This window comes from Rhinatrema bivittatum, chromosome 12 (genome assembly GCF_901001135.1).
Source record: "Rhinatrema bivittatum chromosome 12, aRhiBiv1.1, whole genome shotgun sequence".
Classification (NCBI taxonomy): domain Eukaryota; kingdom Metazoa; phylum Chordata; class Amphibia; order Gymnophiona; family Rhinatrematidae; genus Rhinatrema; species Rhinatrema bivittatum.
In genome coordinates, this window is record NC_042626.1 from 25,963,997 (window position 1) to 26,036,085 (window position 72,089).

At 43.2% G+C, this 72,089-nt stretch overlaps 2 protein-coding genes across 2 annotated transcripts; both read right to left on the reverse strand.

Moving 5' to 3' along the window:
• Window positions 1–5,588: 5,588 nt before the first annotated feature.
• On the reverse strand, window positions 5,589–29,365 carry REXO2 (RNA exonuclease 2). Its single transcript, XM_029573444.1, has 7 exons — window positions 29,130–29,365; window positions 28,274–28,357; window positions 24,456–24,533; window positions 21,508–21,619; window positions 15,259–15,367; window positions 13,719–13,772; window positions 5,589–6,002 (listed from the first exon to the last, which is right to left on the reverse strand). Exons 1-7 carry the CDS (start codon window positions 29,280–29,282, stop codon window positions 5,882–5,884), a joined length of 711 nt encoding a protein of 236 aa, XP_029429304.1. The 5' UTR covers window positions 29,283–29,365; the 3' UTR covers window positions 5,589–5,881.
• Window positions 29,366–36,322: 6,957 nt separating this feature from the next.
• Window positions 36,323–48,973, reverse strand: RBM7 (RNA binding motif protein 7). Its single transcript, XM_029573031.1, has 5 exons — window positions 48,758–48,973; window positions 47,977–48,139; window positions 46,813–46,906; window positions 39,951–40,053; window positions 36,323–39,406 (listed from the first exon to the last, which is right to left on the reverse strand). The coding sequence occupies exons 1-5, from the start codon at window positions 48,845–48,847 to the stop codon at window positions 39,017–39,019; spliced, it is 840 nt and encodes a 279-aa protein (XP_029428891.1). The 5' UTR covers window positions 48,848–48,973; the 3' UTR covers window positions 36,323–39,016.
• Window positions 48,974–72,089: the final 23,116 nt, after the last annotated feature.

The following is a 72,089-nucleotide window of genomic DNA, read 5'->3' on the forward strand; positions in this document are numbered from 1 at the left end:
CTCCAATCTGGACTACTGCAATGCTCTACTCCTTGGCCTACCATCCGTCCTCTCCAGATCCTACACAACACAGGTGCCAGAATCCTGACGGGATCAAAAAAACATGAGCACATCACATCAACCCTCATCTCTTTACACTGGCTCCCAATAAAATACCGTATTGAATACAAAGTTCTTACGATCCCGCATAAAATAATCCAAGGACATCAAAACAACTGGCTAAGCAAATCCATCGTAATCCACGCTCCAAAACGGAACCTGCGCTCAATGAACAAATGCCTCCTCAAAATCCCTCATGCCAGAACCACCCAACTGAACACAACCCACGAGAGAGCCATATCCATCGCAAGCCCCACTCTATGGATCTCAATACCAATTGATAAGAAATCAACCAAATATCAAAGCTTTCAAAAAAAGACTTGAAAACCTGGCTTTTCACCAGAGCCTACTCAAACTCACTCAATCAACCAGACCACCAATCAACCACGCAACCCAACACAAGAAAAATGCCCCGTCCCTTGATCAATAACTCCCACAAATTGAACACCTAAGATAATGTGCAACTGACCTCACTTACTACCCCCAGCCTATATGTAACAGTTTCCTTCTCTTATATGTATCAATACCATATGTTAACATTGCTGTCATAGAAGATTGCTAATAAGTAATAATTCTATATGTAACCAACACTCTAACCCCAAAACCTCTTTCTGTAAGACATTTTGCTACGATGTTTGTAACCAATCTTATGTCACAACCACTGTAAACCGTTCTGATGGCGAAACCGAATGACTGTATACAAAACACGTAAAAAAAATAAATAAATAAAGAAGGTTTTGGATAAGTTCATGGAGGAGAAGTCCATTAATTGCTATTAATCAAATTGACTTAGGGAATGGCCTCTGCTATTACTGGCATCAGAGCATGGGATTTTCTTGGTGTTTGGGTACTTGCCAGGTTCTTGTAGCCTGGTTTGGCCTCTGTTGGAAACAGGATGCTGGGCTCGACAGTCTGACCCAGCATGGCAATTTCCTATGTTCTTATGCAGTGTTGGGCAGGCTTCTGTCTGAGGTGATTGTACTGAGCTCTGAGAGAAGCAGCTGGCTGTGGAACCAGCGAGTCTCCTAGAGAATGGGATTGGGAAAGGGTGGGGGCTGCTGCAGAATAGAGAAGGACTGGTAAGCAAAATCTTTATACCATGATGCAGCAGTGGTGCACTGGGGGTGCTCACTGTGTAAGCAGCATATCAGAGAGAGTGTATGTGTGTCTGTATCAGACAGTGTTGCCAACCTCGCTTATTTACCGCGAGATTGGGCTTCTTTTTGAAGTCATTCGCGTTTTTTTTTTTCCGACTCGCGGGTTGCTTTTAATTGGGCTTATTTTTTCTTTCGGTCGCGTTTTTTTGGGCTTGTTGGGCGGGACCTGTGCGCTGAAGTCTGAATCATGTTACACTGATTGGCTGCTGCTACGATGAAGCCTGTGTCCTTAGCAGGCGCATCCTATCCCTATAGTGCAGCAGTAAGAGCCAATCAGAGTGAGCAGACAGAGCTTTTAATGCACGCCACACCCGGTCCCGATGTGAGGAGAGCACGTTTTGTGGGCAGAGCGCAGCGCAGAGCAGCACAGAGCAGCGCAGCGCAGCAGACCAGACCAGCAGACCCAGCCAGCTGAGCACCGCGTCCTCCATCCAGCACTGCATCGCACGTGGACGGGAAGGCCAGCAGCACGGCATTAGAGCTCAGAGCAGCAACATCAAAGGAATCAGACTGCAGCTACAGCCAGGTATCAGGAGGGGGGAATGATTATGTGGGGGCCAGAACTGTGCTCGATGGGGAGAGGGGAATGATGATTATGTGGGGGCCAGAAATGTGCTCGATGGGGAGAGGGGAATGATGATTATGTGGGGGCCAGAAATGTGCTCGATGGGGAGAGGGGAATGATGATGATGTGGGGGCCAGAAATGTGCTCGATGGGGAGAGGGGAATGATGATGATGTGGGGGCCAGAAATGTGCTCGATGGGGAGAGGGGAATGATGATGATGTGGGGGCCAGAACTGTGCTCGATGGGGAGAGGGGAATGATGATGATGTGGGGGCCAGAACTGTGCTCGATGGGGAGAGGGGAATGATGATTATGTGGGGGCCAGAACTGTGCTCGATGGGGAGAGGGGAATGATGATTATGTGGGGGCCAGAACTGTGCTCGATGGGGAGAGGGGAATGATGATTATGTGGGGGCCAGAACTGTGCTCGATGGGGAGAGGGGAATGATGATGATGTGGGGGCCAGAACTGTGCTCGATGGGGAGAGGGGAATGATGATGATGTGGGGGCCAGAACTGTGCTCGATGGGGAGAGGGGAATGATGATGATGTGGGGGCCAGAAATGTGCTCGATGGGGAGAGGGGAATGATGATGATGATGTGGGGGCCAGAAATGTGCTCAGAGGAGGGAAGGTGTGAGAGAGGCAGGTATTTTTTAATTTGTTCTACTCCACTTGATTTCATCTATTTTTTCCCTCATTTCTTCTCCCTGCAGCAGATCACCTTTACAAAAAAGATCCTTATTTTGGCAAAAAAAGCTTGTCTATACCAGCTGACTACAGGTAAGAAATGTGACATGGAAACTTTCACTTTTAGCACTGCCTCTGAGTAACGCAGATGTTGAAAGAGTATTCTCTCAAGTAAATTTAATAAAGTCCAAGACAAGAAACCGTATGGCAAATGCAACTCTTTCGGCAATATTGCAAGTACGTTATGGCATGAGACACCAGGGTATTTGCTGTACCAGCTTCGTGCCAGGTAGTAATATGCTGAAGCGATTCAATGAAAATATGTATCGTGACAATGCTGACCTTACAGACAATGAAGAACTGGCTGATATCAATTGTCACACTTGTTTTAGTTAACTGTGAGAGCTACAATTTATTACAATAAAGTCAGCCATTATGTGTGCATTACAAAAGTATTTCAAGTGTTCAATGTTATAAGAAATAAAAAAAAGTTTCAACTTCACGTGTTTTGGGCTTGTTTTGGGCTTGTTTTTTTTGGGAAAAGTGCTTGTTCTTTCATGAAAACCTGGCAACACTGGTATCAGAGAAAGTGAGAGACATACACCCGTACATACTTTGTCTGTGATAGAGTGGGTGTATATGGGGGTACCTTTCTCTCTGACATACACACACACTCTCTCCTTGTGAGTGTGTTTTTGTGTCTGAGAAAGAGTATGTGTCTTTGTGGGTGTCAGTGTGTATGTGCCAACAAAAATTTTAAAAATGTGCAATTTAAAAATCTTTTTGTGATTGAATGTGTGTGTCCGACTCACACAACCAGACAGAGAATCCAGGATATATTTCTATAAGAGATAAAAGCAAATGTGTAGGGGACCCAACCAGTTTTGCATGGATGGAACAGGGGTGCAGCTCTCTTCACCCCTGGTCTAGAATGTCCTTAGTTATTAGGAAAGATGAAGTTTATTTTGGAGATATTTTGGCTCAAATTCTACCAGGATCCAGGGTTGACTTGGTGTAATTTTGGGAGCTGTTGACAATTGTGCTGCAGGGAAAGTACATGAGGGCATCAGCTTCCCCATGGGCCGGTTTTGAAACAAAAAAAATCGCCCGGGCCAATATTTTCATGCAATGCACCATGACTGAAGGTTCACCTAAGGGGCAAAGTTCTTTCACCGATTCTGCAAAATACCACGAAAATCAAAGCATGGCCTGTTGGTGCTGCTCATCTCACAAATATGTGCTGTGTGGGCCAGGAACCCAGTTCACTATTATAAACTTAATAAAAATGTCAGTGCGGCAACATCGCGTGGTTAGAAGACGGGTTCCGTTAAGAAATGAAATGGCTCAGCCCCATCCCAGCCCCCTGAGAGGAACAAAGACATTATCAATTGGCAAGGTTATTTATTTCCAACCAAATGTTCTCGGGCTTTACAAACATGGGCTTTCATATTGGGTTGTTTTTGTGTGTTAATTCTGAGAACATAGCCTCAACTAGAAATTCAGCATTTATATCAGTCTATACAATGTTTTCTGATGTTCTGCCAATGTTTCAAAAGCAGCAGGCACGGAATAAATAAATCCATTACAAACCCCTCCTCGTTACCATGGAAACGTACCTGTACGGCCCTGTCAAGAAGACCAGAGTGAGAGGCGAGGAGAGGGAGGGAGTGGGGGCAGGGATATGTCCTTGTCTTCTCCTCCTCCCTTCTCCGCGGCACAAGGCTCAGCCACCTGAAAGAGTTTTGGGAAGCCACAGGTTCTGGCGCCAAGGAACAGCAGCAGCAACTGCAGCAGACTAGAGGGATGAGCACGGGGGAGGAGCCAGAAAGCACACCCTTTCTCCAGCACCACCTTTGTTCGAAGGCGGGGCCTGTACGACCTCAAGCCTCCTTGAGTTCAGGCACAATGTGGCTTAAATGCACAGACAGCCATATGGCACTGGATTAGGTGTTTTGGGGGCAGAGGCAGTCACAAAGAAGAAAATGCAAGGCAAACACCACAGCAACCTTGTGCCCATGATTTAATCGGTGTTCTGCATGGCTGTAGCATAGTTAAGGCATAATATAAATTACTGGATTTGCCCCATCCCTCCCCTAGGGTTGCCAACTGGCTCCAGATTTTCAGGACAGGTTGATTCAGTTCTGGTTTTACCCTATTGCATGCTGAGACTTATTCTGATTTCCCTATTGCATTCCCTAAAAAAAGCAAAAATAAAAGTACCTGCATGCAGGTGAGTAAAACCAGGACTGGATCAACCTGTCCTGAAAATCTGGAGCCAGTTGGCAACCCTCCCCTCCCCCCTATGTTGCTCTCCCACTGCCAAAGAATTCTCTTTCCCTTCCTGGTTCTAAATTCCATTTGAGTTCAGAGCTCACGCTTCTTAATATGTGCATGTATCTGGATCATGTACGAGAGCAAAATGTCTCAGCAAAAAATGATAAATTGTAGCTGCCCTGAACAAACCAAGCTAAAAACACTCAGCATGGGCTTTCGGGATGGAAAAACAAAAATTCATATTTCCATTTTCTATGATTTCATGTGCCCTAATCACAAGAGTATTTTTGTTCTCGTACTCACAGAGCGAGTTAAAACAACAGAATCAAGCCTCAAGATACAAGTATGGAATCACTTCCATTGTACAATGCCCTTCCTAAATTTATTAAAATCCATATTTTCCACTAATCTAGATACTGCAGATCAGACAAATATGGAACGAGTCATGCAGTGTCCAAAATGCTGACCTTGTACCTTTCATAATGAAGGTTCATTATAATTACTGCAGTAATCACAGGAAGATTGTACCTAGGTGCTCTGTCCAGATTAAGTTTGCAGAATAATATGACCAGGATTCCCCAGAGATTTTTACAATCACTGTTTTAATTATTATTAATTGCAATTACTTCCACTATTTAAAAAAATAAGTTACCTAGATTGTATATATAGATTTAAAAAAAAACAAAACAAAAAACCACCTATTTGAGTACTCGCAAACTTTTCACACTTTTTAGCAGCCGCACAATCTCTCTCAAAGATCAGTTAAAAAGTACAATCTCTGCTACTACCAAAACACACAGAGAAGTCAGTTTTTAAAATACATGTATTTTTGATTTTATAACAAAACAAAAATATTTTCTTCTAACAGCAGAGGTGCATTAAACAGCAGATGTGGCCCATAAACAAAAGGAACCGAGACAAATAAAAGAACAGAGGTCCAAGGAAAAAACAGAAGAGACCAAAAGAAAGAGGAACTATTCTACTCCAACTTATAGATGCAAGTAAACGAGCCATCTCAATCATGGACAACAGCAAACTTAAACCAACATACAAAGAGATCCTTCTCAAATCTGAGCAACCCTTTCCCGGGACACTCTCTCAGCTCTCATTTTCCCCATTTTCCATTATTTTCCTTTTCTTTTCATCCGTTTTCTTCTGGAAGATGCTACTTCTGTAGAACTGCAACTCTTTGATGCTTTCCCAGATGTCATCCAATGCCCTAAAACAAAATGAAAAAAAAACAAAAAAAAACGGGAGGTGGGTACAGTTCAAGTGAGATATAAAAAAACCAAAAACAACAACAACAACAAAACCCCCAACCCCACCCCCCATATTAAAATTAGGTTCAATGATTCTATTCCTACAAACTAAAATAATTAAAAAACAACCACCATGAAACTTTGAAGGGAGAAAGCACTTCTTAATAAAAAGGCCATGGAGTGCGTATCAAAAACCTGTACACATTTAAGAGATGGAGAAGAAACACATCCCTCTACATAATGCCTAACTGAACAATATAGGAAAATTGGTTCTTACCTGCTAATTTTTGTTCCTGCAATACCACAGATCAGTCCAGGCAAGTGGGTTTATGCATCCCTACCAGCAGATGGAGGCAGAAAACAAAACCTTTGAGGCACTGCTACATAACCGAGAGTGCCACCTGCAGTCCCTCAGTATTGACCTGTACCCAAGCCAAAGATTAGAACCTAAAACCCTCCCCAAGAGGGTTTTAGGTTCTAATCTTTGGGTTGGAACCCCCCCTTCACTGGAACCTCTCACACGTGAAACCAAAAACAGTGAACTCAACATATGTACAAACTGAAAAACAACTCTGAAAATTGTTACATCGGCTACCAGGAAATTCAGTCTTTCGGCAGTGTTAGGGAAGGTCTCTGGACTGATCTGTGGTATTACAGGAATGAAAATTAGCAGGTAAGAACCAATTTTCCTTTCCTGTTCATACCCAGATCAGTAAAGACATGCGGGATATACCCAAGCACCCCTAAACTGAGTGGGAACCCAAAAGACCCTCACGAAGAACACGCTCACCAAAAAATGCATCCTCCTGCGCCCACACGTCCAAATGGTAATGCCTGGAGAAAGTATGAAGCGAGGACCACACAACCACTCTACAAGTCTTCAGAAGAGATAACTGACAAGAGGCTGCCTGCGCCCTCATAGAATGCACTTTCAGCCCCACTGGAATCTGACGACCTTTGCAAATATAAGCAGAGCAAATGGCCTCCTCAGCAAACGAGAAATCGTGGCCTTTGACGACTTATTTTATTTATTTAACAATTTTTCTATACCGACATTAGTGGGCAGTGGGCACATCATATCGGTTTACATTAAAACAGATGGAAAATACAATGAACAGGGAACGGGGAGGGGGCAACAAATGCAACATGTGCAGCAACGGTGCTGCAATTAGGGTAGGCTATAGAAGGGAGCCTGAGAAGTAACAACTGGAGAGGTAACGGGTTAACATATAAACTTAAGAGTGCATGAAGTTAGCGGTAAGGTGGCGTACAGAAATACATGTGTCTACTCAGGGTATGCCTGGTGGAACAGCCATACTTATTTATTTAGATTTTTTATATACCGGCATTCATGACCAGGTCACATCATGCTGGTTTACATAGAAACAAGGGGTGCATCGAAGAGTAGAACTAAACTGGTGCAGGGGGGAAGCAGTTACAAAAAACAGGGTTATAAAACTGGGAGAGGAAGAAAAGATGAACGGGGAGGAGTAAAAGAACTGTATGGGGATAAAATAAATAACTTAGTGATTATTTACAGTACCAAATGGAAGCATTGTTAAAGGAATTGGAGGCGGTTATGAGTTGTCCGGGAAGGCTTGTTTGAAAAGCCAGGTCTTCAATCTTTTGTCTCCTTTTTTCAAGTCACCGAACACAAACCATGAATCGAAGAAAAAGGTGATCTGACCACTGAAAAGAATTAGTGACCTCCAAATGCCACAAAAGAGTTCACTGCACATCCAAAAGATGCAACTCTCCCCCCTGTGGGGAATCCTTAGACCACTCCTGAAACGTCGGAAGATCTACCATCTGATTAACATGAAAAGAAGACACCTCCTTCGGCAGGAAAGAGGGAACCGTCTGCAACATCCCTGTCATTAGAAATAAACAGAAAAGGGTCCCTGCACGACAGCGCCTGCAGTTACAAAATCCACCTGCCAGAACATATGGCCACCAGAAACAGTCAACATCAGATCCTTCAACGTTGCCCGTCTCAAAAGGCTCAAAGAGTGCACCACAGAGCACTCGTAAAACTAAATTGAGATTCCAATCCAAACACAATGTCCGAACTGGAGGCCGCAAATGCTTGATCCCCTTCAGGAACCAAACCACATTAGGAGGGGAGGCCAAAGACCTGCTCTGCAACTTACCCCTAAAGCGGCAAAGTCAGATGATACTCCTCCAACAAGAAATTCCACCTGGACAAGAGCACTTTCTGCATGCAAAGGTCTCATGGGCACAAAGGCCCACGGAACCAAATCTAACATGGAAGCCATGGACCCCAGAACCTGTAAATAATCCCTGACATTGGCACCGACAGCCGAAGCAGATGCATCACCTGCGCCTGTAACTTCACCACCTTGTCCAGGGTCAGAAACACCTTGCCCTTCTGGGTATCGAAAAGTGCCCCCAGAAACTCCAATGACTGGGTAGGCACCAGGTGACACTTTGCCATATTTATCACCCAACCCATCGATCGCAAGGTGCTCATTACTTGCTGGAGAGACCTCACACATTTCTCCTCCATCTTCGCCCAAATGAGCCAATTGTCCAGATACGGATGAACCAACACCTTCTCATCGAAGGGCTGTTGCCACTTTCACCATCATCTTCGTAAAGGTTTGTGGCGCCATGGTGAAGCCAAAGAGAAGAGCTTAAAACTGGAAGTACTGCCCCAAAACCATGAATCGAAGAAACTTCTGATGGTCCTGTCAAATGGGAATATAGAGCCATGCAGCTGTCAGGTCCAACAATGCCAAGAACTCTCCTTTGCAGATCGCTCCAATCACAGTTCATAACATCTCCATTCGAAAATGCGGAAACCTCAGGGCCCTGTTCACTAAGTTGAGAATGGTTTGAAATGTTCCTTCCTTCTTGGGAATCATAAAATAAAGTGCAAAATAAATAGGAGCAGTACCTTCCCCATCCCTGCTCCTCCTGTGGGACGGGGACTATTGCATTTAAGCTTAACAGCCTCTGCGAGTCCCCCACTTGCTTTGAGAGGCAACATGGCACTCCAGAAAGGCTTCCCCCTGCTAGGGTGAGAAAATTCTAATGCGTAGCCATCTCTCACCATCTCTAAAACCCAGCAGTCAGAGGAAATCTTGGCCTACTCCTCATAAAAGCTGGACAATCTGCCTCCTACCGTTTCTACGGAGGAATGAGCGATGCTGGATTCATTGCGATGATTTTCCACCACTGGCCCCTTGGCCAGCAATATCCCTGGAAGATCCGCGGGAGCCTTGAAAAGACTGCTACTACGCCACTGTCTGCTTCACTCCCACACCAGAGGAGAACTTGCCTGGCTGGAACCTATGCAACTCCTGATAGCGGGCCTGAGTCGGAAAAACCTTCTTGCCGGTTTTCCTATCCTCCGGCAACCTGTTCTCTTTGGACTCTCCCAAAGTTTTCATCAGCTGACCTAAATCCTCCCCAAAAAGGAGCTTCCCTTTAAAAGGGAAGATTATACAACTGGGCCTTGGACCACGTCTGCTGACCAATTTCACAACCATAACAGCCTGCGCACTGCCACCACCGAGACCATGGCTCCTGGCTGCAGTGCACACCAAATCATAAAGCGTGTCTGCAACATCAGCCACTCCAGCCTCAAGCGCACTGAGTGCAGGAAAGTGACATCCCCTGAAGAGGCTTGCGCCTGTGCCTTCTGCACCCAGCACAAACAGGCCCTCTGCATCATGCTGCCACAAATCATGGCCTGGAGGCTCAAAACGGAAACTTCAAACATTCGCTTCAATTGAATCTCCAACATCCTTCAGAGCAGCAGCTCCCACCACCAGGATGGCCATTTTCTTGGTAACCACCAACACTGCCGCATCCACCTTTGGCACCTGCAGAAGATCCAAGGTCTCCTCCATCAGGGGCTACAGCTTAGCCATGGCCCTGCCGACCTTTAGACCAGCTTCCGGAAAGTCCCACTCCCGGCTCACCAGTTTCTGAATGCTTTTAGGCAAGGGGAAATACACTGGAAAGGCCTCGCAGCCCATCCTGGACCGGATTCAGGACCTCATTATCCAACTCCTCCCGTATTGGGAGCAGTATTCACGTCCACATCTGGATCTGCCTCATGCACATCCAGAGTGTCCTCCGACAGATCATCAGAATTTCCTAATCTCTGTAATCAGCCGAACCTGTTCGACCAAAACCCAAGCATCACAGCAGATCCCAGGACCCTCCCAAAGGACCCACCTTAGAAGGATAATGGGGAGGTCTCTCCTTCGGACGCTTAACCCCCATCCCCTTCCTAGCCAGGAAAGCCTTATGGAGGAGCAGCACAAACTTCTGCAAGAACTCGTCAGGATCCTCAGACTCCTGCTCGACAAACTGTCTTCCGAATCCTCTCCCCCACCCTGTCCCTCCTGCACTGCAGGCGACAGAGGCAGAGGGGAATCCCTGGGTTCCCCGGTGGCCAGTTTCCTGCCTGCGCTTTCCTGTGGGCACGGCTGTAGCCCGAGGCCCCCCTGGCAGTGCAGCTGTGGACCCCGAACGGAGGGACCTCTTTTGCAAGGTCGCCTCTGTGAGGTACCTTCACTGCCTTCCTGGCAGCCCGAGCACTGGGACTTAACACTGAGCTGTGAGGAACACAGCCTTCAGGCCCTGCAGGCTGCTACACGCGGCTTTTGGCACCATAAACCACATGGTCCGCTGAAAACAATAGTAGGCTGCATACACAGGTGAATGCACCGCACCAAATAAAATGTCAGCCCCGGTCAGCGCGTGGGAGAAATGCAATGCCGCAGCTGTGGCAAAAACAGCTTTGGGGTGCTGCCGGCCCAACGCAACTCAAGCAAATCCTCAGCCATACCGGCGGCTGCTAAACTGCCGCCCTGTGCGGACACTGCCCCAACAGAGGCCTCCCTCAAAACCCCGGAGCCACCCAGGAAGAAGGGCACTCACCCCACTCTTCCCCTCTAGCCAGTGCAGACAGCTCCCTCTGTCCCGGCACACTCACCGCCATGCCCAGACTGCTCCTTCAGCTGAAACTGAAAGCGATTTCTTTGTTTATTTTTTAAAAACAATAGCACAGAAAACAAACAGGGTACTTCCCTGAAAGACCAGTGAGCTCTCTGGAGGGGACCTCGAAGTTCCTGAGGGAACTAATCCCCTGGCTATCAGGACCTCAGGCCAGGTGAGGACGAAACACCAGTGATGGGTTCCCAACCCCCACCCCGGTTGTCCTGCTCCACCTGAGGGATGGTCCACGAAGGAGCCTAACACCTCAGGGAGCCTCTGTCAGACTTCTAACTTTCCGTAAATTTATTTTCTTTTTGTCAGACCGCAGGTTTCCATTTCTACATTCTGCTGGAGACAAAGAAATACTGAAGGACTGCAGGTGGCCCTCTCGGATATGTAGCAGTGCCTCAAAAGTTTTGTTCTCTGCCTCCATCTGCTGGTAGGTATGCAAAACACGCTTGCCTGGACTGATCTGGGTATGAACAGGAATCCCTGTTATCAAGGGTGGAATATATTTGAAAAAGTAAGGTACCAGCTATAATTTTTGGAAAACAGGAAAAATATAAATTGCAAAACAAACATGACTATACTTTGGTGGAAGTTTGTGGCTTTTTTTTTTTTTTGCTCTATTTTTAGAGCAAGGAATATTTAAGGGATTTTCTTATTGCTGTTATTTATTTCCCATTGTCTCCTTTACCATTTAACAATTAAGTGCTGAGTCTGGGAGTGATGCATCTCTTCCCTCTGTGGGGGGGGGAGAATGCGGGGCAGATGAAGAGAGAGAGAAAGAGAAACTGCTGAGCAGGAAGGTGTAGGAAATAGGGTCAGGGAGGGAGATGGATGAAGGGAGAATCAAGCAGGGGAGAGAGGGAGCGGATGATTGAAAGGGAGTAATTGGGGATAAGTGAAGGATGATGGAGGCATGGAAGGGGAGTGACGGAGTGCAAGATCCATAATAGGTTAGTTTTGGGATGTGCATGTCTTCTGTCTTTGTACTTTGCTTAGTGTAGGAGGATATGTATTTCTGTTTCTAGCTCTCCAGTTTTGCACTGCATGCAGAAAAGCTTTTTGAGGTTTCCATTCCAGTTTTTGTCTCCACATTTATAATTTGTGGTCTCTTATTCTGTATTTGGTGAAGGTCAGATCTGTTTGTGTGACTGAGGTGAGGTATTTTACTAGTAGATAGGGATCTGTATCAATCTTCTTTGCTGCGTTTTCTCATTCTCAAAAGGACATGCATTGGTGCTGCACTGCTGCCTTTTCATAGGAAGGGCTATTGCTGTTTGAGTTGTGGGAATTACTGTTGCAGAGGTATAGAGGGTTTGCTACACATGTGCTGAGTTTTTATTTTTCAGGTAATGTATTTTACAATGCGCCTGGTATTAAGGGGGTTTGTTTCTGCTACTGAGATAGCACCAGAATCAGAATATCTTTTTTTTATATAGCGAGTTGTATTTGAAATATCCTAGTTCTGCTCTGTATTCATTGTTCGGGGCGGGGGCGAGCGCGGGTTCCTGTGGATGCAGAGTTATATGTTTACGTTTAGCCGCGTGATGGTCAAGTGTTCAGTGTGTCACGTTTATAAGAAGCCTCTGCCAGGTGCGTCCCAATAGAAAAAAAGGTTGAGAACCACAGAGTTAGAACATCACATATAATTTGTTGTAGTAAAGATAAAGGGCATAAGGAAACAGAATGTATTTTTCCAGAGCTGCGATCAGACAACAGAGTGCCTGCAATCTGATGTCAGCTTTGGACGGTACCCCACAAATTCACAAACTGCACGGAATAAATGTGAACAAGCAAGCTCTCTAGTACCTCTCCCTTCTTCTTGCCTCCCCCCAGAGAACTGCGATCCTCTCAAATGGCCTCTCTCTCTGCCCCATCTCTGTCTTCTGCCAAACTGACCAGCACAAGACACCAGGCACTTAGCTGCTTTGTACTTACAATCTGGAATAAGATACCTGCCCTTCTTTGCCTTGTACCATCCTACCTCACTTTCTGGAAAGCCAGGCCTTCCCAAGATTGCTCGTTAGAGAAGAGTGAGCCATTAGGACTGGAAGCTTGATTTACTAATAGACAACACACGACTCTCCAACTAAATGTTATTGTTGTACCTGCAGCTTAATTCTAATTTTGATTGTAATCCAGCTTGATACTATCTTTTGGGGAAAAAAAGGCAGAATATCAAAACGTTTGGGGAAAAAAATAAAAAATTTATGTGGGGAACTGAGCAGAGGTTACCCATCAATAAGCATTCGTTTTGGGAACAATTTTCAGACCCTCTGTCTAAATGTAAAGTCCGCGGGTACAGCCACATGCCTAATTTTCTAAAAGGGAAAGAATACGAGTGTTTTCCCTTTGAAAATTGCCATGGGTATAAAGTACCCCCAGAGACTTTTTCACCCGCACCTATTTTTTTGTGTGGGTGAAATTTCAATAGAAATTTGTGTGCGTAGATTTCAAAAGCCAATCTAGGGTGCTTTATTTTCCTCCCATGACTTAAACATGCCCCTGGGAATGCCTGCTCACAGTAAGCATACCAGGAGACCTCACGCACATTTAGCCAGCTTGAGGGCTAGTTTCAGACAGACAGTCTGTTTACCCAAGTTAAATCAATTTACACAAGTAAATAACGTCTTGAAAACTGCCTTCTTTCAAAATGAGGGATATTCTCTGCTGCGATAATGACGACATTTCTATGTTACCTGTGGGAAGCTTTCTTTTTTGGTGCAAGTTCATACTCCTCCGCATACCATCGTCTGTGAACATCAGAAATGAAGCGCTTTAGATCCTGTGCATGCATTTTGCCTATTCCTAGATTCAATAATGGGATTCATGCTGGGACTCAGATTTGCTGGAGGCTATCTGATTGGGTGATCAGTCAAAGTGTATGGGAGCAAGGCTCGCTGTCTGTTTGTTTCTTGGTACAAATAGAGATTAAGGTCACCACCGAAGCGAGTTTGGTGGCCTGAACATGACATCTGGTAGATGTGGCCAAGCCCCTCCCCTCTATCCAAAAATAAATAAAAACAAGAAAACCCTACAAAGCTGACAGATGGTAGAACTAGCATAGCGTGCTTACTGCAGTACACTCACAGCTGTCTGAAAAGGATTACGTACTCCCTGGAATCAGTCTTTCACTTTCATAAATTATAAACCTTTGAATTCAGTTCACCCATTCTTCAGAAAAGACGAAAGCATAAAAAAGGTTTCAAGGAAGCAGCTCCTATCTTCTTCAGAACGTTTTCTCACTCTGTTTTTAAGATCTATGGATTAGTAACAAAGCACCAAGGATCCTTCAATGGAAGGGTAAAGCCTGAGATTGGGTAGGCTCTGCAGCAAAGCATCAAAAATGGGAAACCTAGCAGGGCCTTATTTTATTTATTTATTTATTTTTAATTTTTATATACCGGAATTCCTGTATGCAATACAAATCAGTCCGGTTTACAAGTAACGAAAAGGTTGCCCTGGTCTGGTAGATTAGACTGGGGTTTTTTACATAGAACATAGAATGACAACAATCAACTATTGAACATTATTACAAGGAACAGTGAAAGTAACAATAGTATTTAACAAACCTATAATATTATTATAACATTATTCGTGTTCACGTTTTACAAGGAACGTTGGTAGCGTAAATAGTCTGCAAGTAATCGGTTAAATAATATAATATGAAAAGGATGACTTAAATAAATAGATATTGTGAATAATCAAGTCCGTGTATGAAATTGAGTGTCAATGTGTTTGTGACACCTTGCAATGGTTGGATCTGAAAGACAGGAGGAGGTGCCTAGTTTCACTCTGGGAATTGGAATGCTTGCCTGAAGAGCCAGGTTTTTAACCTTTTTTTGAACTCTGGTAGATGACCCTTATCTGCTGTTATTTTCTGTTTCCAGGTTACAAAAAAAACTGTAGAACTTCCTTGAAAAGAAAAAACAAAAAAAAACAAATAAACCTGCATCCTGCCACGCTGTGAATTTAAAAAAAAAAAACAAAACCAGACACAGCCAGAATGGGTCGACACGACCTGTGAAAGCTCTTTACAAATAAACTGAATTGCCCAACATTTTAAGACTTTTGCTGTACCCAGTGCTGTTGCTATATTAACAGGGAGCCCCACTATATAGCTGTCAGAAGTTTGGAAAGCCTTATGCAAGCAAACACTTGTATAACACATGTCCATCATAGATGTGTATGAGTGAGAGAGAGACAGAGAAACTGGCACTTTTGCACCCTTGCTGTTACCTGCAAAGTTCTTTAACTGTGCTCACGTCAATGATTCGATAATGGAGGTGCCTCATGAACTGAGGCATGTACTTGTCGAGAAATTTCTTATCTGCATGCACGGAGTTTCCTATAAAATAAAAGAGAAAATTCCACTCCCTTCTGCCACTTCCACTTATGTGTATATTGACAAAACCCTCAGTATTTCCTTCACCTTTATCAACCAATGTAGTATGTTTCAGCTATTTGCCTTAAATTTGTACTATCGATAGTACCCAGCTATAGCAGAACAAGTAAAATTTGAGGTCTTTTTACTTGCCCCCAGTCTGAAAAAGAATACAGATGATACAGATAAGCATACAGTATAGCTGAAATCCAGTGCTCAAGTGGCCCCTGGCAACCCTAACAGAATTTCATTACCAGTTTTCATCAACAGGTGGCCACATGACTTCTAACCTTCAAAAGGTTACCTGCAGCTCTGAAATACAAGTTTATAACACTAAGCTGGCTCGTGGCAAGAAAAGGAAAATTGGTTCTTACCTGTTAATTTTTGTTCCTGTAGTACCACAGATCAGTCCAGACTCCTGGGTTTTGCCTCCCTGCCAGCAGACGGAGACAGAGAAAGTTTTACTGACACTGCTACATAATCTAGTGTGCCACCTGCAGACCTTCGGTATTGACCTATACCCAAGTTAAGATGAAGGCACCATCAAATAAAATCTAAATGAAACCCAAATCTCTTCTTCCTCCCAACAAGTAGGAGGAAGAAGAGATTGCCCAAACTGGAAAAATTGTTCCCAACATAACTTAAGAGAATAGCACTGAAGAGCTCCAACAATTCTGTGGTATATATACCTAACAGAACATGCAAAAGACTCTCCCCCTACTATTAGGATGTGGTACTACAGGAACAAAAATTAGCAGCTAGGAACCAATTTTCCTTTCTCTGTACGTACAAAGATAAGACCAGACTCCTGGGATGTACCTAAGCTCCCTCAAACTGGGTGGGGCCTTGAGAGTCCCGCTCGTAGAACACTTTCACTAAAGATCATGGAAGTCGGAGCTCCAACATCCAAGCGATAATGCCTGGCGAAGGTGTGTAGCAAACTCCATAGCTGCTCTGCCAATTTCCTGCAGCTACACTTATTGGACTCTGCCCAAGGGAATGCTGGAGAACGAGTTGCGAGAGCTCTCAAACCCTCAGGCACAGGGTGACCTTTAGAAATAAGTCAATCAGACCAACTCTTTCAGCCACTGTGCAGTTGTAGCTTTGGAGGTTTTGCCTCCTATCTTTGGACCATGACAGAATACAACAAGAAGAACAGACTTATGGAAAGAATTAGTAGCCTTCAGATAACACAAAAAAGCTTGTTAACATCCAACAGCCTACTCTCCCTCGCAAGAGAACTCCAAATCTGTCAAGGATGGAAGCTCCACTGCCTAAGAGGGAACACTGAAACCATTTTGGGAAAAAAGTACAGTTACCATACGCAACGATATCCCCGAATCAGATCTATAGAAAAAAAAAAACGCTCTCAAGCTTTTAATGTTGCCCTCCGTAGGAGTTCAAACCAAGTCTTGCATATTCCTCATAGTACCAGACTAAAATTCCATAATGATCAAATCTTCCTCACCGGAGGATGCAAATTCTTAACCTCCTGAAGGAAGCGCATGACATCTGGACAAGCCTACAGAGGATACCCCTGCATCTTATTGCAGAGTCAGCCCAAGGCTGTTAATGAGACTCTGAAAGCAAGATCTTTGAACAAATCTTCTTGGAAAAAGGTCAAGATATGACAAAGTGGTCTGAACTAGCTGCTCTCCGATAGTCACACACCAGGACTTGCAGCCCCTTCAAACCCAAACATATGCTAAAGATGCAGAAGGCTGCCTGGCCTGCAACAAAGTGGAAATAACTGCTACAGAATATCCCCTCCGTTCCAATCTTTTCTTCTTAAAAGCAAAGTTGCAAGACAGAAGAGAACAGCCAAGTGTGGACATATTGGGCCCTGATGGAGAACATCCAATAGGTGGCTGAATCTCAGCACTTTGTCGATGGCCATGTTGAGCAGATCCGCTGACAAGACCACTGCAGAGCTACAAGAATTACATTGCCTAAATACTTTACTATCTGGCATTGATCTGATGGTCCACCATCTGGCATAACACCTTGCCCAACTGAGGCCAAGGAGGGAAGACAAAGGAGAATTATTTGAGGCCATGGTAGAACTAGATCACCAAACCTTCTGCACCGTGTTTTCCTTGGAGACTGTAGCTACCTTGGAGTTTTGTCCGATCACCATTAAGTCCATATGGGGATAGCCTCATCTCTGGTGGATGAGGATATCCCAGAGTCTAACTTTCTCAGATGGAGAAAATCCACTGGAACCTTGCATACTCTGTGGGTATGAGATGCTTCCATTGTCTTCAAGGAATACTTCCTCCCAGAGAACCAACCCCTGGACCTCCTGAGCCACCACTAGACATTGGGGTCCTTCCTGCTGGATAATGTAGACTGCCATGGTTGCCTTAAGTGATGGGACGCTCCTCACGCAACCTTGGCCAAAAGGCAAGCAATGCTCCATTGCACCACTCTCGTCTGTAACTGAATGACAGAAGAAATAGTCACTTTCTTGGGCCAGTAGCCCCATGCCAACTTAAGCTGACACACTGCACCCTGGCTCGAAAGGCTGGCCTCAGTAGTGAGTAACCACACCACACTCGACTGGTCCTTGCGGAAGGGGAAGATAAAAGACCTCCAACCATGGATTCCACTAGGTACCAATTCCAAGGTTGATATCACTGAGCCAGGACTCACAAGGTTACGAAAAGTATCCAATCTTACCCTGTCGAACAAAGCCCTCCCCAGACCCTCCAGGGTCAGAATGGAAACGAGATGGCTCTCTGCTAGATTCACCATCCAACCTGAAGACTTCAACCACCTCAGCATGTTCTGACCAACTGCTGTCAAAGATTGGCTCTGCCGAGCGAAGTCAGGCAATCATCCAAACACAGATGCATCAGCACATGCTCCCAATTTAGGGCCGCCGCCCCAACCACCCTCACCTTGGCAAAGTTACATGTTGCCAAACAGAAAGGCTTCAAGGCTGATGACTATATGCTAATAAGCCTTTGTCCAAGCCAGAAAGGCCAAACTCCTCCTCTGAAAAGAGGAACTATCAGTGCCACACATATCTTTCTCCAAACCACAGTCTGACGAAAAAGTCTTTTCCTTCTGCGGCACAATGAAAATTAATGGAAAATCAGCATGTTCATTGTTCCTCTCTAGGAACAAGCTCTAATGCCCCCAGTTGCCAGAAGCGATCCAGCATCTCCTGAACAGCGATCCACTTGGTGAGAGAAGCGCAAGTGAAAATCACCTAAGCATCTCAAACCAGATGAGCAAATTCAAAAATGCACAGCCATCTTTTAACATCTTTAAGAACCACTGACCCTTGTTAATTTCAGCCCACTCTTCACAAAAAACAGCGTGAAACGCCCTCCGACAGCAACTGACTAGTAGACTGTCCTCATTACACTGTGAGGACCTTACTTCACCTGTTTCTGTACCTGGGTTGTCCCAGGGAGGTACCTCCCCAGGACTAAGCACTGACTGTGGATTGCCTACAAGGACCTGAAAAGCCTTCAGCCCGAAGAAAAAGGTCCTTAGACCTGTCTTCTGGCAAGTTATGCACCTGCACCTTGGATTCCCAGATGTTTCAGGTTGTCCTCGTACAAGAGCCTGCCCTTAAAAGGAAGAGCTTCCAGTTGAGAATTGGACTATCTCCCCCGACTAGTCGCACAAACATAGCAGTCTCCTGGTCAACCTCACAGACATCCTGATCCTAAAAGATGACCTGACCAGGCCATACAAAACATCTGCACCAGAGTCGCTTTAACTTTTTTTTTGCTGCTGCACCTGCCGCAGGCTTGTGACTCCCAACCAGACATGCTCTCTGCATAAAACTGCTGCAAGTCGCAATCCTTATGCTGAGGGCCAAGATTCCAAACCTCCTCCTGAGGCGAACCTACACATCTCTCAATGTAGCGGACCCTGCTACCTATGAAAAATTAAACCTGTCACTGGAACACCCCAGCCATCCCAGAACGAAACTGTCAGAGTATGCCTGTGAACCTTGATGCCCCGCTCCTGAAGAACATGAAAAAAATCCATCCCCTTCAGCCAGCGGGACCTCTCCATGCCCCTGGCTGGATCTGTCACATCAGGTTTCTGGGAATCCCAGGGTGCAAACTCTAATCTGAAATCTTAGAACATGCTGAATGCCCACCACACAGTCCTTCAGCTCGCATGGGACTCCTCACTGGGACCGAGACCTAGAGAAATCTGACACTGTTCTTCGCCACTTTATGTTCTAAGCCTAAGGAACACCAGCCCGCAGAGGATCCATCCCACATTACCCCACAGCCCACTCCTCAGGCCCCTCAAGCAAGGGAGTATGCAGACATGAAGCTAAATCTAGAAACCCTCCGGATCCTCTCAGTTTTTTTTTTGTTTTGTTTTTAACAGGACGTGGGCAACTTTGTGCCCTGCTGTGGGGATGTGGACGCTTCTCCCTTGTTACCTTCCTGGCAGGAGAAGCCCAAGAACTTGGAAGCCCGAAGGCGTGCTCCTGCAGGATTCCTGACGGCTGGGGAAAGGATAGGAGTAGCTCCCTCATCTCCCCTGAAGCTCTTATTGCCTCTGCCAAAATGGTTGCCATTTCCTTGCTTGCAGGAAATCAGCCCACGGGTGCCCCGGTGCATCCCTAAGTTCATGTCGTTGTCCCCAAGGCAGCCCCGCCAGAACTGACCTCTCCATGGAAACAGAGACCGTGCATCAATTGCACCCAAGCTGCACATACAACATAACAGGAGCTCCACCGCTCCTGCATTGGTTCTTCAGCACCATTAACCATGTGCGCTGACTAACCGCTATGGTCCGACTGCTCCTCCAGCTACCGCCTGAAGCTGTTCTGCGTTGAAGCTGCAGGCTCTTCGGCACCATTAGTCATAAGCTTTGACTCGCCACTGTGTTCTGACTGAGAATGGGAACATCCTTTTTTTTGGCTGTGGCAGCAGGTCCCTCCGAAGACTCCTCATCGCCTAACAGCCAGCACACAATCTGGCCTGACTGAGCCGTGACCGAGCTGACCGGTGAGCGTGGCAGACCAAGCCTCGCACCATGTTACATGTGGCCAGGGAATCCTTACCCTAACAGCCACTCATCTGGCATGCACTGCCGCCAAGAAGACAAACAAACAAAGCGGTCTAAAAATAATACCTCAGCCACTCCAAGCTGGAAAGCAGAATTTTTTTTCTCCAACTACTGCCAAAACAAGGTAAGAATACTTCCCTGGGTTAGGCTGAAACACAGAGCTGCAAGTGGGAACAGGCTGCCAAACTGCTTCACAGAGCCTCAAGCCACCTCATGAAGGGGAGGGATCTGGACCACCAGATTTACATCCCACGGATCAAAGGACCAACCACACTAAAGGATCACCGCCTCAAACCAAGGGGGATGGTCCCTAACAATCCTCTGGAAGGAAGGTGCTCTCTCTTCTTCCATTTTTTTTTTTTTTACTGTAGAACTGCAGGTTTTGCACCATCTACCACCTGCTGGAGACAGATATTCTAATAATATAATAGGCCCAAGAATAGCTGCAGCCTAGTAGCATAACCAGCTGGCAGTCCTGGGAATCTATAGGCATAGCGCGGCCCCTGAAGAAGGTTCACAGAAACACGAGCCGTGTCGGGCCAACGCCAGTGTTATATCCCAGCTGCAAACCTCGCTACGATTAGTGCAATTTCTCACTGCCTTTCACACTGTAAACTGACACAGGTTGTCATTACAAAAATTCAACTGAGAGACCAATGATTATAATATTAAGACGGTACAAAAGTCATTATATCACCGTACACCTTTTGTAGTGGCGTTTCGGGGCGATTACATGAAAAGCCCGCCACAGTATATGAGGTCTCATCAATTACAAAAAATACATACAGGCTACGGCAAATAACGTTGGTTGTGTATGATGTTATTGTAGAAGTGCATAATAAGATTACATCATATTCTAACAGTTCTTTGTTATACGTGTAAGGTTTTCTGACTGGCATATTGAGGTTATGGCACTTGCCTGAATGTCACAGGTTTATAATTGTCCATAACCGAGCTCTAGAGCCTGTCATTTAATCAACGCTGCCTTTGTTTTCTTCAAAACTAGCAGTACATGAGCAATCAGCTAAAACCAACAGTACTAACAGACAACTTACCTGCAAGAGGACAAACCCCTGGGGGTGTATGCTGACGTACAAAGGAAAGAAACTCATATTCTGCCTGCTGCAGGGAAATTTTACTGTCCCGCACGGCCTGCGTAAGCCCAGACTAGAAAACATAGGGAAAAGAAAAAACCATCATTAACCTTTCCAGCAGCAAAGGTCTCTAAATTTAAAAAAAAATTCTACAGTCTGCAGACAGTGTTAATGAGTCTGTCAGCATTCTTACCCTTAACACCAACAGGCTAATAAAATAAAAATACAACAGAAGTCTGATTATATGTCTTTCCGCCGGATGCTCAAGGCATGGGACAACTGCTTAAAAATACAGTCATAACAAATAATCAAAATCACTGCTATAACAACAACTAAGTACAAAAAGTGTTCTGCTTCCAATAAAAGTCTTTACATCTTTTAGCTTATATAACTACATTTAGTGCTTGTAAGACACCATCCAAATTAAATTGCAGCGCTGCAAGGCATGGCCTTGAAAACCTCACAACTGAAGTTTATGCAACACCTCTAGAAGCTTTTGGGGTTTGGACTGTTGCCACCGAATTGTACCCACCCTAACCAGAGCACTAGATTGCCAAAGCTCCACAGCTAATGAGAAGAATCTAGGTCAAGTGAACACACACTTGCAGCCTTTCTTCCTTATTACAACAGCACGAGGGTTAGCTGCTCTAGTATTTTGGGCTTTGGGTGTGCTTTGTTCATGGTCTACTTCAGACTACTGAATATTTTGGGGTTTTTTTTTTTTTAGTAGGTGGTATTATTTATTTATTTGAAAGAATTTCTTGCCGGCTTTCATAGCAAAAAAAAAAGTTCAAAGCAGAGAATAATGTTAAGACATACATCATTTAAACAATGTGATCATCAATAAGAGACTGTCAACACAGACATCGCCAATAAACACTTGTGCAATACATATTCACCTCTGAAATCTACATTAAAAAAAAAAAATGTATCCAGTTAGGACTTCACTGAAGGCCTAAGAAAACAGGTACATTTTTAAGGTCTTCTTAAAAGGACTCCACGCAAGTCAAAGATCACAGATATTCATGTAGGGAATATTGGGCCTGCTGCAGAAAAAGCCCTGTCTTTAGTACAGTCAAGATAATGCTAACTTAACAGCAAGCACTTCAAGCAAGATTTTATTAGCAGATCGTAGATTATGCCGAGGCTTATAGAACTTGCAAAATCGTACCTGCCCAGAAGATTATAACACAGTGTAATAATCTATGAATGATGGTTGCTAACTTATACTGCATCCGCTGTCAAATTAGTAGCCAATGTATTGAGGCAAGAACTGGATTAATATGTTCACACATATCATTCAGAATTCTGGACTATTTGCAATGCAAGCATTGCTTTTTACTGGTAAACCTATATAAAGTGCATTGTAATAGTCCAGTCAAAACTAATGCCTGAAGAACAGCCCCAGAAAGCAAATCGGAAGCCGATCCAAGGTTGCTGAGTAGCAGTAAAGAAAGTGGAGATCGGTGTATAAGAAAGCCCTTTATTGGAAATAGCCCGACTCTGGCCGAGTTTCACTCTTTGGTCGAGAGCTGCCTCAGGGGCAATGCATGCCAGCAGGGCTGATGCCGCAAAGATTATATTCCCGCTCTGTCTATAGTCTTTTTGCATAAATTGTTCCTTAGTTATACAGCAGCCTGTGTGAAATAGACCATATTACTGCATTATCCAGCACTGGATGAAATGATCACATTGCTTAGTTTGTGTCTCCGAAGTTTTGTTTGACAACCAGAAAAACTGTGGTGTATATTCTTAAAATGCTGCCGCTGTTAATGGTGCTCCACCACTAACAGCGACAGCATTTTCAGAATATTACATTTTTTTTCAAGACTGGTCTAACAGGCTTATTTTAGAGACTCGGGTAAAAAACCAGATGTTAATGAAAGATCAGTAATGTCAGCAATGGGCTTGGATACTTCATACTTCAGTATAGCTATCAAGACAGGAATTTAATGGAGGAGTTCATTTTTGTTAATATTTAAATAGTCCCATCTTCAGAAATGGTGTCAAATGTATCCCAAGTATGAGAAGCATGAATACAATTATTTAGTTGTGAAATATCAACAGCAGCAAAGCCATTACATATATTTGCAATCTTATTACAAAAATAGGTTGCAAAATCTACTAGATAAATGAAGCTTGACCGACGTGCCGCAACTGCGCAGTAGAGAGCAACTCTACCGCGCATGCGTGGGCAGCACGTCGGTCAGAGCTTGCCTGTAACAAAAATGGCGCGGCAAGGAGCAGTAGCGGTAGCGGCGCACGCGAGGAAGGGAGGGACCTCCCCCGGAGATCTTCCGTCTACGCCATCCGAAGGGGTTGTGAATGAGCTGAGAGGGGAGGAGGGAGGAGAGAGTGAGGGGGGAGGGAGACTAGAGGGTGAGGGAGAATGAAGGGGGAGAATGAGGGGTAAGGAAATGGACCGAAAAAAAAAATGTTAATGTAGCCCGTTGTTACGGGCTTAATGGCTAGTCATTATATAAAGAAGGATTAGGTAATGCATTACCCTTTAATCTGTCAGACCCTGTGGTAAGAGATTTAACAGTATGGAATAATTCCAACACATTATTTCCAGCCAATCACATTTTATTAGAAAAATAGGCCCTTTGGTACATTGACAAAGTTTGCAATGTAATCATGTCCACAGTAAAGTTGCAATTCATTAACCATCCATATTGTACAAGCCCTGAATTTCAGCCAAAAGGTCAAGAAGATTTGTACTCAGTATATAAACTGACCCTATACTTTGATCTTAGCCAAAAAGTAGTCAACTACCAAATGTCTGATTTTCTGATTTCTTCAGGTATTGGGGCCATTGTGTCTCTGGAAACCAATAACAGGCTGCAGAACACAGCACACACTTCCTGTTTGCATTGGCAAGCCCTGATCACTTTTCAAAGAATACTCACCTTCCCATGATGCTGTTTACACCAGTCAGACATACCATCCAGTAGTTCATCGGGCTGATGTATGATCAAGTTAGGACCCTGTTAGTCAGAAGAGGAAAATAATAAGCAAGCAGTAACACAATATAGGGCAAGCATTAAAGAATTTAGGAGATGGCTGGAAACACATTGAGGAACAAAGTCAAATGCCTTCGGCAACCTCAATATGGCTAAATTGTATCTATGTCAAAAAAAAATTGCTTTTCAAATAAAAATGTCAACTTTAAGCATTCTTGTTCTGCACTTTCAAACTATCTCACACAAAATGTCACTGAGGCTACACTAAGGGCTCCTAAGCACAGCAAAAAAACTATTACTGGGATTCTGAACAACTTGCAAGTGGAACCAGAGAAGGAAAAATCAGCATGTTACCAATCAACCAAAAAACCCAAATATACAAAAAGCTGACACAGCAAGAAAACAATCTGTAAATTAGTTTTAACTGACAGCACCCTTTTACATCTTTTGAGCAGTGATAAACATCAGACTGGGGAACTGCAGTGGCGGCAGAGACTACTCAAGAGTCATAATATAGAAAATGACAGCAGATCAAGACCAAAAGGCTCATGCAAGTCTGCCCAGCAGCAATTGTGTGTACATTTACCCAAAGTAGATCAAATCCCCACGTGGAACCCATCCCCCAATTCCACTGTATCCCCTTTAGAGTTACAAATGCCATGCATGTTTTCCCATGCCATCCAGGAAGCACAATGCAGCCATTATCACTATTGCCCTGGGCTGCAACCACTGCTCAGTGAAGGCTGCGCAGGTTCCTCATTTTCTTACCACCACGGATCCTCTGTTTATTTATTTTAAAATCTTTTCTATACAGTCATTAAGTTATATACCATCACAACGGTTTACATATAGGCACATAAATTCAGTAGGTGAATGTGTACATTCTAACAAGTGCCAAAGGGTTCGGTTTAATCATGTCTAATTAAAAACTTGTTTGAAGGGTGAGATGGTTTTGACCATATATACATGTAAGTTACTTCTTTACAGGTATAATTCTCATGTGATAACAAAAACAACCCTTCAATGGTTCTCCTCTTACTTGTCACAAAGATCCTACCAAGTACTACTTAATGATTCCCTATCAAAGAAAATCAACTTAGACACTGGAGTCCCCCAAGGATCCGCCCTTTCTGTAACACTCTTTAACATATCTCCTCCCACTATGCCACTTCCTTGCAAATCTGAATCTAACCCACTTCATCTATGCTGATATTCAAATTTTAATTCCAATAAAAAATTCAATTGAAGAAACATACAAATTAACTGCCAATTACCTAATCAGCATAAAGAAAATACTAACCAACATCAAACTCATCCTCAACTTTGACAAAACTGAATTGATATTACTTGACAGAAAGAACAACTCTACAAACACCGCCACTCAATCTCATAGACCAAAATTCAATATTATCTCCAATCAACCATGCCCACAACCTTGGAGTAATTATAGACAAAGAGCTTTCATTCAGAAATCATATATCAACAAAAATAAAAGACGGTTTTCATAAACTACTCACACTTTGTCATTTAAAATCTTTTCTTCCAAATAATGACTTCAGAACAGTTCTACAATTACTAATTTTCTCCAAAATAGACTACTGCAACTCTCTACTTCTCAACTTACCGCTAAACACCATTCGCCCTCTCCAGATTCTACAGAATGCAGCTGCAAGAATCCTAACAGGAGCCAAAAAGCATGACCACATCACCCCAACCCTTATTTCACTCCATTGGCTACCAATAAAATACAGGATTGAATACAAGGTCCTTTCCATCTTACATAAAATTATATATGGAGAACAAAAAAATTGGCTAAGCCCCTACATACACCTACATACCCAAGTAGAAACCTGAGATCAGCAAACAAAGGACTCCTAAAAACACCACCAACGCACTCAAATCAACTCACATCCACCCAAAATAGAGCTATCTCCCTTGGCAGCCCAAAACTATGGAACTCCCTCCCGACTAAGCTAAGAATTCAAGAAAACCTAAAAACCTTTAAAAAAGAATTAAAAACTTGGTTGTTCAACAAAGCATACCAATCCACCCAAAGGATCATCTAAACATCGCCATCCTCCATCACATCCTCATGACTAATTGAAATTCATCACATCTATGCTTTTCTTATATAAGAAAGAACTCATAAACTGAACTTAACCATTACTTATGTTATTTCCTTAGCCTAATAACAGTTTGTATTTTACAACCATTGTTAACCCTCCATTTCCCTACAACCTATTTTGTAAACAGTTATGATGGCGTTATTTTAACGTTTCCGAATGACGGTATATAAAACTCTTCAAATAAATAAATAAAATAAAATGTTCTGTATAATACTATTAAGTTAACTGTGAGATACACAAATACCTTTTGTAATGAATGTGTTGAGAGCATTACTGTATGCTTGGTGTTCTGCCTGTGCCTGCATACTTTCTATTCTCCGCTCTTTGTAGAATGCTTGTTTAAAAAGCCAGGTTTTTAAACTTTTTTTTTTTTAAAGGTTTTGAGGTCTCTTTGTAATCTGATCCCTAGTGGTATAGTGTTCCAGACAGTAGGATCTGCTAAGGATAGAGCCCTTTCTCTTACTTGGGTTAGTCTCGCTGTTCTTAGTGAGGGAATGGTTAGGAGTGCTTTGTTAGCTGATCTTAGATTTTTATGTGGGACGTGTACCCGTAATGCTGTGTTCAGCCAGTCTGCTTTATCCCATGTTTTCTTGAAGTCTGCCACTGTTCTTGTCATCACTATCTACTCCAGCAGGGCATTCCAAGCATCCACCACCCTCTCTTTGGGGAGAAAAACCTCCTGACATTGCTCCTGAATCCACCTCCTTGGAGTTTCATACTGTTACTACTAGCTCTACAGCTTCCTTGCCATTAAAAAAAAGCTTGGTTTTCTATGTATTAATACCTTTCAGGAATTTAAAATGTCTACATATCCCCCTGTCTCTCTTCTAGGTTATACATATTAAGTTCCTTCAATCTCATCTCACAGGACTTCCTGTAGAAATCCTATACCATTTTGGTTGCCTTTCTCTACACTCCTTGGCTTTTCTAAATCCTGAGATACAGGACTCAGAACTCCTCAGGACTCTCAGCGGTCACTGCCTCCACCACCACATCTACCCAGATATCCATACCCAGGCAGGCAGCAATCCCTTATCTGCCCCAAGTTAGAGGAGCACATCCTTAGATGCACATTCTCAGCATCAATAGCTTGACATTGGGGCTACTACTGTAATGGAAGGACATCTTCCCTTCCTCCCCAAGCATGAGCATATCATCTTAACAGCATGCAGAGGACCAAATGGCCCTTTCAAATGGGGAATTTAAACTTGGATCCCCCCAGCATTAAAACCTTAGTCAGAGGCCCAAGCCTGGTTTCATCTTGGATTTTAATATAAGTTTATGAGTTAGTGCTGGCTATTGTATCTTAAGTTTCATGTGCATAACTAAAGTGTATACAGTAAAATATGGTAATAAGCATGCATTCCAGTCATGATATGCAATACAAATGCTAGGCTAACATCAAACAAGAAACATGGCAACTTATTTCTTCCAAACTGGGTGTTTGGTCTTTCTCATCTCCAGTCATTCCACTGGGTATTTTAAAAGTGGCAGAAACAGTAGGATGGCAACGTTTAAACTGCTATTGACCGAGCTTTAATTTTTTCTGCAGATAAAACATGAGTCATGTCAATAAGGCACCTTATGCTTGCAAACATTTACAAAAATACCCCAACAGTAAGTAAATAAGTAACCTACTTCAGCCAAAATATTTAGGTCAGAGTCTGTTATAAGGCAAGCCATTTCAATAATCTCGTCTTTCTCAATATCCAATCCTGTCATCTGCAGCAAGGAAAAAAAAATTGCGTGTCACATTGAGAATTAACACACTAGATTTTAAAGAGCTTCCAAATGTTGGCATCTAAGCTTCTTTCAAGAGCTCTACTGAAAACAGCTTTAAATATGCAGCAACAGGTGTGACTTTTTTTTTTTGACACTATTCCACCCTGTCCTTAAAAATAAACAAGTTTAATCAACCATTTATTTGCCCTATCTTCAACCTCTAAATAAAAAAAAATCCTTAACAATTGCATGTTAGCATAACTCCTAAACTGCCTAAAAAAGTAACCCTATTATCTAATCATGCTGCTAAACGCTAGATTATGAAAATAAAAGTAATCATTAGCAAGTAGATGGGGAAATCCTGCATAGCTAAGGCCCTTCCTGTACTCAACACAGAGAAAAAGTCTGCAAAGTGTCCTAGCGAATCCAGCAGCTACAACAGGGTTTCTGGGAACCGCCACTCAAAAGTATGTCACTTCCAGAAACTATGCAACTGCCCTCACCCCCATAAAAAAAAAAAAAAAAATTAACTTCTAATTAATGTGTAGAATCAGTTTCTCTCTCCCAACCATCCCAAAAAGGGAAATATTTAACTTACTGTATAAAAACAATATGTAAAAAATCCCCTCGCCTAACCCCAAGATCCAGGCAAACATTACATAAAGGTTTAGAATTCTCTGTCGAAAGGGCTTAGGCGGTCTAACATTGCGAGGAGACCGTTATAAGAGGGTAGGACGAAGTTCCAGCCCTGCTACCCGGGCCTCTTCCTCACCTCCAGATCCACCCACACCATCCGCTGTCCCATTCCGGCCGAGGCCATTTCGGTACGAAAACCGGGGACGGCTGCTCGGCGGCGGGGTACAGGGAAAACTCCGAAACCCGGCGATAGAGGGAAACTTCTAGCCACCCGCCAGCAGCACAGCATAACATCCCACCGCCGTAAAGACCTGACGCACAGTACAAACTGCGCCTGCGCAGCACTCTTGCCACGCTACCACGCTGCCGTAAAGGTTTAACAGAAAGCGCCGGCCGCACATTTAGGGGCGCCGCAAACGCGCAGCCGTAAAACCCTGACGGAAAGAGTCAGCTGCTCATGCGCAGCGTATGGCGTCGCCTAGGATACTCATGTTGTAGGTAAACTATCTGAAGAGTTATAGTCCAACATGCTTTTATATATAATTATAAAATATAATTGTTTTAGTTTGTATTACATGCATATAAATAGATGCCCTTTAATTATACAATGGCTATTATTACTTACTAAACTCTTTAAAGTGATAGAATTTATTTAATTGATTTATATTCCACCTTTCAGGCACTTTAAAGCAGATTACATTCAGATTTTATAATTCCTTGTATCTATTCTAGCTAAACGCATTCACCCCAATGTATGGAACAGGACCTAGTATCAGCTGGAAAGGACCTAGTATCAGCTAGAAACAGACTTGTTCACAAGATAGCACATTGCGGAGTAGTCAGTAGTATTTTGTCTTTTCGTAGATGAAGCTAAATTATACTGGCCGGAATCGGGGTGGGGATGGTGTTGGAGATAAGGGAGTTTTAGATGATAAGGAGAAGGGGTGGGAATTAAAAGATAAAGGTGGGTATGTTTGCATATATATTATGATTGTAAATCGCTGTGAAATGTCAGTGTTAGCGAATAATAAATAAAAATAAATAAAAAGTACTTAACACGGGCATGACTGGAATAATACAAAATGAGAGGCTAACTAAAAAAGCTCAAAGAATGGTTCTATAGCAGCAAAATATGTTGTATCCTGACACCAGGCCAGAAATTTAATCTGACCATACGGAACAGCACCATAACCTAGAAATTGTCCTTGTTATTATCCTTTCTGTACCATGAAATTTTATTTTACTTATATTAGAACTATATTTTTTCTACTTTTCTTTTAATCACTTTATGTATTACTTTGGCAACACATGTACATACCTGGGAACTGTTGAGTTGTGGTCGCACTGAGATTTGGTGTGGATTAGTGGCTGGGGAGCAGGTGCATGTCAACTTCCTTTCTTTCAAACCCACTCCGCAGCCCCCTAATTCCTGACACTCTCTCAGACACACATTCTGTTTCTGATTTCCCTCCTCCTTCAAGTATGACCCTAGCATTTTCCTCTCTATCCCTAAGTCTGACCCAGCACATACACCCTTCCCCCAGGACCAACCTCAGCAATTTTTGGGTGGGAGGTTTCAGTGAATCTGTGTGGGGGGGGGAGGGGGGGGGTCAAGGTGAAGTGCTAGAGGGTCTAGGAAAACTGGAGGTAAACTAGTGATTTCAAGTACCAGGAAAGTATTTTCAAAATGGTATACATACATACTTTATAAAATATCTGCCTCTGTGTATAAATCAGGGTTATTAAGCATGATATTTTTTGTGCATATGTTTATAAAATAGGTGGAGAAAGTAAGCATTTTCTTATATTAGAAATATTTACAAGTATTGAAATATATGCATGTACTTTCAGAACAGAACTCCCACGTATGCACACAAATACTGTACTGTGAATAGATTTGAAAGGAGGGCTCCCAGTCTTCTGGGGACAGGGATATACCTGCTGAACCTGAATGTATCTCACTTTGAACTACCAATTATAACATGTGAGCTAAATTAATTAATTAATGTATTTATTTATTTAACATTTTTTATATACCGGCATTCATAGGACACATCATGTCGGTTTACAGGTAACTGAGAAAGGAAATTACAATGAACGATGATAGAGGGCTAAATAAATAAATAAATAATAAACAAATGTAAATAAAGTAAGCCATCAGCACCTCTCCGTGCTCCCTTAATATCCTGAGCTATCTGGCTCCATAGCATTATGGATTGTTAGTCCTGCACAAACCCTCTCTTCTGTAAATTGTTCAGCATTTACCCTACTATTATGTGTACCCTTATCAACAATCAGTGGTACTTCGTCAATAAAAACTGAGCAAGTGTTTAGTGTTTTGGATTTTTCCTCAGTACCCTTTTATAGTCCTTTTTGGAGGACCTGGATGTTTCTTCCTGCTCCTTTGGGCTGCCAGCTCAATTGGAATTGGTGCTGAGACCTGGCACGATGAGTTTTCTTTTACATCTCCCCAGGGATTTTTTTACATTTTATATTCCCTTCCAGTTTACCTAGCCAGCCATCACAATGACAGTCTTCTGGAACCCTGCAATCATGGGCCCTAAATTTGGCTACTAAGTGTATCCCCCTCCCGGCAGAGGCTATGAATGCTATGGGTAGGCAGTGACAATGTTTTCCTTTTGTTACTTTTTTTTGTTTCAGGTATTTGTTTTTATTTAATATTTATTTTGTTTACTGAACAGAAAAACATTAAATTAAAAAATAAAGACAATTAACAAATGGAAACTGAACTTCCTCCCCACAGCCTGGTGTCAAAACAGCAAAATTAACACCCCGCCTTTCAAGCCCCCACACCCAGAGGTTTCTTACTCCCTTCCTGGGGCCTGCAGAGTAGAAAGGGGGTATGAGAGATCACAAGTTGCTTTTGCCCCACCAAAACCATTTGAAAATGGCACCAGACAACCTGGAAGCAGGTGATATGTTGTATAGCTATTTGTTATATAGCTGGCACCATTTTTGAACCGGGCCTTGGTAGCTCATGAACAACCAGGAATCACTTTTGTGCTTTTCTATTTCACAGAGTCCAGGAAAGGTGTAGGAGAGCGGGTGGGGAGGGGGGAGAAGACATTTATGGAAACCCAGTGGGGAGGTTAAATTTTTGTTGGTTTGCTGACTTTCCAAAACAAAAGGTAATGAAAAACAAACTTGGAGGGTTTTTTTTTTTTTCTATTTTTAAACAAATAAAATGTAGGCATTTCATTACATTTTATTTCATTTAAAAACAAATGCACAGCCCCAGCTAGTCTGGGAGAGGAAGACTTGATCTGGGCATAGAACCCAGCTCCACCCAATAGTGCACAGCACTGCCCCTAAGGCCACTCCCACTGTCTTCCTTTTTCATTTGTCATACAATCCCACCTCTGCCTACTCTCCTTGCACTGGCAGCTAAAAAAATAAAGCCATCACCTTGCTTTACCACCTCCATCCTGAGTGGGCTTTTTCAAGAATTGCCCCATGGCTCTGGAACCCGGTACCAAGAGAGATCCATCTTACAGTGGATTTTGTGATATTTAGGAGGCAATTTTCAAAACAAGTTGGGCACATTCAAAGTCCACAGCGACCACACCCAGTCCACAGTGTTGGTGTGGTTGTGGGAGGGATGCTTCCTATTTATATATGGGGTGGGAATGCAGTTTTGTGGAACATTTCTGGTCTGCCTTTACTGACCAAGTTCAAGTGAATACTAACCTACAACTGACTTAGATTGTGCCTGTTAAATATTTAGGACCAATATCGAGGAGCAGCAAAAATAACATACTTTGATCTCTCCTATGCTAAATGCTACACACTTAACGACTGCATATTTTTGGAAATCCACGCCTATGCTAACTACACTAGTCGACATTGCAACTATGGAAAAACTCATTTGTTGAGGGACAAGATCAAACGCTATGATCTAAATTGGAAATCATAGTGGGTTTGGCACAGATCATTGCTTTGAATTTTTATAGTGCTCAGCTTGGACAGTTCGTTATTACTTTCCTTTTTGCGCCTTGGTTATACTCCTATTTTGTTTTTGATTGGTACTTTCTCTACTGGGTGAAAGATGAAAATTATCTAATGGTGGTTCTTACTTTGTCAAATTTTGATATTCTGATGCCATTTCATGCCCTTTGTCAATTATCTTAATAGTAAAAGAAGTGTCCACCACTGTACAGAAAAGGGAATACAGTAGTAGGCTACAGCAGGGGAAGAGAGGAAAAGAATATGGGGCGTGAACTTCCCAATATACCTCTCCACCACCCCACTCACAAACACCACTTCCTACCACACACATGCCCTGCACTCCCCAGCTAGCTCCCTAGTCACACACACAATCCCCACATGCACTAGTCCCCCTACAATCACACACAAGCCTCCTCACCCACCTATGCCCTGCTCATACACACAAACATACTCTGCTCTTAGACGCCACCAACTACGAAGCTGCAACTGATCCACTGGAACCTGAGTCTTGCAGGGTGATGTTAGCAAAGGGAAGTGTGCCATACAAGGATTTAGGAAGGGAAAGAGGAGAGTGAATGGTACTTTCATCATACCATCTGCTTTTCCCAGTACTGGGAAGGGAAGGAGATATGGGAGCAGATCTCAGGATGGAAGGGAAGAGATAGGCAATGAAGGGAGTAGAGGGAGAATCAGGAGAAATAAGGGAGAGCTTGGATAAGGGAAGGTGGGATAACTCATTTTCATCCTTCTCTTCCAATAATTTCTTTTTTCACTCACACACGCACTCTCACGCCATACCCCTTCAATCATCCGCACATACACCACTTTCTGATACCACTCACTCTCATACATTCCCTCATGCCGCCTCCCCCCCACACTCTGATCCTTTCATTCACACTCAAACCCATCTCTGCACACTAATCCAAGCGTTTTTTCAAAGGAAAACAGCAGCACACTACCTTGTACTACTTCCTCTTCCTGGCCAGCCCAGAGCTGGAATTTGCACTTTAAACCACAGGAGGAAAAAGCAGCACATTCTGGCCCTAGCTTGCTGTACTGTGTTCTTGACAAAGCCCAAATCAGCATTTGGGGGGGGGATGGGGAGAGGAATTAGGCCCCCCTATCCCCTCCCCAACAATTCCACAGAAAATTAATTTTGCATAAACAGATTTTGTGCCTTTCCTGCAGCCATAGAAGCCCATGAAACAAGTACTGCCTATACTGGAAGCAACAGGAATTAGATCGACTCTAAATGATCTACCAGGTACTTGCAACGTGAATTGGCCACGAGCAGGATGCTGGGCTCAATGGACCTTGGTCGGACCTAGCATGGCAATTCTTATGTACTGTTTTAGGAAGTGTGATTTAAAACTGGTATTACATGGGGCCAAAATTGCTGCATTGTGATAGCAAAGCAAATTATCACATTGCTGATAGCATTAGTTTATTGCATTTTTTTTTTAATACCTTCAAATGAACAAGGTGGTGAGCTACACCACCCTTTCCTTTCTGGAGCCTTAGATTTAGAGTAGTTTTATTATTTTCAAAATAATAAAATTTTTTAAAGTTTTAGAAATATAGATTACAGCCAAAAAGGATCATTAGGGCCTCCTAGGCTGCCCATTTGTACTTACCTGCTGTATTGGCACAGGATCTGTGGTCTTCCCCCTTCTTCCACTACTACAGTCCCTTTATGGCTCCCATAAAGTACATTCTTTCAGGTGTCCACCACCCCTCACTGAAACAAACATTCGCACATTCCATTTGAGCCTCCTTGCCTCAATTTCGAATGTTGACTCTTTGTCCTTAAATTTTGTAGTCTATGGAAAATGCTACCTTTTGGTACTTCATTGAAGCCTGCTAGGTGTTTGAATACTTTTTCATCTTTCTTCTACAGAGTACATCTTTAACTCTCTCAATCTCTTGGTGCAGGCCATGCACCACTTTTTTACAGGCGTAGTAGAAAAGGTAGCTCAGCTTATGCACTGGAAATTCTGCAAACATTTACCACTACCCAAGAAAAGCACTGGAAATCATGACAATGTTCTGATCACCTGGGATATTCCCATTCCAACAGATAAAAAGATTTCTGGAAGAAATTGCAATTTTGCAGAGAGAAGATCCTCAAGTAACACAATGCAATCAGAGACCAAGAAAACAGGCCAGAAAGATACAAAAAAATAGTTCAAATTATAGTGGGTGCCACTGGTCTGCTTAAACCATTTCCAGGCACATCTGTGCATACCCCACCTTCTGAACTCCAGAAGGAAGCTCTCTTTAGCGCAATACAAAGATTAAGAAGGGTAGCAGTAGTGAATTTGAGAGCTTGAGATCATACACAACACACCCTGATTTACCACAGAGGTTCACGCCTGGCAAGGTATGTGCACAATCAACTCATCAATAATCTTCTCTAAGTTAGATTATTGCAATTCCATTCTATTAGGTCTCCCGTCTTCCCATACTAAACACCCCTTCAGATGGTCCAGAACACGGCGGCCAGAATATTGACAAACACAAGAAGAAGAGACCACATATCTCCTATTCTCAAAGACTTGCATTGGCTGCCAGTTCACTATAGAATCTTATATAAGTCCATTACAACCATCTACAAAGCTTTCCATCAACTCTCTCCGCTTAACCTTCAAATCCCGTTTAAAAAACATACCTCCACCAGACCGATCAGGGAGTCCTACAGAGACTCCTTACAGGTTCCTCCTTCCAAAACCTTTCAGCATATAACTCTCAGAGACAGGGCATTCTCCACAGCAGGACCCACCTTATGGAACTCCATCCCACCAAAACTGAGACAGGAACCCTGCCTTACAACATTTAGAAAAAGACTCAAAACCTGGTTTTTTATGAAAATTACACCTAATTTCACCCTAATCAACTCTGACCACCCAACAGGATAATTAACAACTTTCACCACCCAACAGGATAATTAACAACTTTGACAATTCCTCAATTTTACATTTCTCTGTTAAATTGGCAGGTTTACTTTTATTTTTCACTGTTAACTTACAGTTAATTTACTGTTAAATTACTATCGCCTTTTCTCCATTCCAAGTTGTATCATATCCCTGTTTTATTGTAACTGCTATTTTTTTCTCTTAGCACTTGTTAATGTTCTTATTATTATTTTCCTTTTTGCCACACCTTGTTAATTGTAAACCGGCCTGATGCGATTCCCATTGCGAATGCCAGTATAGAAAAAACTCAAATAAATAAAATAAAATAAATAAATTTAGAGACATTATCTGCAAAACCAAAATTTTCAAATGGGGGGAAAAAAAAAGTTTCATTTTCCAGAACCTGTATGACCCCCACACTTATTCACACAAATCAAAGCAGACAAATCTATGAAATATAAATCCTTTTATTCCAAAGCTGACCAGATTACAAGTAGGGATGCTGAACACCTCAACAATATTTCCCTCTTCTGATACTGTTTTCAAGAGGCTTTCTTGGGTCTTTGGGAACTGAGGCATAATCAAGTAATTTATTTTGTAAAGTACAGTGGAAACTAACAGGATTCTAGGTTTCCTGTACTGCTACTTCTTGGTACTAGCAAATAGAAAGAGTGTGAGTGCATGGAATGAAATAAGACAAGTTATCTCCAGTCTTCTGACAAATTCTCAATTCCCCTCCCACCCAGAGCTCTGATGTGCAATTAAACTGAACTATCATGATGAAGCAAGTTGATACATAGCTAAAGATGACAAAGTGAAAGGCAGAGAGGTATAGATGTGATCTAAAAAAGCAAGGTAAACTGTCTTAAAATTGCTCTCCCTCAATCCAGCTAAAAAAAAACCAAAAAAACAAAAAGACATGCAAGGTCTTTCATGGGCAAGGACATGAACATGCATGGATTGTACTTTCAAATCCATGCACATTATTGTCCACTGAAGTTTCACCCCCAGCAAAAGCCTGGTGCAAATTCCCCACATCCTTTGTGCTCAAGGACAATTTTCAAAGGGAAAAGTAGACATGCGCTTTCCCTTTCAGAATTTATCTACAAGGGAAGCAGGTATTTGGCACCTAGGCAGGGAGTTTGAAAATTGACCCCTAAGTCACTTAGCTGGTCAAGGGTTTGGGTTATTTTCTCTTTTAGAAAATGCTGCAATTAAGCCCTGCTTTTTAGAACCCAGCACTACATGAACCTGCACTTGAATAGTAATTTCAACAGAATGCAAACATTTCATTCCTTTTTGGGATCTAAGGCTGGGCTTCCCAAACCTGTCCAGGTGACCCCAGAGCCAGTCAGGTTTTCAGGAGATCTGCAATGAATATACATGAAATAAAATTGAGTTTCCAACTTATGTTGATTATCATATGCATATTCATTGTGGCTATCTTAAAAACAGGACTGGCTGTGGATATCCTAAAAACCCAGGACAGGTTTAGGAAGCCCCTAAGGTTTCAAAGTATAAGTATTTCCAAAATGCAAATATATTGCCAAATCTATTTGAGGGCTGGGGTGTAGATCTGGGAACAACAACATCACTGTTGAACCAAGCCTGCAAAACCTTGGGCAACTCAAATTAACTAAATGTATCCACTCTCTCCCACTGGACCAAGTTTTACATCTTTTCTCCAAATATTGAGCTTTCAAATTAAAAAGCCAAAAGGGCTATTTTTCCCCAACGAGGGAACTTTTAAAACAGAAAAGCCAATATAAGCAAGAGGCCAACATTTCAATAAAAGATACTTATAAGATGAAGGGGAGGTTTGTCCAGGACATCTCCCACAACACCAGATAGATTCTAAAAGATGTGAATATGGTAAATTTTGGTTGTTTCTCTGCAGAGAAAAAGAAAACAGTTTCCTTGAAGGGGTGTAATACTTTTCCTGAGTGTTCCTTTTCAGTTTGTCTCATACATATGATTTTTTTTTTTGTATAAAACTATTTTAGTACATTAAGATACTGCATGTTTTTCTGTAACAAGGGCCTCAGTATAAAACATGTCAAATGCAAGATATGAATTCACTGCCCCAGAACAAATTACAGAGTAAACATCACCTTCCAGTGAGTATGCTGAGTCCAGTAAAGTACACAAACTAATCAGTACAGCTGTTCCAAGAACTCACTAAAATCAATGTGCAATGAAAGTAATTTTAAATAAGTGAACCAATTATAATAATGCAATTAAGACTGCCTATGCAAATTCTATGCTATATCTTGATTTAGGTTTATCTTGCATGGTATGTAACAGGAAAAATTGTGTACTATTCATACTGTTTTTGTTTCCGCTTTCTCAATAACAAACAATAAAACTAATTTAACAATAAAGACAGACAACTTTTTTTCTGAATCAAACATTGCTATACATAAAAAACAGCATATAGAGAGCACAAATGTCACTATATCACCCAGTAGATCAAGCCAATGTAAACTGCAAGTTACCATGTAACCATCAGTCTGAAGGCTGCATTATTTACGAAGTTGGGATGCTTTGAATATTTGCTTTAACGGGCACAGTATGCAGTATTCCTCAGATGGCCGTGATATATGAAGTAAAACGTTTGATGCTCCTGGTATGCCTGCAAAGCTACTGAAGCAATAAAACTAAATATTCAGTTACAGGTTTGTTTGTTTGTTTTTTTAACCAAAACAGCCCCCCAAAAATAGTATTTTTCAATACGAATTAGCAATACGTTTGCCTTTTCAATACTAAAACACTGTCATTATTTTTAAAACATTGTGTGCAATACAATTTCCCACCAAATTCTTTTCACAAGATTGTTACAAACCTACAGACAGATTTATTTTAACTGAAACATACCAGCATAAGTTTTCTTTTTAAAATACAAATGCACAATCCTGCCCTGCCTCAGGATACTTTTTTTTGGAGAAGTTTTAGCAAAACCAGAACCCCTGAGACGAAAAAAAACATTAATACAATTGAAGTGTTGCCAGTGCTCACTATTTTCAATGATACTGTCACTATGTTCTAATCTCTTTTTAAAATCTTATTTATGCTGCTTCAGGTTTAGTGGTAGTTTCATTTATCATTGAATAAAAAATATATATAACAGTTCACTGCATTACTGCCATTAATGGCGGGATGGGCGCCATTTCCCATCCCTGCAGCTCTCGCGCCTCTGATCGTAGTCATGACTCCAACCATCCTGCACACGATCCTCATAACTGAAGTCATCCCGGTTTCCTCTGTACCGATGGTCGGGGGTCTGGTCCCCAGAGCGCTGCTCCCGACTGTACTGCCTGTTGTCAGACTGGTAAGGATGAGAGCCCTGCCGGTTCTTGCGCTGCATCGCTGGGTCCTGCCAGCGCTGGGGGCTTAGGCTCTGGCTGAAAGAGTGTTGATATTGCTGCTGCTGGGGTGACTGCAAAGTGAAACCAGACTGGGCTGGCGGCTGGGGTGCAGGCATTATATTGAACTGTGGCTGTTGCTGCTGCTGTTGCTGCCACAAAACATTGTTCATCTAGGGGGGAAAACACATTGGAAAAAGAATCAGCCCATAAGTTTCAATAGCACCATAATGAACTAGTAAACAAGGGTGCCATGTTTAAAAACAACCCACATAAATCTTTTGCATGACTGAATAGCACTACCGCGGTGACAAGCTCGTTGGGGATTGGTGGGGAACAGTAGCTCCATGGTAGCTTTTCAGCTACACATGCAAATCAAGGAATTTATTTGTATTCTTATTTTTGTAAGAATTATCTCCAAATGGCCTTACACAATATTCCGAGCATCTGCAGTTTTCAAACTCAATATGCTTAAAATAACAAGAGACAAGTGGCATCTTATATAATCTTATATAACCAACCACTTCCTCAGATGCATCTGGTCATTTTTGCTACACCAGACTAACATAGCTATCCCTCTGAACATCAATGTGTGTAGTATGCTTTAAAAAATGTATGAAGCCTTTTCTAAAATACTATAAATCCTTAATAGCAAAAGGTCATTTAGGGACTGAGACACACAGACAGACAAAAATGGACAAATAAAGGTAAACAAACCACTGCTTGTCTCTGAAGATTATCTGGAGAGGAGAAAGACCTCTGATTCATCTGCGAGGAAATGAAGGCAGGAGGTGCCATGTTATCCAAGCCCCTTTCAAACCTGCCCAATAAAGAGTAAGACACAAAATTAAGTCGTTATTCCTTCATAATTAACATACTTGAGTTATCAACACAGGGACAGGACAGAAACTGGTGAGCTGCCAAAAGAAAAAAAAAAAGTTTGGCACTAGGATTCTTTAAATGTATAAGAATAAAAGAAAATAACCTATTTATAGACACTTTACAATAATTTTGTAAATCACGCATAAATAAGTCGATAAATGTAAACATGAGTTATACCAATTTTCGAAGCAGTCTTACACAATACACAAATGCATTCTGAAAATGATCCCAAATCTACTCTGCACAAGTTAGATATGAATAAAAAAGCAAAACCAGACAGAGCGGCAGTTACTACCCTTAAGAAAAACATGGGGGTAACCTGCACGGAGCGGCAATTACTACCTTGGGAAGCTTGCTGGGCAGACTAGATGGACCATTTTGGTCTTGCCGTCATTACTATGTTATGTTACATAAGAGTTTTGTGAAAATTTGCATGCATACTTTAAAAATCCAAACCCCTCCCCAACACCACGCCCAGGAACACCTCCACTCAGGCCAGGTAAACATATGCAAGAACATAGCAAACAAAACAGGTGGGCTTTATCAATGGAAGAATCAAGTTTGCTTAAAATAAACTGTTTTCCATGTTACCATTGCTAATGGCAGTGGCTATTCTCTAAGTGAACTTAATAGCAGGTAATGGACTTCTCCTCCAAGAACTTATCCAATCCTTTTTTAAACACAGCTATACTAACTGCACTAACCACATCCTCTGGCAACAAATTCCAGAGTTTAATTGTGCCCCGAGTAAAAAAGAACTTTCTCCGATTAGTTTTAAATATGCCCCATGCTAACTTCATGGAGTGCCCCCTAGTCTTTCTACTATCCGAAAGAGTAAATAACCGATTCACATCTACCCGTTCTAGACCTCTCATGATTTTAAACACCTCTATCATATCCCCCCTCAGTCGTCTCTTCTCCAAGCTGAAAAGTCCTAACCTCTTTAGTCTTTCCTCATAGGGGAGTTGTTCCATTCCCCTTATCATTTTGGTAGCCCTTCTCTGTACCTTCTCCATCGCAATTATATCTTTTTTGAGATGCGGCGACCAGAATTGTACACAGTATTCAAGGTGTGGTCTCACCATGGAGCGATACAGAGGCATTATGACATTTTCCGTTTTATTCACCATTCCCTTTCTAATAATTCCCAACATTCTGTTTGCTTTTTTGACTGCCGCAGTACACTGAACCGACGATTTCAATGTGTTATCCACTATGACGCCTAGATCTCTTTCTTGGGTTGTAGCACCTAATATGGAACCCAACATCGTGTAATTATAGCATGGGTTATTTTTCCCTATATGCATCACCTTGCACTTATCCACATTAAATTTCATCTGCCATTTGGATGCCCAATTTTCCAGTCTCACAAGGTCTTCCTGCAATTTATCACAATCTGCTTGTGATTTAACTACTCTGAACAATTTTGTGTCATCTGCAAATTTGATTATCTCACTCGTCGTATTTCTTTCCAGATCATTTATAAATATATTGGAAAGTAAGGGTCCCAATACAGATCCCTGAGGCACACCACTGTCTTGAAGACACTAGAATATCCTCAATTTCCATGGGTAAAGACAATTGGTGATTGAGCTCTCAACAACCAAGCCATCAAGTTGAGTGAGGGAAGGTCCAGATGAAACAGGTTTCCCTCTTCTTGAGTTAACAAAGATGAATCTAAACCAAGAGGAATTGGTCTGCTGGACAGATGTACTAGATATGTGAAGCGATCTTCTCTGGGCCATGCTGGATCAGACAAGACCAGTCTTTGGGCACTTTTTGCACTATCAATGGAATCAATGGAAAAGTGTACACCAGATCTGCATTCCAATTGAGCAGAAAAGTATCCTGCGCTGATCTGAACTCACATGGAAGAATGGAGCAAAAACTTTTACAGCTTCCTGTTTTGCTCGAATGCAAACAGGTCTTTTGCTGGGAGACCAGTTAGACTGAATACGCTGTTGGCTGTTTACTGGTGTAGAGTCCATTTGTGTGGTTGAAAAACTCTGCTGAGGCAATGTGTTAATGCGTTGAAGATCCCTGGAAGGTAGGTCACTTGCAAGACAGCCTGATGGTAGCATGCTTATTCCCATATCTTTATTGCATAATGAGGGGGGGGGGGGGGGGGGGGTGTAAAAAAAAAAAGTCCATGACCCTGGGCCTCCTAGTTTATTCAAAGAATATGGCTACTTGGTCATTGGTTTGAATGACAATGCTCTTCAGCCTGGTGCAGATGGTAAAACATTCTCTTGTGATACCAGAATGAAATCTTGCATCTCTTCTAGGGTCTACAAAATCTGAACTGAAGGCAAATTGGATGAGAGTAGTACCAGAGAACAAATGGGATTTGGATTCTCCAGGTGTAGGCCTTGTTTCATTAATTTTGTTTGAGTAAGGTCTCTGGTATTTGATGGGGGTAAAAGTATCATATTGCCTTCTTCTCCTGACAAGATTCTGGGTAGGCCTACATACAGCTGTGAAGGAAGCATTGCAGAATGATGAAGCCACCTGCCCTGAAGGTAAAGGTGTTGAAGACAGATGCATTTCACCTTCCAGGGCTCACTGCATCGAGGATGTGAGTGTCAACAGCGCCCATGAACCACTGCACCCATCAATATTCAAAGCCACTTAGATGCATAACTCACAAGTTATCCATTTAAAAAATTTCATTTTGAATGCTGACTTTGGTTTGTTTTGCACATAGACCGCTCCAGTATCTCCATAGAGTGGCACCTCTTTTTCAATACATGTCACTTACTCAACCCAGAGGATCTAACCTGTTCTGCTGATGGGGGGAGATGTTTGGAGGAGCTCTTGCTCAACTCCATTCCTAGTGAGGCAGATGAGGTTGCACTTCAGGTAGAGGGACAGACTGCACCTTCTGAGACACAATTCCTCTTTTTTCCAGATCCTCAATGGGGCCTTGATCTTCTAGTCCATGGGGATATTTGTCCACAGTCGTAACGTGGATCTGGTTCCCTTCACTCCCCACCCAGACTATGGTTGAGTTTTTCCATGAAAAAATTGACAAGATTAATCATGAATTCTCCACCAGACAACTTCCTCCATCCCCACTTCATTCACTTTCTTTTCTTTTGGCCCCTACCATGCTTTCTTCATTTATTTGAATCCAAGAACAAAATCACCCATTTTCTCTCTCTCTCCTCCGACAGACTCACTACTCATTCCTCTGACCCAATTTCCATCCCACTCCTCAGTTCTCTCTCACCTGCAATCATCCCCTCCATCACCTCGTCAATCGATCAGTTGCCATTGTGAATATCCCCTCTTCCTTTCAAATGTGATCAAATCATACCTCCAAAACCCCTCACTTGACCCTACTTGCCTCTTCCCCTTCGCATCCAAACTGCTTGAATGCATCATTCACCTTCACTATCTTGCTTTCCTTTCAAGCGTTTCTGGATCCACTCTGGGAATGGAACAGCAAAGTACAAACCAGGGAGACCAGGGTTCAAATCCCAATGCCACTCCTTGTGACCTTGGGCAAGTCACTTTACCTTCCGTTGCCTCAGTACAAACTTAGATTAAGCCCTCTGGGGATAGGGAAACACCTGCCGTATCCAAATGTAATCTGTTTTTAAGTGCCAAAAAGGTCGGATATAAATAAAAGACTATTCTGGCTTTCGCTTTCTACATTCTACAGAAACTGCTCTCAAAGACTATTCTATCAGTCAAGTGCCTCAAGGCTTTGTCTTGGGGCCCTCTTCTCTTTTCTCTCTACACTTCTTCCCTTGGTACTCTACTTTCACGCTAACAATATCCAGAATTACCTCTCTACACCAGAAATTTCTCCAAGAACCCAGCCTGCTTATTTAACATTCCTTTCTAAATATCCTGCCACCACCTTAAACTTAACATGGCCGAAGAAAAGAAAAGAACTTTCCTATCAAACCCCTCTTTTTCTATCTCTATGGACAGTACTCTCCCCCCTCCCCCCTGATTCCCTGTGCCCATAACTGTGGGGTAATATTCTTTTCTCTCCTAGACACATAAGACTCTCGTCAGTCATTTCATCTGTTGTCTGTAAACCGAAGTGCTTAGTGATTTTATCTCTAGAACCTCGGTATATAAAAAATGTTAAATAAATAAAAAATAAATATCCAACACACTCCTAAAGAGTTGTCATTTCTTCTATAACATCACTAAAATCCATCCTTTCCTTTCTCAGCATGCTACCAAAATGCTCACCCATTCTCTTATCACCTCCTGCTTAGACTATTTTGTTCTGTGGCACTCCTACGGGTTTGACCACTGGGTGTCACCTTGTCCCTGTAGAAAAATAACTAGCTAGAGGGAATACCATTCTACAGCTCCTCCTCTACGAGTGCACCCTAGATATAACTAGGGACTAGAGCAAGATTCAGGAGGAATCAAAAGGAGAGTTGAGGAGAGAGGAGCCCTAGTGGAGTAGGTTCCTTTCCTTTTTGGTGAGGCCTACAGCTTCACCTCAGATACTTTGGGAAAACACCTGCATGTGCACTCCCTGTCAAGTCAGATATCAATAGAGAGAAACTGAGAGAGTCAAAAGGATTTGCCTGTGTTACAGCTTAGAACTCCGAGGAAAGATTATCCCCCTGGATCCAGAGGCTGGGTGATTAGGCCCATTAGCACTCTTTAGGAGCAGAAAAGGGGCTGCAGGGACAGTGGGCTCAGAAGATATGGAAAGGAGGAATTACTACTTACCAGATAGCCATCTCTCATCACCTCCAGAACCCACTGGTCTGATGTGATAAGAACATGCCATACTGGGTCAGACCAAATTCTGAGATCAGGGCCTACTCAAAAAGGCTGCTCAACCCGCCAAGCTGCCATAATGCCCCAAGCTCCCCAGCCCACGCCAGAGATGGGAACAGACATCGGATTGGCACGCCGAATTCAGAGACCAGAAGGGGAATGGAATCCCTAAAATTAACTCCTCCCCCCCCTTTTTTTTTTTTTAGATAGCTAGCTAGAGTTAGATACTTTTTACCTGAGCTCAGCCCATCCCAGCCTTGTACAGAGTGTCTCCCCAGATATGTGTGTGTGGGGGGGGGGGGGGGGGGGGGAGAGAAGAGAGAGAGGACAAAGGCCTTCATCGCTGTGCTCGGGTTCCTGCACCTGCTAGCCTCTCAGCAATTTGTCTCTCTACAGCTAAGTCCATGCTGGAAAACCAGCCATTGGACCAAGGCACTCGTCTAAGCAAGGGATCTGCATATATCTCCTCAGGAAAACTCGACTGAGGGGTGTACCATAAAGTATCACCACAGGAGAGTGGGGTGAATTAAGTTTCCTTCTTTTCTCCTTCTAAAAAAAGTTTTTAAGCACTCGCCAGTAGGGAGATGCAGAATACTGGCGGGCTGATGTCAGAGCAGGGATATATATATATATATATATATATATATACATACATATACACACTGTGACATCAGCTTTTGTGCTGTCTCCATCTGCTGGTAGAGGTGCATAACACACTGGTGTAGATTGACCTGTCTGAATGCTAAGAAACAGTCTGTGAGATACCCTATTTAAGGTGAGGGGAGGTTGTTTCCCCCTTCTCTTATGTTGAGTGATTTAATGCCTTCCCTTCAGGGTGGCTCAGAAGAAGAAAAACCACAAACTGAGGAGCAGCAGTGAAGACCCTCAACAAGATCTTCGAACGGGACACAGGTGCAGGTTGGGTCAGTGTGTGAAGTCTGCTGGATCCAGGTAGGACTGTGAAAATTCAGAGGAGATCTGTCTCAGCGTGGAATTCTTCAGGAGTAGGAAACCACTATTCTCTCACTTAAAGGGAGTTAGGAATTCCCCCAGAACCCAGAGTTCAGCACTTCAAGAAAGGACACTCATTGTACAGACACGGGCATCACCTGGACATTGATTACCTTTTCACTAAATCAATAACGTTAATTTTGAACACCAAATCCTGAGTCCTGCACTTCTTGTCCTGATCAAGATAAGAGATTTACACTAACCAGCTGCACCAACAGAAAGGAAGTCACCTTACTGCCTGGGCCACGAGCATCTGCTTTCCCCCACAGAAAGAACTCACCCATGGGGTAATACAAGTGGAGGGGACCTGTGGCAAAGGAAAATAGCCCTGAACAATCTTAAATTTTTGTGTGTGCCCTTAGAGGAGATGCCCCTTAGAAGATAAGGGTTACAGTTCTTTGTGGGCCTCCTGCTGAACCACCTTTCTCCATTGCAATCTATTAATAAGTGTTCTGTACAACTTATCTTCGTTCAACATTGCTAGAATCATGTAACCTCTCCTTTCAAGTCACTATACTGGCTTCCCATCTGCTTCCACATACAGTGTAAGCTTCTTTTATTCACCTAAAAATGTATTTTTTCTACAGCTCTTCATTATCTTCTCTTCTTCCCCCCTACACCCTTCCTTGTGAACTCCATCCATTAAACAAATGGCTCTTATCTGTGCCTTTTTCCTTCACCACCAACCCCTGGCTGTGCACTTTCCTCTTGTATGCCTGGAATATATTTTCCAGGTGCATTATGCTCCCTCTCTGGCATTATTCCAAACCAGTTTAAAAATTCCCTTTTTTATAACCTATCCATTTCTCTACAATAAATACATCCATAGACTGTCTTGACTAGAGTAGATGACAGTCTTATGTGAATCTGTATAGCACTGCAGTAGTCAAGATATTACTTCAGCATTAGTAACTGAAGAAAAAGTTCTCACCTGTTACAACTTGGTGTGTTAGTCGGGCTCACATTGTCACTTGCATGTGGCGAATAAGGTGCATTATTCCCATCCTGGGATGCATGACTACTTCCTGAAGGACAGTAAAGCAACCAAAACAAAGCATTTGACATTAACATCTCATGAAAATAAAAAAGTTACCGCACAGAAACAAAATGTGAATGCCAATTTGATTTGATAAAATAAAATCCAGAACAACATTAAAAGGACTGCGTGTCACAAGTATCCAATTTCACCTTCCAGTCTAAAAAACTACCAAGGTAACTAATCACAGATCAATATGAAAATCAGCTTTAATTACCAACAGACAAATATGCAATTACACACAAAGCACAGAACATGTGCACAGCAAGTATACCACCATTGCTACTAAACTGATAGTAGTATGCTGGAAAAAATTCTCAGTATTTATTCATGCAACATATTGGTAAAACAAAAAAAAAAAAAGCAAATAAAAATTAAAAAAAAAGTCTTAAAAAAGAAAAACTGCATTCAACAACTTATGTGCAGGTAAGTTAATCAAAGGCCAACTTTTATAAAAGCAATGTACATTTAGGTAGCACTTTCCACAAAGCTATTCTGGTGGTGGAAAAGATGCTTATAGGTTTTCATGTCAGCTTCTAAAAGGGACATGGAAGGCGCATTATTGTTGTTATCCAATTACAGGTGGAGAAACCGTGGCACAAGGACACAAGGTCTTGCCAAAAGTTGCAGAGTTAGTGGAAGAGTAGATCTGAACTTGAGTGTCTGGTCATCTTAACTCAAAGGTCACTATACACCTCAACAATTCCTAAACTATCTTAATGTATACATGCACATATATGTAGTTAGTAAGCATATACATATAAACAAGCACTGCAATGCAGCCTCTGGAAACCAAAAGAAAAAAACATTTCTAAATCTATGAAATAACAAAGAATGCATCTGCCTTATCTAAACCTCTCTCTGTTCCCCTGAAATACCGAAGAAGACCAGCATAGACACTAATAATCTCCTCTCAACTCTGAAAATAAAGTTCACTAAGCTGAAATATTATCTGGACTTTCTGGAAAAAAACCCCAAAACTTTCCAATTAACACCAGACACCTTTGCATTCCTCATTCTCCATCATGACTAGTTTCATTCTATGTATTTTATGGATACCTGATCTGAATTGAATTTTGAGAGGCCTTCCAAAAAGTCTGATTCCAGTAAGCAGATTCATTCCATAAGGAACAGATTCTTCATGTTTGAAATTCACAAATGCAAAAAGCTTTGCTTTACCATCTTTATCCTTAGGAATTTTTACTTTAATAACTGGACCTGCCTGTAAATCAAGAAATATATGGTTATAAAAAGGAAGCAGCTAGTCAGCAAACACTATTCACACTCTCCAAAACGAGAATCAAACAAAACAGTAAATTTTGCAAGAAATTAGTACATGCATTTCTAAGCCAGTGAGCTAAATATTGTAAAATGTTACTTTCAAAATGCCAGCTTCATAAGAAAAATTTCTTGGGAAGAAAGAGATTGTGAAACAATAGTATCTACCTAAAAAAATAAAACCATTCCCTCTGTTTACTATTCAGTATTTCAGAAATTAAGGGCTAGGGGGCTATTTGATGCTCTAACTACTGTTTCATATATCAATGTCACAAAAGAACATTTACAAGAACACTATTAAGTGAGACACAGCCATGGTAAAAGGAAACGTGCTGTTGTGCTTTATCTGCACCTACACTTTTAATTTGTATCTCTTTGCTGATTTATCACTACCACCTTCTCCCCCCGCCAAAAACCACCTCCTCAGAACTAATTTTTCTACCCTCCTTCCCAGGCTGAGGCCTCCCCTCCCGGCTCCTCTCTTTTTTTCTCCTCCCCCAGGATCTCCAACGCCCTCTTTCCTTGCGCAAAGCCCAATCTTCTTCTCTTCTCCGTCCGATACCTGGTGGAAGAGCTCGAACAACAGCTCCTCCGTCACCCTCGGGTCCAGGTTACCCACAAAGAGCGTCCTGTCGGCCTCAGCAGCTCCCATCTCTCCCGCGAACAGCGAGTGACGCACTTCCACTTCCACCTGCCCCGCCGGCCTTGTTACGTCACCCGCACGCCCGCTCCCCCCCCCGCGCGAGACGAGTCGCGCCGGAAATGAGACGTGGTACGAATACGTTCTCCAAAGAGAGCGACCAGTGTTGCTAAGTCAGAGATTTTATGGCTAGCTCTGACCGTTTTTGAGAGACAGGGATCTAATTTGGCTATTTTTGGACAATTTAGCTACAAATCTGGCGACTTTCTTACAGCTCTAAAATTTCCATCGGTTTCCCTACTCATTGAGCATACCTCGAAGCAGAAACGTGCAAGAGCGCAAGACCTGCTTACGGTGGGAGGTGAAGAAAGTACAAGACCGTGCGATCTCCTCTGGTACTTTCAGTGGTAACTGGTCCTGCTCTTTCTCCCCTCACAAGTCCTCAGAACAGGCTCTGCCATGCTAGAAAGGTCGGACTGACCTCAGAGAAGGGCAAAGCAGTGGGGTCATGGACACAGTGAGTGTCCTGAAGAGGGAAGAGGAATTGGGAAATATAGATAACAGTAAAACCCACACTTAAAATGCTTTAGACCATCCACTTAATGTAAAAGAGAATTAAATTGGATTCCTACAATTCAAAACTGAATCTAATGAAATGATTTTCAGAAGAGCCATGCCTTTACACTTTTCTGGAATTTCTGGTAGTTGACTTCTTGGCACCCTGCTAGAGCAGTGCAGCTGCTGTATGAAGAAAGCAAATCTTTTATCAATCAAACATCCTATTCCATATGCCTTGAATACAGGAGTTTCACAAGGTTCCACTTTCTCAGCAGCCTTATTTAACATATCTTACCCAATTTGTCAACTACTCTCCACCCTAGGTGTGACATATAGAATATATGTAGATGATATCCATACCTGGGAACTTTAGATTTCTAGTCACCCTGAGATTACTGTGAATGCGGGGACAGGGGCGAGGGACCAGATGTGCATAAACTTACTCTCATACACACGCATTAACACTCAATGCTAACTTTGTAAACTGTTGTGATCTTACTCTGGAAGGATGGTATATAAAACGCATAAATAAATAAAAAATAAATATGTTCATGATCACTTTCCACACACACGCTCATTCTCACATGCTCACATCTTTACTCATTTTCACACAAACACACCCCTCTCACACACATGCTCGCTCACTGAATTCTCTTCCTCTTCCATACACACACACACGTGCCCACTCACCCTCACACCCATGTTTATTCACAGTTTCACTTCTCTTCCTCCTATCCCAAACCATACACTCTCATACTTTCTTTCCCCTCCCCCATGCACCCACCCTTTCACATATATACACACACATGCCACCTCACATCTATACACAAACACATGCACAAATTATCCCCTCACTGTCTACCTCTCCCCACTTCCTCCTGGGATTGATAGAAAGAATCCTTCCAGCCAATAACAATAGCAGCACCTTCTAGGGATGTGCAGAAGGAAAAAATTTGTTTCATTTCGTATTTTCATTTCGTGGGGACCCAAATTCATTTCATTAGGTTCATAGGGGGAAAAAAAACCAATTCGTTTATTAGTTTCATTCGTTTCCGTTTGCCATTAAAGTCAATGGGGGAAGTATTTGCAGCCTATTTTTGGCTGCAGAATTGAGGTTTTCTTATCAATTCAGATGAAACTTCTGTGGAGCAATCATCAGAACGAGAAAAGAGCTCCAAGGTACTTAGACTGTGGCAAAGTGGCACCAAAGTGGCATGAATAGCCTAAAGCACTGTAAAGGGACAAATGGGTACCAGGAGTGGCAAGAGTGCTTTAACAGAGGTGCAAAGCAGCAGCGAGAGTGTCAAAAACACACCACAGCTTCAAAAGAGAACACCGATAACAGTTGCATGAACCCTCAAAGGCAGCACCAGAGGCAAAGTGGCAAGACAAGTGGCATCAACATCCTACAGCACAATGTCGAGGGAACATAGCAAGCAGAAAGGGTGTCAGAAAAACCCACAAGGTGCCGATAAAGGGACAAGCAGCAAAGAAAGACTAGCATCAACACACTGAGGAACCATGATAGTGGCAAGAACACCACAAGGAGTAGAGTCGTTTGGTGTATGGCAGCAAGGCAGAGTGGCACAAAGTTGATAGGGGCAAGTTAGGCTGGCAGAGCTGAGGTAGTCTAGTCTCTGTGGTTTTGATAGGGGCAAGACAGGCTGGCATAGCTGAGGTAGTCAGGTCGCTGTGGGGTTGATAGGGACAAGACAGGCTGGCAGAACTGAGGTGGGGGGGGTGCTATTCACGGAGCGGGTAGAGATTGGCAGGGGCTGCGGGGGATTGTCGTGGGCCGAGGAGAAAATCATGGGGATGGAAAGGGATGAGCCAGGGGTGGGGATGCGTGCATATGTATGCCCAAGAGAACGGATTAGCGCTGGGTTTACGTGCTCGCGCTGGACCGGCTGGGCTTCGGAGCGGGACCCGGGACCGGACGGGGCACACGCGGGGTAAGTGCGAGACTCCGGCATGGGCGGCGTGCTTTACCGTACGTGCCCGAATGCTCGCATGTCCGCTTGTTGACCCGCAGAGTGGTGGCCGGCGGCCGCTCCGTACGCCTCCTTCCTCCTGCCACCCTCGCCCCCCCTGGGTGCTGCCTGGACCCTGTGGGAGGAGAGGTGAAAATCATAATGGGGGATTGACAGAGGCCTACAAAATCACCAAAGGACTTGCACGGGTGAATGTAAATTGCTCGAGGGACCAGGGGCCGCTCCACGAAGCGAGTGAGCAGCTCCTTTAAAAAAAAAAAAACACAAATCAGGGAAATCAAAAGGATACTAAGAAAGCACTGCGAACCAAACGAATGAAACTAATATGATATGTTTCATTCGTGGGGGATTGCCGTGCATTTCGCGGACCCCCGAATCAAATGAATAGGAACCTGTTTGTTGCGGATAACACATTTGTTGAAAACAAATGCACATCCCTAGCACCTTCTGCTGCTGCTGCTGCTGCTGCTACTACTGCTATTGACCTCCTCCCTTCTTCCCACAGGCCAATTGGAGGCCTCCTCTCTTCCTGCCGGCCAACATTGGTCTGCAGGCTCAGGAAGAAGAAAGGAGGTCTCTGATTGGTCAAAGGGCAGGGAAAAGGAAGGAGACTATTTATTTATTTATTTAATAGATTTTATATACTGTCATTTGGAAAGTACTGTCACAACGGTTTACATGAACAAATAAAATAGAACTTAAAAAATAATGATACAGTATAAAAATAAGCCATTGTAAAATTAATTAAGCATAAAAACAAGTAGAAATACAATTTGCTAAAATAATAAAATACAAGGTAAAAATAACTCAAAATTCATACAAACATTCTTGACTTGTTACTGGGTTTTTTTTTCCCGGTCCTGCTCATCATAGGCTCTGCGAAACAGCCATCTTTTAAATTCTTTTTTAAATGTTTTTGGGTTCTGCTACAGTCTTCATTCTGTTGGGAGGGCGTTCCAGATTTTTGGGTCTGCAAGGCATATGGCTCTGTTTCTAACCTGTATTAGATGTGCCAACTGTACTGTTGGAATGGTTAAAAGGCCTTTGTTAGCGGATCTTAGGTTCCTTTGCGGTATATGTAGTCGGATGGTTGCATTAAGCCAGTCTGTTTCTTTACTATAGACTATTTTATGTATAATACAAAGAGATTTATATTCTATGTGAAAATTCATTGGTAACCAGTGTAATGAGATCAACACAGGTGTAATGTGATCGTGTAAGCCAATCAGATGTTTTCTAAACTGGCTGCTTCACCAGTGAAGCAGCAGCAGGGCACCTGGAGATTACATATGTTGGCCCACAGACCCAGCAGTTCCATTAGAGTTCCGGAGTCTCTGGGTCAAATCCAGAGAGTTATTATTATTATTATTATTTAGAACTTTTATATACCGGCATTAGTATGCAAACATCATGCCGGTTTACATCATAACTAACAGACTGAAAATACAATTAACAGGGTAGGGTAAAACAGGGCGCATGAATACAAGTGCAGACAGTAAGGAGGAAGAGAGCAAACATCAACTTTGAACGGTGACAGGAAGGCAAACGAGAGTCTATATACAATTTATGTACTTTTTACAGGATATACAATTTAAGTACTACTTACAGGATTAAAGGAGAGGAAGAGGATGGAGTCAGTTATTCTGGGTAGGCCTGTTGGAAGAGCCAAGTCTTTAGTTTCTTTTGAACTTAGAGTAGCATGGCTCAAAGAGTTCCCAGGTATAATGATATCAAATTCTACTTCCCTACCAAAACAACCTGGACAGAAACCCTCAGATTCCTAGAACTTTGTCTCTCAACTGTTAAGATGTGGTTAATACACAACAAGCTAAGCTTAAACCTATCTAAAACTTATACTTATATTAGGAAACCCTTGTTTTGACAATATTCCCGTTACGATCCAACATGATAATTGTACCATCAATAACGTAAAACAGGTCCACAATTTAGGCATTATATTAGATCCTAAACTACATTTAACTATGCATATCAAAGCACTCCATAAAAACTCTTTCTACAAAGTCAGGTTACTAAAACACATCAAACCTCTTCTGGATCCTATTCACTTCCGTAACAGTCCAATCATTATTCCTTTCTAGTTTAGATTACTGCAATTCTCTGCTCCTGGGCCTTCCCCAATCCACTATTCGCTCACTTTAGCTCTTACAAAATTCAGCAGCTTGGCTTCTTTCCAATAACAGCATCTATGAACACATAACACCCATCCTTTACAAGTTGCATTGGCTTCTTATCAAGTGGTGCATTCAATACAAAATGCTAACAATCATTCACAATCTTAATATTTACAACAATAACATCACATGGTTATCTGCATCATTACATATTTACACTCTCATTAAGAATCTCCCTCTGAAAATAAATTTCTTTTACAAATCCCTTCTCCCAAAACAACTTTGCTAGTCTCAACTAGAGAACGGGCGTTTTCTATAGCAGGGCCTATCCTGTAGAATATTATTCCCCTTGACATCCAACTAACGTGCAGACAAAAAGACATTCAAGAAAGCCCTGAAACACTATCTTTTTCTGCAAGCTTTCCCTAACTTGTGTATATCCTAATTTGAACTTTCCTTCTACAACTTTCTTGATGAAACTTTTAATTTATTTAATTTCATTTGACTATTTTTAAGATTTGACTGTTTTAATCAGTTATATAATCAGTCTTTTAGTTTATGTTATTTAACTGTTATTACGTATGTACTTTTGTAACCCACCCCGAACTTTAGAGGGCAAGGGATATAAATACTTTTAAATAAAATAAATAATAAACGGGTTAGGATCTTTAGCTTGGAAAACAGAAGTCAGAGGGAATATGATAAGACATCTTATAAAAGATAAGTGGGATCGAATGAGAAAACAGAGACACTCCAGGAAACTTAACCAGCAGATTTAAAACAAATCATAGAAAGTATTTTTTCTTTCGGCAAACAATCAAGCTGTGGAATCTATTGCCAGAGAACATGATCAAGGTGACCAACATAGCAGTGCTTAAGAGGTCTGGACAAGTTTTTGGAGGAAAAGTCCATCGTTAGCTAGTTCGACCTGAGAAAGCCCCCACTTACCCCTGAGAGTGTGCAACAAGAAATAGATCTACTTTCTGGGATCTGCCAGGCACTTGTAACCCGAGCAGGCCAGTGTCAGAGAAAAGATGTGTTCAATGGGCCTTGGTCTGACCCAGCATGGCATATTTTATGTTCTGATGTAAAAAGTGATTTAGGCATGTAAATTCGCTATCTGAAAATTGTCCTTTCAATACAGCTAAATTGTGCTTATTGTCCCCAAAATATTTAAAGGAAAAACAAAGATAAGCAAAGCAAACATCAGGCTTGTCATAATCTTCTCATTATTTCTTGCCTTATTATAAGTGTGTTATCATAATGAGCCCCCTTTGAATTTTACAAAAACTCAAATATCTTTAGTCACTCCGACCTCTTCTGATCTTTATAAATCAAGAGACTGGTGCTCCAATTATTGTCAGATCTCTAGTAGCACCACCCTGACCCATCAGCGTTATGAATAAACTAAAAGAATCCAGGAATGACCTTGAAGGAGAATTTTGAGAACAGAAGCAGCATTTTAATGAAAGGGTGCCCAGGCTTTAGCTCTAGCCAACTATAAATTGCACAAAGAACTGCAGGTGGCAGCAAAGAGAAATGCTAGAACTGTTAGAGTCCTACCATCCCCTGTTCATTTCCTGGAATTACAGTAAGTGAGAAATATTTGTAACAAAAAAAAAAACAAGTTTGTTGAATCTGAGACCCCTTTTATGAAAGGAAGTATGCAAATGTTTTACAGGAAGGCATAAAAGAGGTAGTAGATTACTATAACTGTGTGTAAGCACAGGGCAGAGAGTTCCAGTTTCTGGTTGTAAGATTCACCATTTCTCTATCTAAGAAAACTGAGGACATAAGTGTCAGATATGAACGACTTTTCTGGCAGGAGGAAAGTGGGAACTGATTTCATGATAACATCATCATCTATTAAAACCAAGGTCCCTGGTCTCCTTCATGAGATCATAACAAGGGTCATGGTGGGCTATGCCACTGGTCCATTTCGCTCAGCATCCTGTCTCCAACAGTGGCCAATGTAGGTCAGTTGGATGTACCCAGCAGAGCTCATTCCTTATTTCTCACCCCCAATAACAAGAAGCGGCGCTCCTCAAAGTTTGCCTGGCTAATAATTACCCTGCACAAACTTTTCCTGCCCTTTTTTAAAATCCTCCTTGACCACATTCTCCGGCAACAAATTCTGCAGTTTAACTGTGCATTGACTGAAAAAAAAAGACTTTCTTAAATTAATTTTAAATGTGCTACCAGTTAGTTTCATGGAATATCCCTTAGTCCTAGTACTATCTGAAAGAATAAAACAGTGCTTTACCCATGGACATAGCTTGTTATAAAATGTATACTTATACAAGAATGCTCTATAAGCATGTACATTTATCCGAACTGAGTGGAGACTCTTCAGGGGATGGAGTTCAGGAGGGGTTAGGACTTACATGCATACATTCCATTTGTCTAAAGTATGCATGTACATTTCCCCCCCAAAAAAATCAGTATAATAATTAAGTGTATGTGAATAGGTTTGGTAGTGCAATTTTCAAAGCGAACGTAACATGTGTAAGTTCACGTTGAGTTCTGGTGTAACTTGTGCAAGTATTTGGAAATTTCAGACCATGCTCTCATTTGGGTGGATTTTCATTGGGGAGAAGTGAATTGCGGGAATAGGAGGTGGCGGTTTCCTGCTTACTTGTATAACGATGTGGGATTTAAGTCCTTTCTAGAAAGAAAGTGGGACGATTTTCATGAACACAATCAGGCCCATGTTTCTAACTCCGCTCTTTATTGGTAAACCACCAAGGCTGTTATGAGGGGAGAAGTCATAGCCTACTTGAGTTGGAGGCGGAAGACATTAGATAAAAGGCTCTTGGCATTAGAGAAACAGGTGCGGCGGGATAGATTATTGTTTGCTGCTTCTTCTACGCCTACTAATTGGACAGCTTTGCAGTCCTCCCAGGTGGTGTTGAATTTTCTTTTACATCAGAGAGCCCATAAATCTATGTTTTATTTTAAATACCAACTGTTTAAATTTGGGGATAAATCAGGTAAGCTGCTGGGTTCCTTAGTTAAACATAGGGAGGGTATTCATCATATAGCTGCAATCCGGAATACTCAGGGTAAGGTAGTAAATTCTACTTCTGCTATACATATAGTATTCCGGGATTTCTTTCAGTCTTTGTATGCTGGAGAAAAGGAAGATTTGGGGGCTAGGGAATAGTTTTTTTGCAGTCTTTCCTTGCCTAGGTTGACTCCCTTATAATTGGAAGCTCTGAACGCACCTATAACACCCATGGAGGTCCAAGTGCTTATCAAACAGGCTGCTCTGTTTAAGGCACCTGGACTGGATGGTTATGGAGGTGAATTTTATAAACTTCTGAAGGAGCGAGTTGCCTCCCCCCTAAAGACTATGCTTACTCAGCTGATAGAGATGCAACGGTTCCCTTTCCCTACTTATAAGGCTTTGATTACAATATTACCAAAGAAAGGGAAGGATTTGATGCTTCCAGAATCATATCAACCAATTTCTTTGCTTAATTTTGATCATAAATTGCTGGCTAAATATTTGTAGATTGGCTGCTCATCTGCCTACGTTGATAGCGGAACATCAAGTGGGGTTTCTAAGAGGGAGGCATGCAGCTTTTAATGTTCGTAAGGTAATGCTTTCTATCTCCCGAAGTTTATCCACCCGTATTCCTTCTCTACTTGTCAGTTGTGATGCTGAGAAAGCATTTGACAGGGTAGATTGGGAATATTTATTTTTCATTCTGGATCGGTTTGGGTTTTCTGGGGTCTTTTCTGATGTACTGTGGTTATTATATTCTACCCCCACAGCAAGAGTATGAGTTAATGGACAAATGACCGAGGAGTTTGAGATTAAGAGAGGGACACATCAGGGTTTCTCCTTGTTGCCATTGCTTTCTTCTGACACTTGAACCCCTACTGCGGTCTGTGAAGGAGGATGACAGGATAGTTGGCATACCAATTGGGACACAGGTTTTTAAAATTGTGGCTTTTGCTGCCGATCTATTAGTCCATTTATCTAGGCCGTTGGAGTCTTTGGCTGCGGTGCTTAGGGTAATGACTGCTTATGGATCTTTCTCAGGTTTTAACTCAATATGGAGAAGTCAGAAGCTTTGGCCTCTGATACCCAAGTGCAGTCTCTATGGTGGAATGAGTTTCCCTTAAAATGGGCTACTGGCTCTTTTATTTAATTAGGGATTTTTCTTACTTTGAATTTGTATCACATCTTTGATCTGAATGTTTTACCTCCCACCTCCTCCTATCCCTTCCGTCCTGCCTATTTCTATTCCTGGCCCTGTCCCTGTCTCTACTCCCACTCTTCCACCTAGCACTCCTGCCTTCGTCCTCCCACCTCCTCTCCTCATTTCTCTCCCTCCTCTCATCTCGCCTCTCTCCTCATGCCTCTCATGCTTCATCCTTCACACTACTCCTCCTCCACACCATCATTCCTCCTCACCACCACCACTATCACTCCTCCTCACTTCACCAGCACTTTGCCTCCTCACCACCACCATCACTCCTCCTCACTCTTCCACACAGAAAGACAGACAGACAGACAAACTGTACTAACAAACAAAAACTTTCACTCCAACAAAGAAGACAAAAGACCAAGATAAAGGGAAACAGTTAACAACAGAAGACCAAACAACACAGGTAATCGAAAGAAAAAAGCTCCTACTCCCACTAAACTCACCAAATCTCCTCTCCTCTCTCCAATGCCTGACACACCCTCAAAGAGGCAGCTACAGGAAGCCGGTATATATAAATCAAAAAAATAACACGCCATGCATACATCAACATGCGCTGTGTTAAATAACGCGCAATGCGCTGTCGCTACGCACATGATAACATACCGCGCTTTGTGAAAATTGCCTATGCAATGTGGTAGACAGGAAATTAGCTTAACCACTACCATTTTTTTTTATCGCGGGCATTATTTCTCTTATATTTATAGCAATTTGATGAATCAGGCCCTAAGTTAAGCTCCACCCTGGAATGCCCCTGTCTTGCCTCTCACAGGGAAGATAACTTTGATGCCGGCATACAGGCATCAAAGTTATCATTAAAGTTTTCATTAAAACTCGCTAGGTTTTCATTAAAACTCGCTAGGTCTTGATGGTCTGCATGAAGAGTTTTGCATTAAAATGGACGATGAAAGTTTTTTGGGAGAAGGAATCCTGAATTCCCATTAAATCATTCAGAAAGTAGCGGACATTTTACTTTTCACAAATCCTTGCAAACCTCTTAGCAAACGGTCTGGCTGCCAGTTTGGATGCTTCTTGTGCCTGACAGCATCTAAAGAGGAGCAGCAAGAAGGGGCAAATGTTATTATCACCCAGTTACAGCTTAGCAAATCGAAAGAATGGAGCAACAAAGTGAGAGAGAAAAGAAGGGGAGAGAAGATCACAGAGAAGTGGCGGAGTTGGGTTTACAATTGAGGCAAAGGGATATTGAAGCAATTTGTTTCACGGTTATACAGGAAGTCTCCACCTCTATACAGAAAGTCTCCACCTTAAGTCAAGGTTAGGATGGAGGCCTGAGGAAATAAAGTGACTCGCCCAAGAAAGTGTCGGGAAGGGGCAGAACTGGAGCTATGCCTGAGGCACAGTGAAATTAGGTGACTCAGATAAGTTCCCAAAATGTCATTGAGAGATAAAGATTTGAAATCACGACACAAGTCCCAGGACTCACTCTGACTATGAATTTGTTGCTCTTAGCACCAAAATAACACTGCAGCGTCCAGGTGATGAGTTCTGCCTGGAACTCACATTGTTCAGTACATCTGGAGTTTCTCTTTGTTTATGACAGTAAAAGCATTAATACACCCTGTGCTGCCGGCTCTTACGATTAACAGAGCCATTCATCAGAGCTGAAGGAGGAGGCTCCCTTGTAAGAGAGACCTCAGGTGTGGGGCAGGTACAAGACTGCAGTAAGGCAGCAGCAGCAGTGCAAGCTCTACACACACAGAGCCCCATCACAGTCCCTCCCTCAGAGTATCTCGAGAGTGGAGCGAGTCTCTAATTGTTTTAATAAATATTAAATAAATACAGTGTTGGAGGATCCCAGAAGAGAGATCCCACCACAATACCTCAGTCATCAAAGGAATAGACTGGGGTGGGGGGAGATTGGAAGAGCACAAGACAGTCGAATACCTACTGAGATCCTCAGCTAAGCCAGAATGTAAAAGCACAGACTTAGTATTATTGGAGCAGAAAGAAAGGAAGACAAGGTTAAGGTCATAGTCTGCTTGAGGACAAATGATCTGACTAGGAGCCAAGTCAGTGCATTACAAGAAGATTTCAAAAAATGAGGGGAGGATCAGGGGTGTTTTCTGAGGTGATACCTGTGTACGGGAAGAGAGAGGTGCAAACAAGGGGAGTTCATGGATAAAAAAAAAAAAAGAAATTCTGTAGCAAAATGAATTTATTAATATCAGATTATATAGATTCATTTATAACATATTATAGATTAATAACCATTCATTACAATTTAATAATGAATGAACTCTACAATAGGGTATCATCAAGCGAGGGTGAGATAACATAGTCCAAAATTCATCTTTGTGAGACTTTCCTCACCCCTAATGATGTCAAATCTTCACCGAGGTGTACTGTGCTGTTAGTATGGCTCACTGTACATGAGAAACTGGCCCCTAAACCACCACCAACACCTCACCTCGAGCTATTGGATGGCCCTCCTATAGAGATATAAATAGTTGCACAGCGTGAGGCCCTTCCCAGAGGCGCTCCCCCCCTCCCCCTCCCCCCCGATCTGTGGCCTAAAATAGACTGAATGTGTGCCAATGCTACTGACCATTTGCCCAGTTTAGGGGACAGGACTTCCCAACTCCCCTAGTTTAATAGTCTCCCTTTCCCTCTGTTAGCACCAACCCTTAAAACCCCCGCTGAGTGGCCTAGATTTTTTTATTTTTTTTTTTACTTACATGCCATCCATAGCAGTGGTAAGGTTTATGCAGTGGGGGACCCCGGCACGCACATCTCTTGGTCTTCCCCCAACATGCCCAATCCATGCCCATGCCCTGCCCCCTTTTCTGAAATTTTCATTTGTGCACATATCCGGGCGCCTTTTAAAATCTGCTCAGCGGGCGCCGGCCCGATTTATGCGCATATCTCCCGGCTTTTGCATGTATCAAGCTTTTAAAATTCACCTTTTTAGCCGGCTAACTTTTCAGCCAAAGAAAAAGTTTGCCGGCTAAGTGCCAACCACTGACCACACCCGGATATTCCAACGGCACCCCCTCAAGTTAGCTAAGTCCAAACTTAACCCGATAAGTGGTGCTGAATATCGTTTCCAATAAAATATGCAACATTTACAAATACTGAAAAGCATTTTATGTGATAGAAAGGACAAGAAACACAATTTAAAATTATATGCCATACAAATGCTGGAAGAAAATACGAGATCATTATTCAAAAGGGTTTGTTTGGCTAAGTTCAGGACTTATCCAGAGAGCGAGGAAAAATTACTACTTACCTGATAATTTCCTTTTCTTTAATAAGAGCAGGTGATTCAAAAACCAGTGGGTTATGCATCTCTACCAGCAGATGGAGATGGAGCAAAGCTGACATCATGGTATATATTCCCCCGCACTGACATCAGCCCGCCAGTATTCTCTGTAAAAGCCAACTGTGGACAAACCAACAAAAGCTTGATTATTAACAGATAACCATTCCAGCACGCAGCCAACAGGGAAACACTGAGAGGCAAAGAGAGAAATAACACTAGTCTAGGGACTGGATTGACACTTACCAGTAGAGATATGCATTCGTTTTTGCTGAATTGGAAAATTTCAATGAAATTGTCCAATTTGGCATGTTTCGGGGAGCCCGAAAAACGATCGGGATTTTCCTGTTTTTTTCCCAAAAAATCATTTTTCGGGTTAGTGCGCGCTAACTCCTGTTAGCGCGTACTAACAAAAACTAACAAAAAGTAACAAAATCTAACGGTTTTTGATAGTGCGCACTAACCCAAAAAACGATTTTTCGTGAAAAAAACGGGAAAATCCCGATCGTTTTTCGGGCTCCCCAAAACATGCTGAATTGGACTAACCCAAAAAACGATTTTTCGCAAAAAAATCCCCCGAACCGCAAAAAACCGAGATTTTCCATGGCGGCCGAAAAACGAAGAACGACTCAAACACAAAAAATGATTCAAATCTCTACTTACCAGTACTCTCCAGAACACGCAGCCATGCAGGAGGACAAAAGCACCACCATCCGGCAGCCAAGGGCTACATGCTGGCTGTTTAATACTTTGTTTGCCACCGAGATCTGATAGTTCAGAATTGGCAGGATATAAGTTTAAAAAAATAGGTATTTAAAAGTTTAATATTCTCTTTTGTTTATTTTTGTTTCTGTTGTGTGTTATTGGAGAAAGAAACAGAACCGGATGTGGGGAGAAGGCCGCATCACAGTGACAGTACAGGGCGGCAGAAAGCTAACACCGGCCCTGCAGATACAGAGAACAGCTTTCATTTGCCTCCCTGCCAGGTACCTGTGCAGCCTGGATTGGCCATTGCCAGAGGGCAGGCTGCTGAGCGCGAGGGGCCTTGGTCCGGCCCAGCATGGTACACATTATGTTGTCCCTTGCCCTGCTGCATTGAACAGTTCCTGCTGGGGTCTGAAGGAGCAATTTCATTATAGTTAAAGGGGGGGGGGGGGGGGGGTGGAAATAGGTAAAACCAACTTAGACGACTCTTTTCCTTTTTATTTTGCTCGGTAAACAAAAAAAAAAAAAAGTAGGAAAATGCAGTGGACTGTAAGTTGAAAAACCAGAACAGAGAGGAGGATGTGAAGCCGGTTAGTGATGCTGTTCCAAGTGAAATGGAGTAACGACAATGCAAAGGATTTCTCAGAACAACAGTCTAATATAGTAAACTTTAAAGGAGTGTCAAAAGTACAGTCCCCCAACAGGGGCCATGTTTTGCCATAGGGGCTGTGTGGGGAGGGACCCATGAAGGTTTCAAAGGCTGCACCCGGATACGTGCACAAATGAAATTTTCATTTGTGCACGTATCCGGGCGCCTTTTAAAATCTGCTCAGCGGGCGCTGGCCCGATTTATGCGCACATCTCCCGGCTTTTGCACCTCGTGGCTGTTAACCCCTCCCCCAGCTGGAAGACGCCCCAGAAACTAAACGAATGTACTTTTAAATCTCCCTTTTGTGCAGGTAACTTCACTTCTGCTTGCTTCTGTTTGTGCAACTGCTCTCCAAGCCAGGATCCAGGGCTTGGTTCGAGATTTCTCCTGTACCCAGCCCTCCATTGGACCCTCTCCTCCTCCTCCACCTCGTGGCTGTTAACCCCTCCCCCAGCTGGAAGATGTCCCAGAAACTAAACGAATCCACCTTTAAATCTCCCTCTCACACAGGCGTCGCGTGCCTGCGGAGCGCAACAAAGGGGCCAGCCCCTTTGTTGCAGCCCCTGACCGCTGCTTGACCCTTCCTCTACGCTCCACGGTCTGCCAACAGCTCTGTGACTCCAGGCACCCATTAAGGTTACCTGGCCCAAGCACCTATGTTCAGCAAAAACTTCACACGCCTCAGGTGACTTCTATCTTTCGTAGCTTGCTGTTAGCGTATGTACCTTTAATATCTGCCCTTGACTCTTCTGACACCGCTGTATATGCTTCAACCTCTATTAATTTACTGTTACAGTCACCGCTTTACGCCGATATACTATTTCTGACCACAACCTCATTGTTTATTTCCTCCTGCTATCTGCCCCCTGCCTACAGCACTGACCCTTCCTCCTTATCCCCCCACCATGGCCGGCAATTCCAGCCTCCCTAACCCACGCATCCATCATCCCTCCCACAGAACACATTACCCCATATTAACCACCCACCCCACCCAGCGCAGATCCTTCCTCCTCCCTATCCTCGTCTCCCCTTTCACTCAGCTCCTAGGTCTCACCACCCTCTTCATCATGCTTATGAATGCTCAGTCCCTATCCAAGAAAACTGTCATACTGTCTGACCTAGATGACCATAAGCCAGACATATGCGCCGTCACTGAAACCTGGCTCATGGACTCTGATATTGTCCTCCTCAATCAGCTCCCTTCTGACACCTATGACTTTTTCTCCATCTCTAGACCGAAGAAACGAGGCGGTGGTCTCCTCCTCGCTGCTAAAAAGCACATGAATCTCAAACCTGTAAAAATCATCACACCACACAAATTAGAGATTGGGCTATTCAAATCTCAGAATCTCCAGGTCTGCCTAGTATATGCCCCCCCTAGCATTCTCGAACACAACCCCTCCCCCCTTATCGAGTTCATCTCCAACAACATCAACAGCGACGCCCCTGCTATTATCTTGGGGGATTTCAACCTCCATGTTGATGCTACCCCCCGCTCCACCTCATGTGAAGCCATCCTCAGCACACTTGAAGCCATCAGCTTTACCCAAGTTATCACCTCCCCCACGCACAAAGCAGGGCACACCCTGGACCTCCTCTTTGTCAACTCCAGCATTAGCCTACCCTCTAAACCACGCTGTACCCTGTCCCATGGTCCGATCACGCTATTGTCAAATCCTCCATCTCTATAAAGATACCCAAACCATCCAAATCCCCCTCCACCACATCTTTTGCCTACAGAAAATCCTGCCCCAGTGAGGACCTCACTTCAGCCTTCGCCAGCTCTTCTCTGAAACTCAACTGCTCAACTCCAAACACAGCCCTAGACTCTTGGAGCCACATCACCTTAGATATCGCAAGCAAACTGTGCCCTATCACCACACATAAAACTAAACTATCTGCAAAAAAACAAAACCCATGGTACTCCCCAGACCTCAAACTAATGAAACATGAGCTCAGGCAGAAAGAACGCACATGGCGTAAAGACCCATCCCCGCAAAAAGCATCCATATTCAAATCCTCACTACATCTCTACAGGCTAGCCACCCTTAAAGCCAAACGAGACTACTACGCCCTAAGAATCCACGATTACAAATATAACCCCAAAGCCCTCTTCACCTATGTTTCTTCCCTTACCAAACACACATCCCCCCCATTCCTGACAGCGAAGCCAGCAGCAAATGTGAAGAACTGGGACGCTACTTTCATGACAAAATCGCAACCATCCTTCTCCGATTTCTCTCTACTCCCTCCTCGCTCCCAGCTGACACAGGCACTGTCCCACCCTTGTCCTCCTTTAACAACCTTGAACTCGTTTCATCCACTGAAATCACATCTATCCTCAAAAAGATGAAACCTGCGACTCATCCATCAGACACTATCCCCACCAAAGCCCTCCTCACCATACCTGACATCATTTCCAAACCCATTGCAGTTGTTATCAATTGCTCCCTCTATTCAGGCATTGTCCCTGACCCACTCAAGCATGCTGTGGTCAAACCACTGCTCAAAAAACCCGCACTTGACCCCAAGGACCCTGCCAACTTTCGCCCTATCTCCAATCTCCCTTTCATCTCAAAAATCATGGAGAAGGTCGTCAACTCGCAACTTACAGAATTCCTTGAAACTCACAACCTTCTCCACCCCTCTCAATTTGGCTTCCGTAAACACCTCAACACTGAGACCCTCTTACTCTCCTTGACAGACTACTTACTCAGGGGAATGGATCAAGGTCACAGCTACTTTCTTGCTCTACTGGACATTTCAGCAGCTTTTGACACCATAAATCACACCCACCTACTTGCCCGCCTAACCGACATTGGCCTTTCCGGCACAGCCCTTAAGTGGTTCTCATCCTACCTCGACAATAGGAAATTCACCGTGAAAATAGGCAATGCTGAGTCCTCCCACTACGCCCTCGCCCAAGGAGTCCCCCAAGGCTCTTCCCTCTCTTCTACCCTCTTTAACATTTACCTCACCCCCTTGTGCAAACTCTTATCAGAACTTGGCCTCAAATTCTTTCTCTACGCTGATGATGTGCAAATCATCATACCCATTCAAGGCTCCCTATCTGACACCCTTGAATCCTGGGGAAACCATCTCGCTGCCATCAACTCCTTACTTACCAACCTTCACCTTGCTCTAAACACCGCCAAAACTGAACTCCTCCTCATATCCCATCACCCCCCTACCAATCCCGCACTCACAGTTGACTCTGCTATCAAGATTCCTCATGCACAGCCCTGCGCAAGGAACCTGGGGGTCCTAATCGACCAACAACTGAACTTCAAAAAACATATCAGTGCCATACTCAAAGAGGGTTTCTTCAAACTTAAAGTCTTAAAAAACCTGAAACCTCTCCTTCACGCTAGTGACTTCCGCACTGTCGTCCAGGCTACACTGGCATCCAAGGTGGATTACTGTAACTCCCTCTTTCTTGGCCTACCCTACTCCTCCTTAAAGCCCCTCCAAATGCTACAGAACACTGTAGCCAGAACCCTCTCCAACGCTCACAAATACGACCATATTTCCCCTATACTGAAGGACCTACACTGGCTCCCTATTCTCTCCCGCATCCTCTTTAAATCCCTGACCATTATCCATAAAGCCTTATATTCCCATCACTCCAACTGGCTGGCAGATCCCCTCCAATTTTCCTGCTCGAATCGACCGACAAGGACCACTAACAAAGGGTCCCGCCATGTGCCATCCCTAAAGAAAGCACACCTCACAGCTACAAGGGATCGGGCGCTCTCCATTGCTGGACCTATGCACTGGAACTCACTCCCAACCCACCTCAGACTTGAACCTTGCATCACCAAATTCAGAGCCCAGCTCAAAACCTGGCTATTGAAGCAAGCCTTTCCCCAACACCCTTGATGAATATTGAATTGTGATGGATCATGACCTGAATTTGACTATGACCTTGTTCTTATGACATTATAGTTCACTTGTTAATTGTTCCTATGCTTCTCTGCTCTCCTATTGGTTTTTTGTACCCCCTACCCTTCCCCTGTTACTTGTAATTTCCGTTGCTTTTGTTCCATGTAAACCGAGGTGATGTTTCGACTAACATTGGTATAGAAGACTCTTTAAATAAATAAATAAATCAATCAATCAATCAATCAATCAATCTATACAAGAGACAAAATTCTAAATAAGAACAGCGACATATGTTACAACTAACAGTAGACAACATCAGATACAGAACACACTCCGCACTTATTCTTTGCAATTTGCTTGATTCTTGTGTTGAAAAAACCAGGACAGGTCTAAAGTGTCCCTCCAGAGAAAGCTAAGGTCTCTTGATAGCTATGAAATCACCTCCCGCTGCAGTGATTTGGGGAGGGGAGAGGTGGGAAGCAGGTTTGAATCAGGGAGAAAGGGGGGGAGAGAGGCTTTTCAATGCTGGGAATAGGAGAGAGCAAGAAAGGAGGGTGTGGACTTCTCAAACAAATCCAAAGCCCAACGTTTTTTTTCCCTGTCAGTGATCTAAGTCCCTTTGCAGCAGCAGCAGCAGAAGTTGGCTCCGGGCAACAGTGTCCTGCTCTCTTGCAGATCTGCTATAAACTTGGAAGGGCGCAAGAGAGGACCATCCAGGGTAAAAACATGGAGCCTGGCCAAAGAAACATCCCTACTTACCTTGCCCTCTCCATCTTTAACCTGTTGTGCTGCTGTTTTCCTTTGGGAGTAATTGCTCTGGTCTGCTCCATCCGGGTAAGAGATTCTTTCTCTGCTTTAATTGTGTATATTTCACTTTAGAAGGATTTCTTTTCTGGCATGCCTTAAAAGCAGGCAGAGTTCCAGCAGACTTATTTAAAAAAAAAAAACGTGTGCACAAAGGACAGCAAGTGTCCCATCCCCATCTGTGGCGTAGTTGTCCAGGGGACTAAGCTCAGAGGTTTGTTTCAGGAAGGAAAAACTGAAGGATCAAAACGCCACAGAAGAAAAAGCCTCTGGAGTGGATGTAAGCTAATTTTCCTGCTCGAATCCCTCCATTTGAAGACCCGTAGCATAGTTGATGGTACTCTGTGGCTTGGCAGTGTATGATGGATATTTTTGTGTGTGTGTGTTCGAAGGGTGGAAAACTGGAGCTGTCAAAGGAATGGCATCTGCTGGTTGGTTTTCTGTTGTAGATGCTTGTAGATTGCTGAATGAAACTACTGTGTCCAAAAAGTTAATTCTTTCCGTGGAGTAATTTGTCTTGTCTTGAATCTGAGGGATGGAATGCATTAAAAAGAGTTGTAAAATTAAGCTTCTCCTCTCCCTCTGTTCATATCTTTTAAAATGTCATTGGTGTACAGGTAAAACCTGAAAAGTTTGGTGTGGAGTCATTCAGGGCCATCTCTTTTGCCATCAGTGTGCGGGGTGCCGTCACAGTGCCCAGAGCAGTTCCCATAATCTTCAGCATCTTCCCCCTTCACCCTAACCCATTGGTGGGACAGGGCAGAGGAACATGCTGAGGAGAGAGGTGACAATGGAAAATCTGATCCTGGATGTATAGTGATATTTTGCTTTTTTTTAAAAAAATTTTTGTTTCCCCTCTCCCACACTTTAATCAAGCTCCTTTGGACGTCCCGCTCAATCGGCTCGGTGAGCAGTCATGCACAAGTACCTGGTGCATTTCTCCTTTAGTTCATAATCCAAACTCACCCCCACCAATGTACACAGTCTGTCCACTGCAGTGATGGTCTGCTGGCTGAGCGCCAAGCACCAGGGCTCCTTCTAGAACCTTGAAATCATGGATCCTGAATCTGACCACTAGGTGTCACCCTTGAGTGAGAAGCACAACTCCCTCCTTCCTCCGGCGGAGCTGGCTACACTCATCCTCAACCAATCTGCAACTTGAAAGACAGGATCTGGGAAGGTGCAAGTTTTTCATTTTGGGCTCCAGCCTCCACCCCTGGAGCAGCCTGATCCTAGCTGACAGTGGCACAGCTTGCCCGACACTTCTCCTGCCAGCAGCATATCTGGGAGCTATTCGGTGCTGCTCACTTTATGATTTGGGAAGATTAGTGGGAGAGAGGGAGGGAGGGGTACTTTTGGCAGTGGCGCAAATTCCCTTTCACCCCTCACCACCCACAAGCATACAGACATGAATTTTTCCTAGTCCTCTCCCTCCATCTCCGCCTTGATCACGGATGCCCAGTACACTCCCTCTTTTTTCCCTGCTTGATTCCCAGTTCGACACTCCCTTCCTCTACTCTCCTTGCTTGATTCCCCAGTTTTCTGCCTCTCTCCTCCCAGGCCCTTTCATCCCTGGTGTTTCAACAAGGGCTTTGATCCAGCTCACCTTTCTCCATGGCCATCATATGCTGCTGCTCCCATGGGTCCCATTCTCTACCAGAAAAGACCTTGATGTAGCACCTTCTCCATCATCATCGGTGAGTGCCAGTCAGGCTCCTGCCATCTCTTCCTCCTCACTGACTCTTCCTTGTGCTGCTGCTTCTGCACTCGTGGCAGAGCTGTGGTAGCTGCCACGTTTCTTGCAGACTGCAGCTCCTTCCAAACTGATGGTGCCTTGGCAATTTCAGTGCATCCCCATGCCAAAGCAGACTCCACTGTCCTGCTGTCAGCTGGCAATCGGGCCTCTTAGTGTGAGGAGGTAACCGGGGAGGTGGGGAGAGAGGCGGCCGGCAGAGGTGTTGCTAGTAGGTGCTTTAAAAAAAATCGGTGCTCAGGTCCATAGAGCCCCTACCCTGGATTTTGATAACTAAAACAGTGACCACAACCCCCTCTCCCAAGAATGATAAAAACACATAATGGAACATCATGAGAGTAATTTTTAGAGCCATTTCCATGGATAAATCAGTGCTTTGGTCACAGATGTGATCTTTTACACAATTATCGGATGAGCATACCTGGGAACTTTTGATTTCCAGTCACCCTGGGATTGTATTGAATTGGTGGGGAGAGGCTGGAGAGGAGGAGGGCCATATGTGCACAAACTTTCTCCTCTCTCATACACAGACATATTCGCTCTCACACTCTTTCTCACTGGCACACATACATTCTCACACACATGCTCACTCACACTCACTCTAGCATGCATGATATTCACTCTCTCTCCCTGCCCTGAACCTAACAGCGGCAGCAGCCTCCTCCTTCAGGCCTGTGCCGGCGATGGGGCTGCTCCTTTTTCTTGGGGCTGCTCGACCGACAAGCCACCGGCTGCTCCTTGCTGCTGAAGCAGCTCCTTCTTCCTACCCATGCAGGCCCAGGTGACTTCATCTGCCGGGCCTGTGTGGGCTGGCACTGCCTTTGCTCCTCCTTCAGGCTGCACGGCCGAGGCCCCTCCTTCCTGCCACTGCAAGGGGCCAGGTGACTTCCTCTTCTGGGTACAACTGTGGGTGATTTTTCCAGTGTTTTCCCGGAGACCCGGCAATTCCTTTGGAATCTCTGGGTCCAATTCTGAGATTTCCCAGGTATCTAAATAGGGTTACGTTTATTTATTTATTTATTTATTATTTATTTGTTGATTTTTATATACCGACATTCGTCGGAACATCATGCCAGTTTAAAATAACAAGAGAGAGAAATACAATAAACAGGGAAGGGAAGGGGGGAGCAGTAATGAAGGAGGAGAGAGGACAGCAGTAGGAAGAATAGGGAAAGAGAGAAATTTGATAGGAACATTTGAAGAAAATAAACAATAGACAATATGTACAGGTGGGCTGGTAGGTACCAGATCAGTGATGGCAGTGACAGGGAGAGGTGGGGGGGGGGGGGGGGAATGGTAGGGTAGACTTAAAGAGGGTGAGGGGAAACTTATAACAGAATTTATATGTTTAATGTATTTGACAAAGGTAACGCATAAGTTCCTGCAAATTTTGTTTAAATGTAAACCGATGTGATATGTAAAATCGAACACCGGTATATAAAAGTAAATAAATAAATAAAAATAAAAAAAAAATAGGCGTCATTGTTTAAGGGGGAGAAACACTATATTTTGGAGTCTTTGCTTGGGGTGGAGAAAAGGAGAGGCAGAGAGGAGGAGGGGGGAAAGGTTGGGCTGCGGGGTTAAAGACAAGCTAAGTTTGGTCAAGGTCTGGGTATGCTAATGTAAAGAGCCAGGTTTTGAGCCCATTTTTAAATTTAGATAGGTTAGGTTCTAGACGGAGGGCCGTGGGCAAGGTGTTCCATAGGGAAGGGCCGGCAATAGAGAAAGCCCTTTCTCGGGTTGAGGTGTGGTGTGCAGTTTTTAGGGAGGGGGTGTATAGGGTACCAGCAAGGTTGGATCTGGAGGGGCGGGTAGATGCTTAGGGCTTATCCACAGTAAGCAAAAGCATTCCAGGAGGCGAGACTGGTGTGGTTTGTACTTACATCCATACTTTTGAATTTTCTGATGTAAATGTTTCAGGTATTTATTTATTTATTTATTATTTTGCTTTTCAAAGGGAAAGTAGATGCTGGCAGTTAAAATATCAACCTCATACTCTTAAATATTAAATTTTAAATGAATCTTCTAATTCTGGTGTCACATAACTTTCCACAAGGAATTGGCTGTGAAGGGTGAGGATGACAGAAGAACAAGTGAGGGTTGCAGGTGAGGAGTGAGGCCAGAGAGGTGCGAGAGGAGACCCAGCATGAAAACTATGAGGGGATGGGAGAAAGGAAGACAGAGGATCAGTTGGGATTTCAAAGAAGGGCATGGGATCGAGAGAGGGTCAGCTGAGAGGGATGCGAAAAGGGCAGGAGGGAGTGAGAGAGAAGGGATGGTCCGGGGAAGTGAGAGGGTGAGAAAGGGGGTTTGCTGGAGGGGAGACGGTTAAGAGAAGAGTGTGGGTAGGGTGAGGAGGGGGGCTTTATGGAGGGGCTACACCCCTGCTAATTGGTTTTTATCATCCTCTGGGGGGTCCTGTGAATTTTCAAGTGCTAAAATGGGGTCACATTGAGTAAAAGTTTGGGAAGCCCTGCTGTAGCTTTTCTTGCCTGATCCAGTGACTGCTAGAAGTGCCACACTGTATTTTTGTTCACATTCTCTCTCTGCAGTACACTGGAATACTGTAATTAGTATCGATTTACAGAAGAGAGTAATCCAGTGCATTTAATGGCTTTCTGAGTGCCCAAACCTCTCAGCATTAAAGAAACAGCGACCAGAATACATTTTTTATTTTTACATAGGGATTGGCCGATCATGTGCATCTCCTAGGTTGGGGCTGTTAAGCTCTGTCTGTAGAGCTCCCTAATGTAGAGCTTTTCTTTTTTTTTCTCCTCGCCTTCCTAGGTTGAAAATGCTACCCAGACTGGAGACATTGATCGTGCATCCAAAGCTTCCAAAATCGCTCGAATCCTCAACATTGTCGGGGTCATCATAGGGATCATTTTGCTCGTGATCGTCATCATCATTATGGTGTTGACAAATAAGAAAAAGTAGCAGAACCGACCAAACGGCACCTTCCCCAAGATGCCACCTTCCCGATGTATGCAAACGCCAGCCTGGACTCTGAATCGCTTTTTATTTCCGACCTGTGCAGGGGAGAAAGCTTCTGAAAGGTCGGGAGGCTGAAGCTCATCTCTTAAGATGCTGTTCTTTTCTTAGAAATACCTGTTCTTTTGTAGCTTAGAAAATGATTTCTAACAAATCAAAGCATGCCTACCATTACAATGTCTAGCTAATATTTTAGTTCTGAATTTTAAAAATATTCAGTATATCAATACTGAAGAAAGAAGTCCTCTTTCATATCTGTTTATGCATTGTATAATAAACTAAATTTGTTGTGACCTCC

What these genes read in the sequence shown, in the direction of transcription:
- REXO2 (XM_029573444.1), bottom strand. Translation starts at nt 29,282, where the DNA reads ATGCTGTGCTGCTGGCGGGTGGCTAGAAGTTTCCCTCTATCGCCGGGT. An exon ending in AGGGGTTTGTCCTCTTGCAG is followed by an intron (nt 15,368 to 21,507) that starts GTAAGTTGTCTG and finishes TTTATTTTATAG; the next exon opens with GAAACTCCGTGCATGCAGAT. An exon ending in ACAGTTAAAGAACTTTGCAG is followed by an intron (nt 13,773 to 15,258) that starts GTAACAGCAAGG and finishes TGATGTTCACAG; the next exon opens with ACGATGGTATGCGGAGGAGT.
- RBM7 (XM_029573031.1), bottom strand. Translation starts at nt 48,847, where the DNA reads ATGGGAGCTGCTGAGGCCGACAGGACGCTCTTTGTGGGTAACCTGGAC. An exon ending in CAAAATTCAATTCAGATCAG is followed by an intron (nt 46,907 to 47,976) that starts GTATCCATAAAA and finishes ACTGTCCTTCAG; the next exon opens with GAAGTAGTCATGCATCCCAG. An exon ending in ATCTTCAGAGACAAGCAGTG is followed by an intron (nt 39,407 to 39,950) that starts GTTTGTTTACCT and finishes TTTCCCCCCTAG; the next exon opens with ATGAACAATGTTTTGTGGCA.